At 34.4% G+C, this 64327-nt stretch overlaps 5 protein-coding genes and 1 long non-coding RNA gene across 24 annotated transcripts; 2 read left to right on the top strand and 4 right to left on the bottom strand.

Moving 5' to 3' along the window:
- Window positions 1-3942: 3942 nt before the first annotated feature.
- LOC132031410 (calcineurin B-like protein 3) lies at window positions 3943-15388 on the bottom strand. Of its 15 annotated transcripts, none has more exons than XM_059421358.1 (12): window positions 15240-15384; window positions 14130-14207; window positions 13094-13241; window positions 12427-12480; window positions 12175-12302; window positions 11728-11810; window positions 11502-11561; window positions 11088-11196; window positions 10961-11013; window positions 10666-10746; window positions 4351-4463; window positions 3943-4230 (listed from the first exon to the last, which is right to left on the bottom strand). In XM_059421358.1, exons 4-12 carry the CDS (start codon window positions 12435-12437, stop codon window positions 4173-4175), a joined length of 696 nt encoding a protein of 231 aa, XP_059277341.1. In that variant the 5' UTR covers window positions 12438-12480; window positions 13094-13241; window positions 14130-14207; window positions 15240-15384; the 3' UTR covers window positions 3943-4172. The 15 variants fall into 15 exon arrangements, 13 of the variants coding, with proteins under 13 accessions (XP_059277341.1, XP_059277350.1, XP_059277343.1 ...); XM_059421367.1 differs by having other exon boundaries at window positions 12175-12323; window positions 15240-15383; XM_059421360.1 differs by having other exon boundaries at window positions 14130-14198; window positions 15240-15379.
- Window positions 7631-7838, top strand: LOC132031411 (uncharacterized). Its single transcript, XR_009408264.1, has 2 exons — window positions 7631-7745; window positions 7780-7838. It is a non-coding gene; the product is annotated as an uncharacterized LOC132031411 (long non-coding RNA).
- Window positions 15389-21755: 6367 nt separating the features above from the next.
- Window positions 21756-26179, bottom strand: LOC132031409 (farnesyl pyrophosphate synthase). Its single transcript, XM_059421355.1, has 12 exons — window positions 25937-26179; window positions 24566-24590; window positions 24344-24459; window positions 24143-24229; window positions 23917-24033; window positions 23730-23818; window positions 23588-23639; window positions 23079-23174; window positions 22636-22680; window positions 22439-22528; window positions 22280-22351; window positions 21756-22094 (listed from the first exon to the last, which is right to left on the bottom strand). The coding sequence occupies exons 1-12, from the start codon at window positions 26045-26047 to the stop codon at window positions 21966-21968; spliced, it is 1029 nt and encodes a 342-aa protein (XP_059277338.1). The 5' UTR covers window positions 26048-26179; the 3' UTR covers window positions 21756-21965.
- Window positions 26180-42131: 15952 nt separating this feature from the next.
- Window positions 42132-46396, bottom strand: LOC132031408 (E3 ubiquitin-protein ligase At4g11680-like). Of its 4 annotated transcripts, none has more exons than XM_059421353.1 (4): window positions 46327-46396; window positions 45119-45659; window positions 43415-43781; window positions 42132-42481 (listed from the first exon to the last, which is right to left on the bottom strand). In XM_059421353.1, exons 2-4 carry the CDS (start codon window positions 45643-45645, stop codon window positions 42335-42337), a joined length of 1041 nt encoding a protein of 346 aa, XP_059277336.1. In that variant the 5' UTR covers window positions 45646-45659; window positions 46327-46396; the 3' UTR covers window positions 42132-42334. The 4 variants fall into 4 exon arrangements, with proteins under 4 accessions (XP_059277336.1, XP_059277337.1, XP_059277333.1 ...); XM_059421354.1 differs by lacking the exon at window positions 46327-46396 and adding an exon at window positions 46021-46283 and having other exon boundaries at window positions 43415-43556; XM_059421350.1 differs by lacking the exon at window positions 46327-46396 and adding an exon at window positions 46021-46276.
- Window positions 46397-49133: 2737 nt separating this feature from the next.
- On the bottom strand, window positions 49134-53986 carry LOC132031407 (uncharacterized). The gene is made up of 3 exons (XM_059421349.1): window positions 53507-53986; window positions 51682-53316; window positions 49134-49989 (listed from the first exon to the last, which is right to left on the bottom strand). Exons 1-3 carry the CDS (start codon window positions 53615-53617, stop codon window positions 49900-49902), a joined length of 1836 nt encoding a protein of 611 aa, XP_059277332.1. The 5' UTR covers window positions 53618-53986; the 3' UTR covers window positions 49134-49899.
- A 6091-nt stretch (window positions 53987-60077) lies between these two features.
- LOC132031405 (nucleotide-sugar uncharacterized transporter 2) lies at window positions 60078-63747 on the top strand. Of its 2 annotated transcripts, XM_059421347.1 has the most exons (7): window positions 60078-60640; window positions 61601-61752; window positions 62002-62210; window positions 62292-62385; window positions 62464-62630; window positions 62723-62893; window positions 63286-63747. In XM_059421347.1, the coding sequence occupies exons 1-7, from the start codon at window positions 60562-60564 to the stop codon at window positions 63572-63574; spliced, it is 1161 nt and encodes a 386-aa protein (XP_059277330.1). In that variant the 5' UTR covers window positions 60078-60561; the 3' UTR covers window positions 63575-63747. The 2 variants fall into 2 exon arrangements, with proteins under 2 accessions (XP_059277330.1, XP_059277331.1); XM_059421348.1 differs by lacking the exon at window positions 60078-60640 and having other exon boundaries at window positions 61725-61865.
- The last annotated feature ends 580 nt before the right edge of the window (window positions 63748-64327 follow it).

Raw genomic sequence — 64327 nt, 5'->3', positions numbered from 1 at the left:
AAATGAAACTTGGATCACACTTATTAAATAACTCAAATCGTCCCGGACTAACTTTAGGCGGACAACATACTCGTCCGTATAATTTCTCTTGGCATCAAGTATGCGGCGTAGATTTGGTCCGAGAGGGTGTCATTGGGCTGATTATACGGCTGAACATACGGTCCGTATGTTTTATACAACCGATATGTTTGGTCGTATAATGCCCAGTCATTCCGAACTTGTTCTCGTCGACTCGTTTGATCTCCAATCCTTACGGAACCATCTTGACACTTGTTTATCACCTCATTAAAAATCTAAGGGACGTTATAACTCTTCTCCCAAGCATCATTAAATCATTATTAACTTGTTACTCGTAAATCTCTTCCGATACTTATCGTATGCCTTGCCTTCTCTTGGCAACTTTCTCGTCTAACATCGAATGTCTTTGTAATCTTACTTAGGGTCATCAAATGTCATTCCTCACTTATTTCAACACCGTATACTTCGTGTCCTTCGTTAGTCTATTCACTGTACATCAACAGGGAATGTTCTGAGGTGTAACACTTTAACATACTTGGAATTTAACGATTAGACTCGATCCAACACCCAACCCACAAGGGGCACCAGACTCAACACTTATCAAGTATTAATAAGAACAAGTAAGAAATGAAATCAATGATAGCGACTCAACATACTCCCAAACTCTTAGACACGCTAATGGGGTCAACCCAACCCACCTTCTTTTATTTATCAACGGATTATGAAGTTACTTGTAAACGTCTCATCTCCACTATCATGCGAAAATCAATTGTACTTACCAGGATAAACCATGGCTATATGCCGCACAATCCAAACTCAGCTCTGCCGCCATTACAATTATGAACACACAAGTATAATGCAATCAATGTTAGTATCGTATTCGTACACACATGCTAAATGGTAATGTTTTCCCAATTAGCCATGACCTGTAGGGGACCTATGGTGTCCATGTACCACTCGCTCCGGAACTGACCTCGGATCACGAGCCCATAATTAGGCCACATCCTCACCCCCTGTCAAATGTGTCTTCTCATATTTATATTATCTTTCTCATCACAGTGTATTTCCGTTCTACAATTAAATCCCGAAATAAGTCTTTAAACGCGGGTTCTGGTCTGTGCATACTGCTGCAGCAGACTGATCATCCGCTACAGCGGGCTCACTATGGCGGTCATTCACCCGCTGCAGCGAGAACATACTCCCTGAGCCCACAACCCTTTAACTCCTATCTAATTTCAACTATGAGTAAATATTACACTTAAAACTCCCCCGTGGACCAATCTTATGATGATACACTGGGTTTTCGTACACGGGCTGCATAAGGTCAAATAACGACCTGGCGGGTCGTTACACATCTCATTTGCTTTTTATTTTGCTATTTTGTTGTCATATTATTCTTGACACCATGCTTCACATCCTTGTTTTTTCTTTCGAGCGAGAGTCTATAGGAAACAACCTCTCTACCCCATAAAGGTAAGGACAAGGTCTGCGTACATCCTATCCTCCCCAAACCCCACTTATGGGACTACACTGGTATGTTATTGTTGTTGTAACTAGTCACAATTTTGAATAAACAAGCTCAGATTCTTTATCTGGAAGCTCAATAGATTTGTATGATGATTTTGGACTTGTGTGTATGTTCGGATTGGCGCGAATGCCCGAGTGCGATTTGACACTATTACATAAAAATTTGGAGTTTAAGTTTATAAGTTCGACTTGATGATTGACTTTGTGTTGTAGAATTTCTCTTTGTGATTTGAGCCTTTAGACTTGTCAGGATGATTTGGAGGGGATCCGAGGGGCTCGGGTGAGTTTCGGCATGTTTGGGGCAAGTTTTGAAAAATTCGAAGTTCTGAAATGTGGTTTATACGCTTCAGAAGAGATCTTCTCTCAATCTATAAAGAATTTAGTGAAGATATCTTGATTAGAGTTGTATCTTTAAATCTAGTTTCCAGAAATTCAAATCGTTCATCATTCTAACATCTATACAAAAAGATATAAAATTATCTTAGTGAAGGTGGAAATGATGTCATTTCTTAGAATCTACACTAAAAGTTTCTGTAATTGTGTATATAACGTCATTTCGTACTAGTACTTCATTTTATCATTTTGGGAGCTAGGAAGCTTGGATTAAGGTGATTTTTAGAGCATTTTCATCTATGAAAGATAAGTAACTCTAACTTGGGACTTATGATTATTCCATGAATTTATATGATTATTCCATGAATCTATGTTACATTTTGCCTTGAATGAAGGATTCAGAAGAGAAAAAAGGGATTTTCACTTGAATGAAAAGAAAATAATTCTTTATGATTTGAATATCAATTTGGACTCGAGTTGAGAATCTAACTACATATTTGAACTCAAGGGGCTATGAGTCACCATGATTTGACTCTCGTTTTGTATTTGATCATGTGGCCGGGTTGACTTTTGAGATTTTGATAAAGATTGGAACCTTTTCTTATGGGATTGATTCCTATAGCTTTATTTGACCTTGCTAAGTATTTTTGGCTAGATTATGGAGATCCTGATATTTTAACTCCATAAGCATAACGTGCAAACTGAAAAGTTGATTATGCCAAGATTAATCTTATTTTTTGTGTACTCATAGGTATATCAGTTTCACTACAATTCATAATCCAACTAATCCATCAAAGTAATGAACGCTCTAAGAAACGCGTAATAGCATGAACAAAAAGGATGTCAACGAAGTTGCTAATTCACATTATATAAATTGGGTAATGATCTAGTAATAATTAAATGATTACTTAGCATACTTACTAATAAGTGAGTACCTAAATGCTAGTTAGGTGATTACTTATTTCCTTTGCACGAATTAAATACCTGCACGACCCTAGGCTTGTCTAGATAGTTGTTACATACAACAACAACAACCCAGTGAAATCCTCTTGGGAGGTTAGAGTGTACACAAACTTTACAAACCTTACTCCTACCAAGGTAGGACGGCTGTTTCCGAAAGACTCTCGGCTCAATAGAAAAGCATAAAAGAGGTCGGATAAGGCCAAAAAAAAAAAGCGATATGGAAATAATGAAAACAACGAAAGCGACTAAACAATACGAAGAAGATGTTAAATGAGTTAGCATTTATCAAGGTATAAAATAAGATAATCAAAGTAACGAAAACCTAATAGTAGCAGAAATCAAAGCACAAGAACTTATATCGCAATAATGCGACTACTAATATGAAAGGATAAACGATATTATCTACTAGCCTTCTACCTTAATCCGAGTCTTCTATACCCTCCTATCTAAGGTCATGTCCTCGGTGAGCTATAATTGTGCCATGTCTTGTCTAATCACCTCTCCCCAATACCTCTTCGGCCTACCCCTACCTTTTCTGAAACCATCCACGCCAACCCTCTCACACCTCCGCACCTGTGGGGCATCTCGTTCTCTACCTTCTTACATGTCCAAACCATCTCAGTCTGTTACAAATCATTTCATAATGTATCGCATTATGTTGTAGTGTATTACGCTGATAAACATTCTGTATTACGTTGATGAATGTTTGTATCATTTTCCGTTGTTATATAATATCACACATCAACAATTTGAAAGGATAAACCTACAAGACACAAGTAGGGTCCAAGGTCCATTGCAAAAAGGTAAGGTAAAGACTAATATAAGATTATTAGATAATAAGCAAAGACAAAATGAGAGAAAAAAAATAAGGTAACAACTCGATTACACCAAATCGGCAATTATATAAAATGGAACTTTACGTCGTTACATAACAATAGATTTAACGATGCGATACAATAAAATTTAAATAACCATCAAAACAAACATTATATTTAGACCAACAATACAGTACGATAAGTAACAACCATCCAAACAATTAGTAAAGGCCGAATTACCAAGCTGACGTGCACTGTGAACCAATTACAAGCATGTACAACATAATTGAATGGGAAACCAGACATTTATTACCAGGCAACAAAATGCAGAACCATTACATTCAAAATGAATAACAAATCAAGAGAATATTGAAATTTAAGATGGGGCCAAAAAAAAAAAAAAGAAGAGCAAGGAACAGTATTCAGACATCCATAAACTGGCTAATTGCCCTAAACAAAACAGGAAAAAAGATAGTAAAAATAGTTCTCTAAACAACTCAGCCTGTATAACTCCAATCAGGTATCCTCAACTCTGGAATGGAAGACAAAGCTCGGGAATGTAGTCGTAATGTCCCTGTTTTAAATGAGCAAGATTTTTGAGCCAATCAATGCCATGAACATAGTATGGACAAATATCACACTTCGTAAACATGATAATATATGGAGTAATGTCAAGATTCAATGTGCCACTCACTTAAGATATTGGAGGGTCATGTTCTTCAAAAGTGAAGGATGTTGCCCGACCAAACTTCCCCATTCCTCCTTGTCAATCTTTCCATCATGTTTGGTATCAGCTTCTTCGAAAGTCTGAAAAAGAAGAGATATCAATTAAACAACAAAGCTCATGAGAAACCTCTGCTACCGGAATAAAAATTTGGGGGCAGAGGATGAACTAAAAGAAAATACGATAACATCCAGGTACATTTGCAAATATATAATTCAGATTGACCAAAACACAAGTCAATAAATGAGCAAATCCCAAACAAATAGCAGATGGTTCAATTCCTCCTCCTTTTTTTGCGTTATAAGTAATTTTTTCATAGATATGCACCAAGAAGGTGTTAATATATATAGGAAAAAGGGACCTTGATTCACCTAGATTTAAAGGAACTCAAAAAGTGCACAAAAATATTCACATCATGTTCGTATTTCAATTGCAACATGTGTAAAATTAGGTGTCGATTGGTTACAGAATAGGAAGAAATAATCCCCACATCGAATCTAGCAGTGTTAATAAAATGTTTGGTTCATGCTTTTCTTTCTGCAACAACTAATATGTGGGAATCTATGTATAGTTTATGAAGATAGCATGTGGAATAAGAAGAGTATGAGTAACAAATCGATTAAAATTACGAAAATAACAAAAATAACCTTCATAAGCAGACAATATTTATTTTGTTAAAAAATAAATAAATATTTCAAATTGTACACTATATATTAGTTTTTTCTACAACAAATCAAATGACTAGTAATAAATAACCCCTACATTACAGTCCCAGCATTAGAATCCCAGCTTTATTAATCGCTCTATTACAATCCCTACACAACTTGCTCCAAAACCAAACAACCACTAAATTTATATAAGCAAAAGACAATGCTGTATTTATGCCTCTCCATAAAGACAAAGGACAGCTTACTATACTCTCTTTCTATGCCTGCAAAGGACAGCTTACTACACTCTCTTTCTATGCCTGAACTCTTCATAGTATTCTTTACAGATAAGGGTGTCACACGGTGCACCCAAAATGCATTCAGGAAGATAAACCATGCTTCCCAGGCTTATTTGCAGAGCAGAATAGGTATCAGATGGATTTGTGCTTCACATAAGTAGCCCCTGAGCAGATATTGAACCTCTCCTTTGCAAGATTCGACATTCACCGTGCATATTTATTCACCTTCCATGGCCAGCTATCTTTTTCATTTCATGATCTGCTTAATATAGTAATATTCTTGGCCTTAATTGAGAATTTATCATTCTTACCACCATTCCAGATTAAGCATATCATGTTTAAGTCGGGTACTTTGCTCCATCAGTTTTCCTCAGAGATTGTGCTATTCTTTCAATCTACCGTTCAAAGAATTTCTCCTAAAGTTTAGCTTCCACTCATTCATTTGTCTCCAGCCAGCAATTAATGCCTTCCGATTAAATACAGTACTGTGCGAATCAGGAAAGGTTGGCTTCAGAAAATCTGATCTATTCATGGGTCTGTCCACAGTTTTCTTTCCATCCTAACAATCATTTATACTGTTTTAAAGAATTTTTTTTTTTTTTAATGACTGAGAAATCCGTTTGGGCTCAACCCTGAGGACCGACCGATACCTTCAAAATTGCATGCCCTTCTACTCTTCTCCACTTAAATACCAGGCTTAATCCGCATGACGCGTGCCTCGAACTGTGACGTAGGTCCCAAGTCTCTTAACCTTTACCACTTGAACTAAACCCTTGGGGATTTAAAGAACTCTTAATAACTGCTTATCCATCTCCAAATAGACATTCCATGTGATCTTGCTATTTGCTTGGTGCCAGTGTCTACCTATTCCAAACTGTTATGGTTACTCCTCCATTGAACTTTTTCACTGCTAAATCTACATACCCAGTTTAGAAGAAGGCTTTATATTACGCAGTTTCAAATTTTAATCTCCCAAATCGCCCCATATTTTAGACATCATTATTGTGGTCCATTTTACCAGGTACAATTTGTGCCTTTCCATAGAAAATCCTTCTTAATTTGTCTAGTACCTTCACCGCTTTTGCAGGGATTGGGTGTAAAAAAAGATAATATGGCAGGATCTGATCAAGCACACTATCAATATGTGCTAGTCTACTACCCGTCGGAAAGTATAACTTATCATTAGTGACCAACCTCCTACCCCACTAAAGCTTTCATTTGTCCATAAGAAAGCGTACATGATGTCTCAAACGGCTATGGGCACCTGTTCCGCATGTCCTCGATCTCCAAAGTTGCCTTCTCATGTGAATGGTTCCTCCACAACACTTTAACCTAAGGAAACTCTTTCGACCTCAATTTGCAAACCTTCCTGTCCACAATGGCTATCAAAGTCTCCTCATAAGACAGATTCTTATCCAACTGAACTGTAATAACTGATATGATGTGGCTATCGTCCCGAGCGTACCTCCTAAACGTGGACACATGGAAAAGCAGATGCACCGCTATGCCGGAAGGCAAAGCAAGCCTATAAGCGACTGAGTCAGTCTGCTTTAGGATCTAATAAGGTCTGATATACCTCAAGCTCAACTTTCCTGTCTTCCTGAACCTCGTCACACATCTCATAGGTGATACCTTGAGCAATACATGCTCTCCCTCAATTAATTCAAGATCGCGTGTCCATACATAAGATTTTTGCCCACTGTGCTGTCTGAAGCCGGTCCCAAATAATCCAAGCCTTGTCTAAGGTCTGATGTACCAACTCTGGGCCTAATAACTTCACCTCGCCCGTTTGAACCAACCAACTGAAGAACGATACCGACGACCATATAATGCCTCAAATGATGCAATCTAGATACTGGACTGGTAGTTAATACTGTAAGCAATCAACTAATTTCCTGCTCATCCCAATGACTTCCAAAGTCAATAGCACATGCTTGAAGCATATCCCAAAAATAGCACATGCTCAAAGCATATCCTCAAGACTGATGCTCACATTTCACCTTCTGTTCAAGCAACGAGATACACGCCCAACTGAGTTTTGGCTTCACACGGTATCATTTTTGTGCTATGTGGTGACTAGAGATAGGATTCGAGTGGATCCGAGAAGATAGAGACAGTTCATGATTGGCCTACACCTAGTACGCCTATGGAGATCCGCAGTTTCCTAGGCCAAGCGAGCTACTACAAGCAGTTAGTAGAGGGACTTTTAGCCCTTGAAGCCCCGTTGACTAGATTGGCACAGAAGGGGGTTCAATTTCAATGGACGGATAAGTCAGTGTTATCAAAAGCGAAAAGCAAAAAAAAAGCTCTAAGGTCAGTTGGGGCTTTAAGCGAAAGTGTAAATAAAGAACGGGCTTTAATGAAAAAAGGCGCAATGGTGCAAATATATGTGTGTATATATATATGTGTGTGTATATGTGTGTGTGTGTGCGTGTGTGTGTGTGTGTGTTTAGTCCAAGACTTATAACAATAAGCATGAATAAGAAATATATGGACAAAGAAATTGTAAAAACATTACGATAAAGTGAAATATCAATTATCTAGTGTCACCTCGTCAAGAGAGGCTCATTGGGAAAGAAAAGTATGTCTTAGAGACTTGATGATGACACTGAAGCGCACATAAAGCGAGGCGAAGCGCTCAACATGTTTTGCGCCCCATTTCAACGCTTAAGCGCGACTTTGACAACACTGGGATGAGTGTGAAGATAGTTTTCAAAAGCTCAAGTTTGTTTTGACTACCGCTCTAGTCTCGATACTTCCTACCTGTACTAGTGGGTATGTGGTGTATTGTGAATCTGTGATGCTTCACGTGTAGGTCTTGGATGCGTTCTGATGCAAAATGGCAAAGTGATAGCCCATCCTTCTAGGCAACTGAAGAATAATAAGAAGAATTATCCCACCCATGATTAGGAGCAGGCAGCAGTGGTGTTTGCCTTGGAGATTTGACTTCATTATCTGTATGGTGAGCCATGTGATGTCTACACCAACTACAAGAGTTCACAATACATCTTCAACCAGAGGGACTTAAATTTGAGGCATCAAAGATGGCTCGAGCTGCTAAAAGACTATGACATCATCATTTTGTGTCATCTCAGTAAGACAAACGTGGTGGCCGATGCCTTGTGTTGGAAGTCAATGGGTAGTTTGGCTAGTTTGGTTGTGTAGAGAAGGCCTATAGCTATTGAGGTTCAGACTTTGACTAATCAGAGGGTTAGGATTGATCACACTGTTTCGGGCCGGTTGCTAGCTGGTGTGGCACGATCTTCATTAGCTACACGGATTCGGGAGAGTCAGCACGAGATCCCTACTTGGTTGAGCTTAGAAAGAAGGTTCTTGTTGAGAAAGAGCCTCGTTTGTGATTGTTCGTGACAGTGCACTTCACTACGGTGATTGGTGTGTGTGCCAAATGTGGATGAGTTGAGGCATTTGTCACTTGAAAAGGCACACAATTCAAGGTAATCTTTTCATTTAGGCACTACAAAGATGTATTAGGTCCTTTGGCAACTGTATTGGTGGAAAGGAATGAAAAAATGATTTTGCTGGACTTTATGCTCACCGTTGTTTCTGTTTGTACAGATCCTAGCTCTAGTGCCACAACGGGTCCTCCGAGGCAATTCTTGTGTTCAGTTGAGGTTAGAACACATTCTGATCGTGGTGGCACCTTTACTCTATCCATCTTCTTTCTTTTTGTTATTACTGGGCTGTGTCGCTAAACTCTTGTATTCAAATTTATAGTAGATGCTAGTCTGTGGGAGGTGGATTTCAATACTTGGATGTTTTTGGGCTTCGAGTCATTATCTTGTTATTGTTGATGATTGTAGATATTTTTTATTGGTTGTTTGGTTGACTGCATCAATTATTGGGATGCTGTGTTTTAAGGGAAATTTAGTTGGAACTTTTATTGACATGTGGTACTTGACTAAGATATGTACTGGTTCACTTGGCATGGGTAGTTGCTTGCTAAGTGCCAATGATACTTAATTATTGGCTACACTTTCTTTTATTTAATCATATCTTCAACATGCTCCTCACGTGCAGGTCTAATTCTTTTACATGGGCCAAGAACGTGGAAATTCTTTTTTATAATGTAGGCAGTGAGACTTGAACCTACCACCTCTACCTACTCTGATAACATGTTGAAGTATGTAGCCATCTCATCTCATCTAAAAGCTTATGCTACTAGAGATAGAGAGGACACACTTTTATTACTTAGTTATATCTTCAACAATTTCCTATAAAGTAGGTCTACCATCATAATTTTTATAAAATCAGAGTCTACCTCAGACAACTTTAGGCTAAGATATTTTTGTTCTTTCTAGAGTAAACCTAGTGAAAGTGAATCCCCATCTATTACCCAAGGCCATTTGCCGAGCACTTTAACTTCCGCCAATTCAAACCTCAAATCCTGCCTTTCACTTCTTTCTTATGGTCCATAAATACGGACAACACCAAACGATCTTTCTCTGGCAAGGAATAAAGTTTTCCTCTCCCCTGTTACAAATGCAAATGATAGAGTTCAATTTACATCAATATGTAGTCCAATATATTATTTGCATTCGAGCTATTGTGTGAAGTTGTCTCCAAGAGAGTCAAAGAAATGTATCAAAATCTACTGTAGCTTACGGATTTTTAGAGAGAAGGTAGACTTCCTCTCTCTAGTATCACACATCGGATTGCAGAGATATTCCATCATTCAATTACTGCAGATATCCAAAATTAAAAATCACTAATAATGTTTACCTGTGAGAGAAACAAGCTTCAGGCAACACCACCTGACCTCTTATATTAGTTGCCGACCAACTAATTACCATACCATACCATAAAAAGAAGGGAAAAGGTGAAATATACCCCTCGACTTTGCAATTTAGAGCAGATATACCTTCGTTAGAAAAGTGGTACATATATACCCCTGCCGTTCCACAAATGATGCAAATATACCTTTTTTGTTAATAAATTTAAAAATAAAAAAAATAAAAAATCATTTAGCTTATTTTTTAATTTTAAAAATGTCACGTGGCTTAAAAAATATAAGTCCTGTATGTTAGGCACTAGGAATTAAGGGTACTTTGTTTCCTTTAGGTCCAATATCGAGAAATCATCCTTGAAGAAACTACAGGGGATTGGTGGTGCTTCTTTTCCCTGTAGGTCCAAGTCACCGAAATCATATTTGAAAATGACAAACTCCAATAGAACTAAACTATAACAACATAGATAGCAAAGGAGACAACCAAGAAGCAAAAATACTACTGCATCAGTGTACATGTAACCAGGAAGCCACTCCTTCAATTCAAATGAGAGAGATACTAACAGAGGTATCTAAATTTAGGTTGATGAAGCACCTTATCGATTATGCTCTCTATAACATCATCTGATAGGTTCATACCAGACTCAGCAAGGGTAGCAACAACCATTTGCTTCACCTGCATAGTAACCAAACTTTTCTTATGTCGAGCATTCCAGGTAAATGCATCAAAGGTGGAATAAAGTTTCCAAGACACATTGTGTTAACCCTAACTAAAGCAACTGAAAACAGGGATTTAAAAAGTAGAAAAACTTAGTAACGATCAAAATATTACAACAGATTTGCATTCATAGGTGAAAGTAACTAAATCACCTTATGAAAGATAGACGTACCTCTTGCCTCTCAATGAAGCCCTGTTGCTTGAGATCGTATAGCTGAAAAGAAACTACAATAGCAATACCATTAGAAGCAGGATTACATGAATTGAAACTATTGACAATAGTTAAGCAACTCGCATACACTCAATCTTATCATCAATAGGAGCATTTGGATGGAAAACAGAGAGGGCACGCGCAAACTCCTCAAAACCCAAGATTCCATTGTGCTTTGTGTCAAATAAGTCAAACACCTGTAATTAAATAAGTCAAAGTAGGACGAAATAAAAGGATAAGCTGATTATCATTCAACCTCCGAAACTAAAATAACGTATTATACATAATGATTGAACAAGTAAACTTGATACTCAATATATCTGAATCCTTATAAAAAGACAACCCGTATTACTGCAGCTTCACTGTTCAGGAAAGAGTGATTGTGTTAATAATGATATTACCAGTTGATCCAATATGCAGGAAGCAACATTCTTCACTCTACCAAAATTTGTAATAACGAAGCACAATGAAAAGATTAATGTGGCTAGCAAGGAGAACGCACCCTATCAGCAAACAAGCTTTCCTTTTTGTTCGTCTTGAATAGTGCCAATTGAAACTCTTCCTGCAGTTTAATCGTAACATCAAAATTCAAAGCCCTTGGACTCAAAGACTGATTAAGAATTCATGCAAGAAACCCAAAGAAGAGTTATACTGCAAGAATACCTATATGTCAAACACAATGGTGCTAGTTCCAAAGTTGTAGACTTAACAAAGGATGAAACACAAACCTTGTTGATCAGCCCATCATCAACCACTGCACTGCTAATCTTCTTAAAGAGCTCATAAAGAGCTTCAATCTCACTGACGCTAACTGCAACAAGAATGAGATTATATAGGTTTATAACAATATATATCCTAGTAGAAAAGTCAATACGTCCAACAATATAGATTAGTACACTCGTATCTCAAATCTGTACGCCAAATCCTTGTCCCAATACCTTTATGAATTGACAAAGTATGACATCGGAAACAAAACAAAGAATTATGAAAAAAGCAAGTTTGTACTTTTTTAAAAAAAAAGAACATAATCTTCAAAATGCAAATACAGATTTCCAGATGACGCCATCATAAAAGGATAAACTTGTAACCAGACAAACATTGCTTTTGGTTCATCTCTCTTTCTATGTTTCCAATAGCAGAAATTAAATGTTAACAGATGTGTTCCAATAGCATACAAACTGTCTCTCTTGCTAGGATCTCTGGATCTTCAAAGGGTGTTGTTTGCCTGTCCAGATCACAGCATTTCGACAGAGAAGCACCTAAATGCTTGACTCCCTCTAGGCACTGCAACATGGTATTATTCCTGCTTCAAAACACTCCATATCTGGTCAACCGAAAAAATCAGAGTTGAGGAGGGGTGGGGAGGCCATTTTGATTGGTCATTTGTGCCTCGAGAAAAATAAAATGAACAAACAAATTGAACTAACCTTTTGACCATTCTCTATTATCGTCCTATGTGAATGCAAAAATGCTGAAAGATTCTGAAGATGATCAATTTAGAGCAGTGTTATCAAAAGCAAAAAGCGCAAAAAAGCTCTAAGTTCAGCTAGAGCTTTAAGCGCAAATAAAGCGTGCGCTTTAATGAAAAAAGGCGCAATGGTGCAAAAATACAAATATATATCTTTAGTCCAAGACTAATAATAATAAGCATGAATAACAAATATTTGGACAAGGGAAATATCAATTATCTAGTGTCACCTCTTCAAGAGAGGCTCATTGGCAAAGGGATAGTATGTCTTAGAGCCTTCCTTAACAAACAAAAAAAGTATGTCTTAGAGCCTTCATGATGACACTGAAGTCATAAAGCGAGGCGAAGCGCTCAACATGTTTTGAGCCTCGCTTTAGGGCTTAAGCGCGCCTTTGATAACACTGATTTAGAGCTGTATGTCTGACAAGAAACCCATGTCAATATACACTTAGGTCTATCAATAACCCCTCAAAATAAACAAATAAACAAATAAACAAACAAACAAAATCCCTCTAAATCGATCCTCTTGACATGCAAGTAATATTTCTACAAATATCATCATAAAATAAAGGTTTGAGCCTGCTGATTCGGAAAAAAAAAAAAAAGAACAGAAGTTTGAGCCTAACTTGAATTAAGCTTAAGCTTCTTCGCTCCTCTAGCCATTGTCGTAATAAATAGGGGTAGAATGATATCTCCAGATGAGAGTAAGAGCAGAAAGCACTTTCTTCAAGTTCGTCACAACACTTCTTGTTATGTAATCATATACTCCAAGTCCTAATAAGCATATTATCACAAGAATATAACTTTCAGATTATTACACATGACCAGTAGATTTCAGATTAAAACATCCTGGTGCTTTACTAGGTACCGACGCTGCAATGTAGGGGTAGACCCCATGATTTTTTATCAAATTCAATATATTTGCATTACTGATAAAGAATAAAGCTACATAAAAATAGAGCCAGCACCCCAAGTTGTGCGAAACGAATGGGCTCGCTGGTCAAGTATGCGGGTGCTGGGCTGCCAAATGCATGTGGTGCGAGATCAAAAACGATGCAGACAATTTTCTTTTTAAGCTGATGCATTTCCTTAGTAATAACCTATCAATACCCAAGAGCCAGTGATGCGAGGTTGGGAACTCGGTGGTTAATGGGAGCCCTCTACCCTTCTCCACTTAAATAAGTTAATGCCTATTTTTTCCTTTCATGTTCTTTATTTTCATTCTTCTTTGCTTTTTCATTTCCTTCTTTACTTTCTTTCCCATTTTCCCCAACTCTTGTTCCCAAAAGAGAACTCCTTTTTTTCTTTTTTCCTTTTTAACTTTCTTTTCCACACTTAATCTCATCTTCCTCAAAAACAGATGAAACTTTAGTCTAATCTGGCAACACAACTAAACTCATTCTTTTCCTCCTCCTCTTAGGGAGCTCCTCCCAGTGAACACCCGTGACTTTAAAATCCTGGTTGCGCCACTGCTTCAACGGAGAAAATTAACAATGATACCGTGCCCAAAGAAACTCGACAACACCACGTCTTATACCAATTTGTCAACAATCTTTCCTTAAGGTAATACAGTAACTGTGGGGATTAATTAGCACATGGCAGCTTGCAATTCTTAAATTTGCACAAATTAAGAGGATGAGGGCTAAGTGACGCAGTTCTTACCTTATCACAATTCCTTAAACTTCACTATGCATTCACTTCCCAATGCTGCAACAGATTACAAGCAGTATTCTGAAATAACTGTTGGACAAATTCATCAGAGTGTAAGAGCAAAATTATTACTCCCTCCATCCCAATTTATGTGACATTCTTTCCTTTTTAGTTAGTCCCAAAAAGAATGACACCTTTTTATATTTAGTAGCACTTTGGCTTTAAACTTCACATTTTACCCTTAATGAAATACTCCCTCCGTCTCAAATTATATGTCGTGGTTACTAAAAACAGTTGTCTCGAATTATTTCTCATTTTAGAAGTTCAACCACAACTAATTATTTTTTTCCCCATTTTACCCTTAGTAGAATCTTGTCATCATGGAGATAGACACATAAATAGAGTAAATATTTAATGCAGAGATTATAACTTAGATATAAATAAGGTTAAAGTATTCAAATACCCCTCCTAATTAATACTCCCTCCGTCTCAAATTATTTATCATTTTTTTATTTTACACGCCCCTTAAGAAATATTAATTAGAAGGGAGATTTGACTAACTTTACCCTTATTTATGTCTAAATAATAATCTCTCCCTTATTCTATCTAGACAAAATTCTACTAAGGTAAAATGGAGAAAAAATAGTTAATCGTCTCTTGAACTCCTAAAAGATAAATAACTTGAGACAACTATTTTTTGTAACCACGATGAATAATTTGAGACTGAGGGAGTACTATTTCTTTAAGGGGTGCGTAAAACAAAAAAAGCGCCAAATAATTTGACACGGAGGTAGTAATTTAGTGCCACACGTATATTTACAACTTATTTTGGACCACAAGTTTCAAAAGTATTCTGTTCATTCTTAAAACTCCGTGAGCAGTCGTTACAAAATCTGTTGGACAACTTAGCCAAACAATTAACTAATAAAATCACCACATGGTAAAAGATTATTAGATAGTATGTATAAAACCCAGAATTCAAGAAATAATCAATCAAACCATAGACTCGATAAGGGTGACAAATAGCAAACAGATCTAATAATTGAAGAGAATTAATACATCGGAATTTGAATTCTGTATGACTAATAAAATCGAGATTTATAAAGAGAAAAATGATTTTACCTTGAGAAATTTAGAGAGAAGAGAATGAGATGAATAATAAGAGAAGAAACAAGGAGAAGGGACTAAATAATGATGAAGATGGGCCACTTCTCTTTCCCCGTTGTCAATTTATTTCCTCACACCGTTTCTGTTTTTCCCTGTTGTTTTTTTTTTTTTTTTTTTGGTCCCTGTCTTCGGACATTTGTTTATGCCTACGTAATAATAAACATAAATTACAGCTTAGTACTATAATCTTTGTCTACTCATGAGATTATGAACATGAATTACGAAGGAACCCTCTCCTGCGAAACAGGCTCATGTTTGCCTTTAAATTATACGAAATTGAATAAAATATCTATTACTTAATGGGGTCAAAAATGTCTTTTGCGTCAAAAATACCCTAAAAGAACCATTTTTTAACCTTCGTTACGTTTTGGTAGCAAGTTTACCCTTGCCGTCTAATTTTTAGGACCACATATAACCTTAGAGAAAAGGCCATAAATAGTCTCTTATCTATGGTAGTAGGTCTAAAATGATCCCTTAACTATATACTTACCGATTTTAGTCCTTTAACTATTCAAAAACTTATCAAATTTAATCTCCGTCTATTTTTTATACAAACAGCGTACAAACCCATAAACCTCCGTGAGATTAATGTTAAACCATTCCTCAAACCTGTCTCTCTCTCTCTGTCTCTCTCCCCGCTTCTTTTCCCTCAAGTTCATTCTTTAACCTCAACTTTTTTCCTCAAGTTCTCTCTTGCTTTTCGTAATCGACGGAGTCCATCGGTTTTGTAAAAATTAAAAAAATTAAAAAATCGACGGACTCCCGTCGGTTTTTAAAATTAAAGAATGAAATGTAGGAACTTGGAATAGAACCCGAGTTTGTTCCTTGGCATTAAAGGGCTTTACCACTAGACCACTGATATTCTTTGTTCATATACTTACATTGATTTAATTTATACTGTGTTTTCGCTCTAAAAATCGACGGAGCCGGTCGGTTTTTTTATAAAAAAGATTTAAAAAAAAAAAACCAACGGACTCCATTGATTTATTTTAGAAAATAAGATAAAAAATAATTATATTTTTTTGAGCATTTTTAACCGACGCAGTCGGTCGGTTTTTGCCAGTTTTTTAGTTGTGTTTGAGAAGAATGGTTACAGAAATTGTGTGCCTGAGTTTGTCTTTTCTAATTTCAGAGACTCGAGAGCGACAGGTTTTAACGCTTTTTTTTTTTTTTTTTAACAAGAGAGGAACTCGAGGAAAAAGAAGCGAGGAGAGAGAGAGAGACAGGTTTGAAGAATGGCTTAACATTAATCTGACGGAGGTTTATGGGTTTGTACACTGTTTGCATAAAAAATAAACGGAGACCACATTTGATAAGTTTTTGAATAGTTAAAGGACTAAAACCGGTAAGTGTATAGTTAAGGGACCATTTTAGATCTACTCCCATAGATAAGGGACTATTTATGGCCTTTTCTCTATAACCTTACTACTAGCCGTCCTCCACACAAGCTGCCAACGTGGACAAAAAAATGACATGGCTGCCCACCTGGAAAAAAAACATAGAACCCAGCAAATTGTGTTAAAATTGTATATCTTCTCTTAAGTGAGCAATCAAATGAAATGATTTTACAGCCATGAGCAACCTGAACTGAAGCAAGTTGAGTTGTGGATATAGCAATCCGTGCCACTCAAAGGCAAAATCACAGACTAAAAGGCTCAAATTGAGATTGGAAATTCAACAAAAGGTGCACTATACCATAGAACTGGAATTCAAAAGTCAATCTTGGAAATCAATGCTTCTGGCTTTTGAGCGGAGATTTCCAATTCTTAAAGGGAAAGCAAGATTCTGGGTCTCTATCAATGAAAGGAGTAGCACCATCAAAATTTGATATTTGAGAATTTATCCATTTTGAGTCTGATTGCTTTAAGGTCTGTTTGGTGGTTTAAAACGCTGCCCACCCACATCAATGGTGACAATATTTTAACCTGAATCAATGGAGTTTCTTGAAAAATCATAGGAAAGAGGATTAGATCCAGCAAAAGGTGGATCCTTTTTGTGAATTCAGAAAGATAATAACCAAACAAGATCTTCTAATCAAAATTGATAATCTATATCTACATATAATCTACAGCTACGCAAAAGAAGCGTCATGTGGAACCTTTCATAGGCCACTATTGCTATTTATTTATTTTGTCAATTTTTTTGACTTTTTTGTTTATATTTTCCTCAAAATAAAATGTTGAAAAGTAAAATCACTCTATTAATAATTCTATAATTATCCTTATTCATTGCTCAATTAGAAAGTGAAGGCATTTAAGAATATTAACTCACTCAGTTACTTTCCCATATTATATTATCTATCTTATTAAAGGCTTATTACAGTAGTTCTTTTACAGAAAAACTGAAACAATGCGTCGCTTTTTTTTCCCTTTTGCATTTTTTTCCTTTCATTCAACCTTTGTTAGTAAGCTAGCCCAAGGGCTGTGTTAAAGAGAAAACGATTGCCAAGACTCTATTACCAATTAATGCGGTGCATAATGCGGAAATAAATTAATGGTGCAGTAATGTTCGTAATAGACGTATATATGTTCTTGAAGAGGTTTGCCAGGACTGCCATAGAAATGTTAAATAGGATCATTTTGGAAGGAGGAGATATGGAATATCAACCAACAACAAACTGAACTAGGTAAGTATCCAAACACTTTCATTTTTAAAGATGCCATACGTATTCAAACATTTTTATGTGCAGGTGAGAAGTTTTTTTTTTTTTTTTAAATTCCCGGGAACCCCCGGCCACTATTATTTCGGGTGTGCACTGGATAACCTGTTTATTGTGCAATAGCTTGCAAAACACACAGGAGATGTAAATCGCATTAGGCAAGCCTAGTACGATGAGCTCTAACTAAGAAAGCGACTGATGAGGAAAATCAATCTCATGTCTTCCATGTGGGAAACCACTCAGCCAACCCTTACAGCTTATTTTAGTTGTTTATAAAAGTATTAAAAAAAAATCACAATTTAGAGACGTACCGAATTGATCAATCTTTTCATTTCTACAACTTATTACAACCAACAAAATTATTTTGCATACTGTTTTGATCACAATAATTTTTATGTTTGATTCAAAAGATGATCTACTTGTCATAGTTGGGAAATCGTACATTCGAATTGCCTAGATGTAGCAAACAGTTGGACCATTGTCATGCGACTTCAAGCAAAATCAGAAACCGTTTTCTGCTATAAATATTGGATAAATCCCACACCTCTTACCGTCTTATTTTCTTTAAAATTTCTGTGGATCTTCCGATTTCTTACCAAGATTTGAATTTAGTTATAGAAATACAAGAATATTTTATTTCATGTGGCATGTTTGATATTTTAATTGTTGTGCTCTTCAAATAGGACCAAAATACAGTAATTGTACATATTAAACAAACAAATTGTTTCCCGAAACAAATGGTTTATTTTCGGGATTTAGTTACCTTTTCTCGAGCATTATCGTCAGACAATTTGTCTTTCCTTTTTCCTCTCCCATCTATATCAAGGGAAAATTTCATAAATATAAAATTGAGTCACTTACATTGCAAAAAAATAGCCCAAAACTTACATTACAAAGCTCTAACCCAAAACTCCCCTCTTCTCCCCTCTCTCTCCAGTGCCTCTTCTTTTTCTTTTTTTCTTTTTTAATTTTTTTAAATTTTTTTTGTTGGAGTTCGCCACTGCCTCCTTTTTCATTTATTTTTTATTTATTTTTTTAAATTTATTCTTTTTTTTTTTTTAATAGAGTATTATAATTCATATACCCATATACACTCATATACAATATTATAATCCATACACTCATATACAATATTATGCACTCATATACAATATTATACAAAAATTATAATCCATATACACCTATATACAAATATTATACACTCATATACAATATTATAACCCTTATATCCATATACATCCATATACATTCATATACAATATTATACACCCATATACAATATTATACAATATTATAACTCATATATCCATATACATCCATATACGCTCATATACAATATTATACACCCATATACAATATTATACAATATTATAACCCATATATCCATATACACCCATATACAATATTATACACCCATATACACTCATATATAGTCATCGCCAGAGTTCCGTTCTCCAGCGTATACACCCATATACACCGACATACAATATTATACACTCATATACACCCATATACAGTCATCGCCGGAGTTCCGTTCTCCGGCGAACTCCAACACTACCACCAGAACCAACTGTTCAAACATCAAATATTCGGCGTGACAGGGGGAGAGGGGAAATAAAAAAAAATTAAAGATCCGGCGTGACAGAGGGAGATGGGAAATTAAAAAAAAAAAAAAAAGAAAAGGAGGCAGTGGCGAACTCCAAAAAAAAAATTAAAAAAAAAAAAGTAAAATTAAAATTTAAAAAAAGGAGGCAGTGGCGAACTCCAAAAAAAAAAAAAATTAAAAAAAAAAAAAAACGAAAAAGAAGGAGGCAGTGGAGAGAGAGGGGGAGGAAGAGCGGAATGAGTAATTTTTTGAAAAGTAGTTTTTGTTTAAACTAAAGATAGGCTACTGTGGACAAGAAACTCAAATTTGGGCTAAATTTGGTAGCATTGGTAGCCCAATTGATACTGAGTGTAATTATCCCCTATATCAAAGAGATAATTTATTTTTAAAAATATTTAGAAATAGATTTAGTAGCAAAAAAAAAAAAATTTAGACAATTTTTGTATAAAATAACTAATAATCATATGAAAGTTGCATTTTATATTTTTTTTTCTGCAGAATTCTGTAATAGTTTTAAAAGTTATAACCCCATAAAAGGACACAACAATTTTTTTAGAATATATTACTGACACCCAATTGTGATCGAGAAATTAAATGCGAGATCATCAATTTTGAACTAAATCTTCATAAAACTGTCTTCTAACTAAAATAAATGCAAACATGCAAGTGCTTTGATGAAATCAAAGGTAGAATACCTATTCTGAAATTTAGGTAATATGTTTTATAAAATGTTTGTTTTGGTTCCTATCGTTGTGTGAAATTTAGGTAGGAGAAAATCTTTATATTTTTCACTTAATCAATTTATAAATTACCTCTTCATATGTATATAAAAAATATTATTTAATATTAACTAAATTTGTAGAAAGATTAATTAAAAGATTCACTGAATTCTTTATAACCGCGCGAAGCGCGGACAATACCACTAGTCCAAAAATATTGTTCAATCTTTGGGGAATTCTTGGAATTCAATATAAAGACTCAAAATTTTCTGGTAACTGTCTTGGTTTGGGTAATTCAAGAATGGTATTCAATTTTGGGGAAATCAAGTTCATAAAAAAATGTGAATTTACTAAAAGAGGATTTTTTTTCCCACGTGGGCAGCCATGTCATTCTTTTCTCCACGTTGACAGCTTGTGTGGGGGGCCGTTAGCGGTAAGTGGTCGTTTGGTGCATGGCCAAAATTATCCCGATATTATAATCTCGGGGTGACTAATTTATCCGTATTTTTGGACTATTTTATACCATCTGGAGATGGTATAAAATATTCGAAATAAGTGGTATAAGAAGGTATATCCCGGCTTATACCATAAGATGTATTTTATACTTTGTTTGGTACAAGCGTATAAATTTATCCGTGATAAATTAATTTATACCTTCTACCAAACATGGATAAAAAATTAGTATTGGATATTACGAACTATACATGCACCAAACGAACCCTAAGGGTATATGTGGTCCCAAAATTAAGCAGCATGGGTAAAATTGCCACCAGAACTTAACGAAGGATAAAGGTGGTCTCTTTTCGATAGTTTAAGGGTATTTTTGACTCATTTCCGTTTTCCTAATAAGTACATTGTTTCTTTTCTTTTTAAATGCATTCTATTCCTAATAAAAATATATTTTTAAGTAAGTGGGAAGTAACTTTTTCCTTCTTAATCTCGTTTTATCAGTTAAAATAGAAAAACCGCTATGTATTTGTTAAACTGGTTATATAGGTCAGACATATAAGTTCATAGCAACTCCATCATTAATTTTCATTTAGATAATGATCAAAAAAAAAATCTTAATAAAATAGGAATATTTAAAAAAAAAATTAGTGAATTGAAGAAGGATAGCACTTGCTAATACAATGTTTGGTGTCAATCACATCTCATCCCAGTTTAAGGGTGTGACATTATGTACTTCAATAATACTATTTGATTCTAACGTGCATGAGAGATTGGTTTAATATTTTTCCCATAAGGACATTTTAATATATCATATGTTCACCAATTCATTGGATTCTTACTAAATATAAATTGATTTATCAAAATATCATCCATAACTGCAGTATTTATATGACAAGAAAAAATGAAAAAACTGACAAAACCGCAAAAAACAAACCGATTTAGTTAGCTTGATTACCAAAACCAACATCCCTAGGTTCCAGTACTTCTAAGCAATGATGTTAAAAGCAATCAAACAACAATGACAAAGCAGATTACTGTTTCTTAAAAGTGAAAAAGGATAAGAGTTTCCATTCCTTGAAAAATAACAATCCATCATCAATACATCAAATTAAAGAAGTGGAAGACCAAGAAAGCCATACAAGAAAGCAGAAAAAAGCATGAAATACAGACATCTCATTCCCAATGGGAGAATCAATGCAAATACATCTAAACAATAGATTCTTGAAATTCACTAATTAGTTTATTTCCTACTTCTGCCTCTGATATATCTTTCCCAAGAATGAGTGTAGCACTGCTTGCACTGCTTTGCTTGGATGAGCTGCAATAGAGCTGGTCAGCTTTTCGTAGGATTTCTTCTCGTATTCCAGAAATACTTCCTACAAATTTCAGAAGAAGATAATTAAAAGCTGAAGAACTATGTTTCAACTCTTGGGCGTCAAGTGAGATAGACCACTTGCTAAGAGAAGAACACAATGAATGCATAAAACTTTTGTTTTATCTCAGGAAGTAAGAGCAGAGACAAACCAAAACTATGATGGCTAGGGGGGAAAAAGTGGAATACCTCAAGTTTGAGATCATTATAGAGTGTCTTTGTATTAGCAATACAAGCAGGGTCATCTTTTCCATAGTTCTCCTACAAAACAAGCTCTTCTTAATTAGCATATTCAAATAGAACAAATTTGTGATAAATGAACCAAGGGATAACATGTTTCGAGCTTACATATAATAACTTCTTTTGCTCCTCGTTGCAGAGTTCTAGAGCTTTCACTACCAACCAAGAACACTTGAAATCCTGAATGTCAGTGCCAATCTGATAGCAAAAGAGGTCGCCATAAGATTTCTATTCTTTTTCAAGTTACAATAGCTCTCTGCTTACTTTAAAGGAGCTTTGTACTATCAGCTTCCTTTACAACATACCTTACCCAGCACCTCTGGGTCAGCAAAACAGTCCAGATAATCATCCTACAAAGTCAAGAAAGCTACTAGTCAGAATCTGTAGCATGAAAGCACAAGCGTTGTGAAACTGAGTTTTATCGATGGGTCTTAGGTATATTGGAAACTAAATTAGATGGAGATTTCAAAAGGCCACTGTATCCAAGACCATATTCATTACTCTGTTGGCAATGTACAAATTCTTTTCACGTTTGACCACATGACGCAAGTGCCCTTTTGTCTCTGCAATGTTTCTCAAACTTCTTAAAAAATACTACTTATGATTTGAAAATAGGCCAAATTAAATAGTTTCCATTTTGTTCCATGGTGAATGTTCATTTTTTCCTCATCAAAGGTCAATTTCCAATTGATATAAATATAGAACTTTATGCACAATGGAAGTATTAGGGAGTGGTTTCAATTCTCACCTGAACTTGAAAATAGATTCCCATATCAATAAGTATGTTCTTGACATCAACATGTTTGTCAAGATTCTCCCCTGCCATAAGAAGTGCACATGCAACCTGGAGATCTTAACGGTGAGTACTCCGGATGTGTCTTATATACAAATTAAACTTCGAGGCACATTCTATGATTTTTAACAGATAACTTTTGCAAAAAGGACCAGCATAGTTAAACACAAAACTAGCCGCATATGATTTTCAAAAACTGAAAGGTATTTCTTAAGTTAACTCAGATAGACATCAAAATAAGAGGCTCTGCTATGCCTTTCCGGTAGTTGCATATAGTTAAATATAATTTGAAGAAGATCAGAACTTTGAAATGTTTTAAGAGAACATTAATCTCAAATCAACAAGGATACCATTTAAAAAAATAAAAATAGGAAGCAAGTGTTTAGAAACATAATAGACATGTAATCATTGTCAAAATAGCACGATAAGCTGTGAACCCAATTGAAAGGAAGATTTGTACTCACTGGGAGGTAAAATGAATAATAAGCAGTTTTATACTGGACAATCCGGCGATGACTGCACGTAAATCACATCATTATCAAGTTAAATCATGCAAGAAATAATGAAAGCAGAAGAATTGCACGAGTATTGAAAAAGTCCCCTTACATAGGCAATGAATACTTTGATAAATCTTTCTCTCCTACAAGTGTTGTGATCAAATCTATCATTTGTCCAGAGGCAGTCTGGAACTCTACCTGTCAGAATATGTCCACAAAGCAAAAGAGAAAAAACAAAAAGTTCAGCGTTATATGAGGTCTAATTCAAAGGCCTTTTTGTGTGAAAAGAATCCTACCTCATTAAATAAATCTAGAAGATCAACATAATAAGGCTTTGGTCTGAAGTGATTCTTCAGAATTCTCGTGATGTGGTTGCGAAGAAGTATGCCATCATTAACAGCAATCATGCCAACCTATAAGAAACATTGAAACATAAACGACTGGTGAAAAAGAATGATGAGTCGGTATTGCACATAAAGCACAAGGAGGAACAAACAGTAATTTCTTTGTGTAGGCCCGCACCTTTGGCAATTTGTACCAGCATGGCTGACCTCGACGTGTATGAGAGCCATCCATTATATCATCAAGAACAAGGAAGTATGCTTGAAGCTGCAACATACATTGCACTAATCACACACTTGAAAAGAAGAAAGACGGTAATAAAACTAAATTTATTGGGGTCACCAAAGAATTCAGCCTAAGCAACAGATTTGTTTTGCATACCCATTCAATGCACCAGCCAAGGGCAGATGCTTGAAATATTTCCTCACTGGTTAGTTCTCTCCCATCATTCAACAAACTGTAGCTGTCAATAACAGATAGCCCCCGATTAAGCTTCCCTGCACAGAGAATATACCATCATTAAGCTGCTGGAAGATACTGTCGGGCTATCAAAGATTGTAAAATAAGTACACAAATAGTTAAGAAGTAGAAACTCAGTCCTACCTCCAGGTACATTGTAGTCCAACATCTGAAGCAAATCATAAGAAGGTATCAGTTACATATAGACCGTTCAAAAATTTTAATAACTCCAAAAGAATAAAAGTGAAAAGAAGCGGAGAGTCAGGGTATCCGCAAATTGAAGGACTATGATGAAGATACAAAATTACCACATCAACAGTACTGAACTGACAATTACTTATAAACACGAGAAAAACCAACTAGTTTACGCCGAGAGGTGCATCAGAAGATAATCCATGTTGAATTAATACCAAAGGTGGTTATAGAGACCCGCCTTTCCCAACTCACAAAGGTAAACCTCTCTCCTTCCTCCCCTTCTTTGTTTCATAGACAACGACAACCAGAACCCAACAAGCATACTCCACTCCCACAGGCAAGCAAAAGCGCATAGATTCAAGAGTAAAGATTTATTGGATTCATATGTTCAAGAACATTATAGTTTCTGCTCTCAAGCATGTTTTTAGTGGATGTTTGGACTAAATTTAAGCTTGCGGAACGTTAGCACCAGTCTCCATTTTAGATACATTCTAGTATCGATCCTATGTTAACTGCCTTTTCATTTTCAATGGTGAGTAAAATTTCTTTTTGAAGCATAGACATGTCTTTATGTGTTCATTCTATCACACACACAAAAAAAAGTTCGTTTTAGACCTGAATTCCAGCATAAGCTTTCAAATTCCATTTGATGGAAGAGTTGAAAGAAAGCTCTAAACTTTTCAACAATTTTAATCTAGTCCATGTCAGGAATAAAAGTCAGATGTTCTTTTTTGTCAATGGTGGATTTAAACTTGAGACCTCATGGTTCTCAACCCACTTCGTTGACCACTAAGTCACACCCTTGGATGCGAAGTGTTGAACTATGCATCAAGTTGTTTTCTTTTAGTTTCCACAAACCAATATTCAGATTACTCTTTAACTACTCCCTTCCCCCAATTTAAGTGTCTTAATTTGACTAGGCATGGAGTTTAATGAATAAATAAAGACTTTTGAATCTCGTGGTCTTAAATTAAAGATGTGTAAAATTTACTGAAATGTTCTTGGTTATAAACTTGCCAAGTAACATGTTTCAATTGTCAACTTACAAAATATAAATAGAGACACTTTTTTGGGACAGACAAAAAGAAAAGCAAGACGATTAAATGGGGACGGATGGAGTAATATACTCTGAAAACTAAAGAATGAGACAAAAGATGAGAAAGATATATAAAAGGATAACAACTAAGAAAGCCAATCACAGAGACACTTGTAAAAATACCCAAAGTAAATCAAGATTCATCAACAGAAACTTAACACATGTAATGCACCAAATGGATCTACATTCACATACAGAAAAAATAAGAAAAAAAGAAGAAATACCCTGTCAACCCATTGACGAGCATCATCAGTAAATTCAAAATCAGGGTCATTAAGCAACTCAGATTTGAGAACAGAGTAAACTTCCAAAAACTTGGCCTTGAGATCACTCATTGTTACACAGACGGAGAAAGAGATAGTGTTTGTGTGTGTGTGTTGGTTAAGTTGCAAGGAATAAGGAGATCTGAGGGTCGTTAAACACTAGGAAGTCATCTGTGTATATTTATATATGAGATACAAGCGCAGTATTTTGCTGAATTATAATTGGAGTCATACAAGTACAATATTGGCAGGCAGCCAGCCACCACTCACATGTTTTTTTGTTTGTTTTTAGGGGTCGTTTGGTGTGATGAATAAGCAAAAATAGCCTTGGGATAAAAATTTAATACTATTTTATCTCATGCTTGGTTGAAATAAAATTACGGGATAATCCGGAATTAGTTATTCCGTTATTAGAGTGTTATTTTATCCCACATAAAGGGTGGAATAACAATCCCGGGATTAGTGATCCCGGGATAACTTGTTCCCCAACCAAACGAGCCCTTAGATTATATTATATACTCTCTCTGGTTTGTGTGCATTTAGCTTTTTATTTTTATTCAAAATTAAGTGTCCGCTTACAAAATTAAGAAAGATTTAGTTTTATTTTTTCAAATTTGCTCTTATTTATTCAAGGCAATAAATAAGTCATAATCTTATTAATTAAGCACAACAACAACAAAAATTAGGAGTTAGCGTTTTTTAAGAGGTGTGAAAAAAATTAAGTAGATACTTATTTTGAACAGGATGGAGAACTTATCTTTTTTTCAAAACAATCTTTTTCCTTTTTGTTATTTTGGTGAGTCAAGCACAAAAAAGGAAAGAAAAAAAAATTGGTTTCTCACCCGTACCCGTATTGGAGCCCGATCATATCCACATTGAAGATGAGATTTTTTTTGGACATGTAATTTAAATTTTAGAAATTAAATGTTTATTCTCATAAATGAAACCTATAACTTATGAAAACCATCAAAACTTCCCCAAATATGAGTTGAACATATGTGGCCGTTTGGAGAAAGAGTTTGTTTTTGGGTTTGGAGAAGGAAGCAGTGGTTTGACAGAAAAATTACATTTTTTTTTTATATATAAATATGTGTCAGTCAAATAGGGAGTAAAGTAAGTTTGGGTAATTACTTTTGCAATATGATTTGTAATTTAAAATTATTGGCCATGTTGTAAATTTTAAAAAAATTGGAATCACAAATCTTGAAGTTGAAATTCTAGCTTTAAGGTAACTGTGAAATTTAAAATCAGAATTTATAGTTGAAATTGAAGTTTTATTCAAAATAGGATACACAAACACAGTAAATCCTATAGAGATTTGGACATGCAATTTAGACTTTTAATTTAGTCTAATTTGGAGACTCGAAAAAGAAAAGATTTAAAGACAACTGATATGGTATTTGGTGGTAGATAAGGCACTGCCGGCGTTCCTATTATTTTACTTCGAATTCGATACATATTATGCATAAATATTTTAAAGTATGTACACTTTCATATCCGACAATTACTTCCTCCTTTTATTTTATGTTGCGGGGTTTGCGTATGAGGATCAAATTATTTAATTTGGACATAAATTCTTCATATTTTTTAAATAAAATTATATATTTGAAAGCTACATATATAGTATAGTACTAGAAATTACAATATCTAATACTTCAAAATATTTTTAAAAGGGATAATAGAACTTTTGGTCCCTAAAATATTGGTAAATTTTGATTTTGTTCCTTGTAATATATAATTCAACATATTTAATTTTTAATTTAATTGGATGTGTATTTTTGATTCCTATATGCAGGAAATATATCATACTTGGACTATTTTTAGAACTATATTACCGTCAAGTATGAAGTAACACATTAATTGTACAAGCTAAACGTAACACACAGGTAACTACGTGATGGAATAGCTAATAAATATGATAAATCTCTAAATATTCACAAGCAAAAGGGTCAAATGTGCAAATTTTAATGAATTGAACAATTAAATATATTTAATCAAACATCACAAAAATTCAAATCAAAATTTATCAATAATTGAGGAATCCAAACGTTATTAACTCTCTAAAAGTATTTAAGAATTTATTGTAGAAAATAATTCCCTTTAACTCTTTAAATAATAATAATACCACATTAAATCGAATTTGGAATATTGGAAGTATCTGGGAGGTACCAAGAGTTTAGGGAGTTGAACAATGCTCCATAATTAGTACTCCCTCCGTCTCATTATAAATCTCATCTTAGCCAAAAAAATTATCCCATAATAAGTGTCATCTTAGGAAACCAAGATATAAATTGACTAGTTTTTTTCAACTCTACCCTTAGGCAAAAAGTGACTAGTTAAAGTAACATCTAAATGATGATTAAAAAAGTCACATAGTAACTTGATATTATTGAATTCTCAATGTCAAAGGGATTACTACTCATGCATGTTCTAATCAAAAGGAAAAAGTAATTTATTTTTATTATATAAGGATAATTTAGTAAACTTCACATTGCATTAGTAATTTCTTAATATGCCTGTTTTTAGTTAAGGTGACACTTATTATGGAACGCAGAGAGTAATTTTTTTATTTTTTTTAAGACACTATCACAGTTGTCAAAGTAGAATATATGAAAGTTGGAGCCATCAATTTCGACCTGATTTAAGAAAATATCTTTCTCTTTTTTAATAGATGGGGCCCAATATTAGTTACAGTGGTGTCACGAGTTTGGCAATCTGCATTATGCACCACCTACTCTTATTGCCACATGACAAATAGTAAGTCCCTTTTCTTTTATTAGAGCCTGTTTGGAAAGCCACATGGTAATTGGAATTGGTATAATTATTACCCTAGTAATTACACAGCCTACTAATTACACAGTATTATAATTACAATGACCTGTTTGTTTGTCATAATATAATTATAGTGTAATTACAAGCATGTTGTTTGGTTGCACAAGTGTAATTACGATTAGTTTAATTTAAAAATAACATTTGATTATAAAAAATTTAAAATTAATATTTAAAAAATATGTGCCTTTATAAATGATATTAAATTATTTATTTAAATATTAAATTATTTATTTAATAATACCTTTTTTCTTGAAAATATGTTAATTAATAAACATATATTTGTAGCTAATATTGTAAAAAATAATTGAAATATAATTTCAAATTAATAATATTTTAATTTTAATTGATTATAAAACTTAAAAGCATACCTTTTTGGTGAGAACATCATGGGATTGGATGTTTGACCAAAAAAAATACTTATAAATATAATGCCATAACATTATTCAAATGTTTGACAATAATTCTATCAAATGTAAGTGAAAAATAAACAGCATGCAATGTGAAATAACAAATCAATAGTACTAAAGTAAATGTTTTTAAAATAAAAAATATAACCCAAATTCAAAATCCAAAAGAAAAAAATTTAACATAATACTCTTATGTCAAATTCCTACGTTACATAAGTAAGTTTCAACGTAACATAAGTAAATACTCCTATAATACAAAATAAAGGGAAACTATAAGTCTATAACCTCATTCAAAACGAAATTCTACTTTAATAACGTCACTCATTATATGTCAAGTTTGTTAATGACTCATTCTTTCTAATATTAAGAGATGTAGTTTCAAAAATTAGAATATTAACACGACCGTGCTAAATGAATAAAATAAAAAAATAAAAAAATACGAGCAATTACATGGAACCACAAGAAGTAAAGGTTGGGAATGAGAAGAAAGGAAATGAAATATAAATACTATAAAAAGAAATATATTTTAAAAAATAAAAATAATTAAAAAGTAAAAATTAAAAAGACATAAAATAATAGAAATAAAATAAATTAGAAAATAAAATAAAATAAAAATAAATTAAATAATATAAATAAATAAAATTAAAAAAGAAAAGAAATTAAAATAAAATTAAAAAGAAATAAACGAAAAGATAACCCTGTAATTACAGGGTGTAATTACACCCAATTCTCAGCCCCCCCCTTGAGAATTGGAGAGTGTAATTACACCCTCTCAATTACACCAAATTTACATCTAACTGTGTAATTACCTAGTCAAACAAACAGGCCAAATTGTGTAATTACACCCAATTCCAATTACCTAGGTGGCTTTCCAAACAGGCCCTTAGTGTATCACTCTCCGGTGACCTTTCAGATTTTCGCCTTTAGTTTTTTTATTACTCCCTCCGTTTCTATTTATGCGAAGGTGTCTGACCGAACGCATAAGTTAAAAAAAAAAAAAAATTGAAAGTTATAGTCTAAAATAAGTTATAGAAAATTTTTGTGGCTATAAATTATTTTTTAAAGATAAAATAAGAAGTTTGAAGTTAAATTATTATTTAAATATAAAACAATATTGTTTTTTTTTTTTCAAATTGAATAAATAGGAAAGAGGATAGTATTTTATTAATTATTGATTAAACTAGTCAAATAATATAAGTGGCAGTCCAACTCGTCTTGCTTGACCTTGTGGGAGGTGGGCACAACCTTATTTGGAAGTTGGTCGCCTTCAGTTAGGCTTGCACTCGTTGTTGGAATATTAATTTTTTAAATTTAAACTTAAGATAGATATCAATGACTCTTTCGAAATAGATCAAATCAATGGAAATCGAATATTTTGATTGATTATTAGGATTTTAGTTAAATTATAGGTTTCAATATAACTTATAATTGTACCAAAGGATTAGGGTAAGTTTTTAATTTTATTAAAAAAATCAAAAATATATCTTCAAACAAATTTATATTTTTTATATTAAATTTTAAAAAGGAAAAGGTACAAATATACCCTTCAACTTTGCGATTTAGAGCATATATATTCCTTGTTAAAAAAATAGTGCATATATACCCTACCGCTTGTTAAAAAAAATAGGGCATATATACCCTACCGTTACACAAATGACACAAATATACTCTTTTCGTTAAAGGGTTTTTTTTAAAGAAATCATTTAGTTTGTTTATGAAGTAAAAAAAGTCCAGTAACCTTTAAAAAATAAGTCTGTCCATCTTTTTAAAAAATATTTGTGGATCACTTTGAGTAATATAACAACTCAATTTTAAGATGAATTAAAATAAATGAATTGGACCAATCATATTTTTGTGGGCTAATTTTAGCACCACGAGTAATGAACTCAATCCTGATTGCGGTTACTTGTTGGAGTTGTGTCTTTAAAAAGTTTCAAAATGGAAGAAATTCCTTGGCTGACAAATTTGAGTGGACTGCAGACCCCCTTTTTTTTTTTTTTCTTCTGCTCAGTTATGTTGCTGGGGAAATGTTAGGGTGTTGGATTTTCAATTATATGGGTCGAGTTTTAAGCATGGATATATTATTTGGGACAGGTCTTTTATTTTAAAATAATATCTTTTAATAAAATGATTGTAATTTTTTGGTGAAATTGGCCAAATAATTGCAAAAATATATTATATGAAGCACAGTAAAAAGTTGAGTAATTTTATTGTTAAAAAAATAAGTTTGATAATTTACGGAAAATATTATCGAAAATAACTTTGTGTAATGTAAAGAATAAATAAATTATCCCCTCTCATCTTCAATTCTCATTTAAAGGCTGATTTATTGTTGATTTGAATAGTCATGTTAGTGACTAATTAAGTTCCTTTTAATGGTTGAGTTAATGACTCTTTAATCCTCTTTGACCCCTTCATATTTACCGCCTATATTACTCAACCTTCTTAGTGAATTACAATATTGAAAAAACTTCTCCTTCTCTTTTTCTTCTTCTTCTTCTTCTTCTTCTTTAGAGTTCTTCTTTTCCTTCTGTTTTCTGGGCAATTCAGTTTGTGCAAACTCCAAACTTCTAACCACTATTGCAAGTGTTTGGGAGTGCTGGGAAACCTTGGGGAGCGACCGGATTAAACAATTTGCACTGGAGTCGGTCCGAAATCGCTTTTAAGGAAGTAGCTTGCCACGACGCAGCGCTGATCCAATAAGTTGATTTCATCCTTTTGTTTGTTTTACTGATTAATATTGTAATATTTCCAACAAATATATTACAAGTTTTGAGTGATACTTTGTGAAACTAATCCCTTTATAATTTAGATGGTTAGTAAAAGAAAAGAAAAAAAAAAGTCAAATAATTTGAACGACTTCAGGTGAACAGGGAGAATGGTCGACCAACAAAAATACTGCACAACTGAAATCTATATATAATATAAAGCTAGGCATAGCCAATCCTATGTAGCATCCCTCTAAAGCCTCCAAATGCATTTATCTTTTATCTCCTTTTTTGACATTTTCCCATTATTTTTATCATTAAGTATATTTAAAACCTCATATAATAAAGACAATAAAGAATAAGAATTGTAGTAAATAAATGAAAAAATGAAGAGGCATAGTAAGGCACGAAACATATCTAGTAAATGATAATTAATGGTGAATTCATTTAATTTTATTCCATAATCCCCTCTTTCCTTCTATTCTGCCGTTTTCTTCCATGTATATTATAAAGTTGGTCATCCATAATCTATTTGTTAAATAAATAAAGGTTTAAATGGTCATGTTTGTCCTAATTAAGTCAATTACAGCCTTTTGCTTTCCCTAATAATGCCTAAATAACCGTTTCACTTTCTTTAATTAATACTAAAGAAGAAGAATTCATATTATGTTATATAAGTCGGAGAAATGAAATCTGCAACCAATCATCCACTTTCAATTTCTTCATCCAATTCATTTTTGTATATTATAAGAGCAGTGATAATTTCTTTTGTTCTTCCAGCAATTTGATGAGTGATATTATTTATTTTCTGTTGGGATTGTTCGACTTTCCTACTTTATTTTTTATTTATAACATTAGTTTGATTTATTTCATTATTAGTTGTTCTGGTCACTTTTGTCCCTATTGCAAGTTTTAGATTGTAGGTTCTTTGGTTCTTCGCTGCTCTGGCAAAAATTTAGGACCTGAAAAGATTTGATGGTTTTGAGATGATGATTAAAAATATTGAGAATTATGTTCAATTAAATATGCTTCGATCTTCTATCTATTATGGAAATAAATTGTGTCCCAACTCTTTTTTCTTCGTTTTGTCCGTCTTTTAGCGGCTGTTACGATATTGATATACTTGAATTTTCAGGGTTATAACTTGAGGATTTTGTATTATATGTGCAGTTTGTTCTTTTGAGGTATTGAAAAATTATAAGCTACCAATAATCTATTTCTTCTTTGTTCATCTTTACTTCAGGTTTTGATACGCCATGAATCCAAGCATGAGAATTCCACTAAAACGTTTTTTCTTCCTTTTTCTTCTTCTACCTTCTCATTTGTCGTAGCACAATATTTGTTTCGATAGTGTGATTTTTGTTGAGAGAAAAGAGTTAAAAAGAAATATTATAATTACGGGAAAGTTGCTCTGAAAAAACGATTTAAAAAAATGAAGAAAAGAAAAAATAAATGAGGAGAAGGAGAATGAGAAAAATAGGAACTTGATTTCTAACATACAAAATTGGTGAACGAAATGTATACATGCTTTTCTTTTGGTGTTAATTCCATTTGAATTTTCTTCTTCTTTATGTAGAACAAAGAGGGGAAGCAGAAAAATTAAATAAGGAAAAAAGTGAGAAAATAGCAATTTTATTTCAACATGAAAAATTAGTGTCCATTTGCTTTCCATGTTAAGAAAATCAAAGAAATTATAAAAAAAATGTAGTTTTAAAAGTTAATAGAAAATTTTAATTAAGTTTAAAATTTCTAAATGAGGAAAAACAAAAAGAAGACATACGGAAGTTTTAGAATGGTCTTCATATCCTCAATTATATATAAAGCACGTCACTATTGTAATTCAGTAACATAAAAAAAAAAATCACTGAGACATTCACATGATTGAAAAGATGAGTAAGATTTCCTCTCTTTCTCCATTTAATATTGGAGATGTGAAAAAGAAATTTTTGTAGTAAGAAAATATATTTTTTTAATTAAAATTATTGATGGTGATTGACAGAAGGTGAACATAAATTTATATGTGTATATATGAAAAATTTATATCTTTTATCTTGATTACATTTATAAAAATATTTTTTAAATTCACTAACTAATTCTCATAACCGTGCAAAGCGCCCTAGTAATAATAAATAAATAAAATCAAGGTCATAAACGACTGCTGTAATTTGAGAGGAAATAAATATCTCGTCCTTCTTGCCTTAGCCACCAGGTGGAATTCTTGAAGTTTTATGAAAGAGTGGACAGAGGTCAAATTTTATTTAGCGATAAAATATGAATATTTGCATACAATCAATTACTTAAGAATTAATTACAAGTGTCTTGATAAACCAAAAATAATATCCTCTTCGTCCCAATTTAAGTGTCTTTTTTTTTTTTGATCTGCCCAAAAGAAATTCCCTCTTTCTAAATTTAGTATGTTAATAATTCAAACGTTCTATATAACAAGTTTCAAACCACAAAATTCAAAGAATAGTTTAGTACATTACACGCATCTTTAATATAGAACCATAAGATTTAAAAATCTCTTTTTATTACTTAAACTTTATGGTAGATTAAATTAAGACACTTAAATTGAGACAACAGGAGTAGTAGTAACAACTGAGTTTTAAGCAACCTGTTAGACTTATTAAAAAACATGTAAAACATCACTGAATCAATAGATAAATTAGAATTCTTTCGAAATTGGACCCAAGTTCATTGAGTTCCTGTTGAAAATTTTATTTGCACTCAGGGTTTGCATCAATAAAAATACAATTTACATAGTAACAACTATCTTTTGCATACTATTTGATCACTTAATCATAACTGATTAATAAGCAAGCTAATGCTCTCCTTAAAAAGTATATTTAATTGTTTCAAAATATTCAATTAAACAACTGTATAGTGCCATTGCTATGCTAAGCAAAAAGACACGAAAGTAACGGTAAAGCGTTAGAAATGACGAAGGAAAAAACAATTTACCTGCATTGATGTACAGAACAACTTTATTTCAATAGTATTAAGGAAATATAAAAGTACTTTTTTATAATTGTATTTATCGATACTAAGTAGGCGTTTGGACATGCGATTTCATCTCATGAAATCAGCGTTTATTCATGCGATTTCATGTCTGATTTCATCTTATGAGATGAAATCCCAAATCATCCAAAAAGGCATGATTTGGGATTTGAAATCATGATTTCAAAAATATAAATGTAAAATTTGACCAATATGTTTATATTTTGTAAAAAAAAAAACATAAGTTAGTAGATATATTTACCAATCATGTTTACCAACCATTTGTATTAAATATTAATCTGCAAGTTGGTAAAATATATTTACCAATCATGTTTACCACGTGGGAGGATCATATTAAAGAGTAGTTACATTACTATTCATGTTAAATTTTCCTTTTTATTGAACTAAAGTTTGATCAATTGATGTTGTATTTTTAGAAAGGCCTTCTAGTAACGTATTAATTTTATTATAAATTATGATTTACTCGTTTGGTAAGATTGTATAAGAATTGGGAAAATTTTGATGGTTTTCACAACTGGTGGGGTTATTACGTCTATAAAAAACCTACAACTTAAGAAATCCAAATTGCATGTCTAAACATGATTTCATCTCATAATTTCATCTCATGAGATGAAATCATGTCCAAACGGCTCCTAAAAAGTGTGTAAGAGGTTGGGGTAGGTAAAGTAGACTAGTGAATATTACTAAGAAAGATCGCTGATCTTGTTTAAGTTATGATGTAAAATTCTACGAGAAAAGGACGTAAATGGTCCCTTAACTATGGGGGTAGGTTCAAAATTATTATATCCCATATTTCGTACGTCGGGATAATTCGAATCAACCACGATAAGTTAAGGACAAGACCATTCCGAGATATGAAGTGGAGACTTTTGTTTGCTTTAAAGGTTTAAGTTGGGTATGATTTTATTGGCATGGAAATATTAAAGAAACATTTGGGGTCAAATTCCATTTTTGGAAAGTGTTCTATTTTTGAAAAGTTGAAAATTCAACCAAAAAAAAAAAAGAGAGAAAAGAAAAAAAAAGAAAAAAGAAAGGCCATGTGGCCGGCCACCTCATGTGGTCCATGGCCACATGGTTGGCTAATAGTTGCAATTAAAAGATGACCAAATAATTCATTTTCATCACTTCAACCCATAGAATTTTCAAGAAACTTGGAGAGCACCAACACCAAGGGCCATTCGGCCATGACCATGGAGAAGTGAAGTTCAAGAATTGATTCCAAAAAAATAATTTCTTCAAGCAAACTTGCTAATTCAAGGGTGCTCGTTAACGTGGAGTTGTTGTTTCAAGCGTTAGATTGCTCGTTTTCTCTATCTCTCACTTTAGGCAAGTTGAGAAGTTGAAGAAGAAAGGTGAGTTCTAATCTTGTTTTATGTGTTATGAATGGTTTATATGTGTTGTTGTATGCTAAAATGGAAGAAATTCATGATAGAAATCAAGTTGAAGTTGAGTTATGAATGTTGAGGTTTGGCCGTGTGTAGTGTGGAATGTGTAGGAATAATGAATTAAGTGTATTTAGTATGTTTATGTGTTGTTGTAATGTGTAGAAATGGATGGAAATCATGGAAGTGGTGTATTGATGTAGTAGCCGAAAATGGGTGTCTTGTATGCCAAGAATGAATTAATTCTATGTAGTGTTTTGGTTGTTCTTTGTATGTGGATTCTATGTTGATAATGAAAGTTTAATGAATCAATTTGAAGTTGTGATGGTTGTGGGCTGATTTGGAAGGCAATGTAACCCTTATGTAATTTTTGTATTTATGGCAATGACATTGTTAACACATAGGTTGTTGATGTAGTTTATGAGTTTTGGAGAAGGGAAGTATGTTTGGTGTTGTTCTTGGGCTTGAAGACAATTTCGGGTGAGTTAGGACATGGTTCGGGTTGGTTGGAAAATTGTGTGAATTGTTTAAAGCATTCTTGAATATTGATTGAATGCTTTTGGATTAGTAATCGAAGGTATAAATGTCGATATTGGTTCGAATGTAAGTAGTTGAGGTGAGTTATTGGAATATTATGAATGTTGTTGAATTATGTAGAAAAAGAGCTATTAATGTTAGAATATATTTTGAGTTGATTGTTGAGGTTGTAGCTTGGTTGTTGGTTTGATTGTTGTTGAATTTGGCCGAGTTGAATTCTCGGGGTGTTGCATTTATAGGGGAAATGCTGCCGAAATTTCGGTAGACTTTAATGTTCGTTTGGAATTAAATGCCTAAATGCTTATGGCTAATGTTTGGTATATTGGCGTTATGTAGATCTTGGAGCATCCGAGAGTTGAGACTTGACTTAGCTTGCGAGCGGACGAGGTATGTAAGGCGTAACATTTCTTTTCTTTGGCATGTCTTAGTGCTAATTAGGCTATGACCCGAGCCTCGGGGTAATTCCACTCTTAGGATCCGAGCTTGGATATGTATCTTATTCATTCTTAAAAACTTACTCTCTTATGTAACCAAACTAAGGTTCTTATGTTCTCAAAAGATTAAATTTCAAAAGTCTTATAAAGAATTTTGTTACTAAAAGGTTCCGAACTTCAAACGCTCGTAACTCTTGTATATAAGCTCGGATCGCCCCGAAACATAATAGGTAGCTTCATAAGACATAACATTCCCCTAACTCTTGTAGTCGGGCTCGGATGGGGTCGGCACCCGTCCGTCGGGCCCGCGGCTTTTCTATGATTATCCTTAATGACCTTTAAGAAAGATTTAGTACTATTTTCACCTTGATCTCCGAGTATGGATTCTCTACTTATTTGGTAAGTTTAGAATTATGATTTGTATGCATTTAAAATGAGGATTGTTACTCATATGACTTCGATATGTAATTATGATTTCTAAGTCCGGTCTGACATGTTCCGAGTAATGTCCGAAAGGTACTTGATGTAACTATTGTTCCGATTCCTAAATGATTGTTCGCTTAATCTATTTTATTCTATCGAGTCTTGAAGTGATTTGTGTGCATATGGTTCCTCACTACTCTGCTCGTGCATATGGTTATTACCTTTTTCACCGAGTCCCGGGCCGGGTACGTATTCGTGCACAGTCTCATTGCATTGTTCACCGAGTCCCTCACTAGAGGGCCGGGTACGCTATACATATATATGATGTTATGATGATGTGATGACAGGGGGATGGCGGCCAGGATGGCATTCGATGATCCTATTCACCGAGTCCCTCACTAGAGGGCCGGGTACGGCATATGCATATGATTACATGATTACTATACATGACGTTTACATGATTTTATTTACCGAGTCCCTCTCTGGAGGGCGGGTATGCTATATGTACATAATGATTTGATGATATGACACGGATATGCATGATATATGATTCACAGGCAAGTTTTTGATTTCCTGTTTACTATGTTTATTTCGATAACTTCCGGTTCGGTTATGGTTCTATTTATTGTCTTCCGTACTTTACATGCTCAGTACATATTTCGACCGACCCCCGCTTTCTTCGGGGGTGCGTTTCATGCCGCGCGGTACGGACACTCGTTCGGGTGAGCCGCCGGCTTAGGATCCTACTCGGCTATTTTGGAGAGCTCCCTTGTAGAGCCCGGTATTTTGGTACGACTCTTTGATATGTTTGTGTATATTTGTTCGGGTACGGCGGGGCCCCCGTCCCGTCATATGATTCGTTATTCTTGTTAGAGGCACGTAGGACATAAACGTGGGTTGTGGGTATGTTGTTCGGTTGCAATTGTGTTCGTATATCTCCGGGTTGTGTATGTGATATATATATATATATGTATGTGCGCGCGGTGTCGTGCCTTTCGGTACGTATAAGTTTTCATTATATTTACTATGATCTGATTATAATTGATAGGTGGGTACGGGTGCCCAGTTCGGGCACTAGTCACGGCCTACGGGGCTGGGTCGTGACAAAAATAGTCCCTTAACTATGCACTTAACAGTTTTGGTCCTCTAAGTTTGCCACAAGTTAACAAAAATGGTCTTTTAACTATGAGGGTTGGTTAAAAATAGTCCCTTAAGTATGCACTTAATAGTTTTGATCCTTTAAGTTCGCCAAAAGTTAACACTCTTAGTCCCCGACAAAATATTCATCGAATTCTGCTTATTAGATTTGACGAGAACTATGAAAAAAGAAGAACATAATTAGCTATAACTCACATTTAGAGGTACACATTACTAAATAAAAGACCAAATACCTCGGGACAAAACCGACGGACGTTAGTCCGTTACAGGGAAAACCAAGGAAAAAACCAACATACTTGATAATGTCAGAAAATAGTGTCTCGGAATACAAAGACCGACGGACTCTGTAGATTAAAACCGAGGGAGTCCATCCACAGACTTTAGAAATAAATTAGAAATAGCAGAAACTACATAAGTTGTCACTACAAAAAACAAGCGAAAAAACGATGGATATAATCAAGGGACACTGTTTTTTATTGTTTTTTACGAAAACCAACGGCCGTCCGTCGGTTATTTTCAAGGAAAAATGCGTGAAAGCTATTTTTTTTTTAAAGAATCACTGCAATGAAAATATTTATTTTATACCGGGTTCTCAGTAAAAACGAATCTAGTGTATTTTTTTTTTAGCCGATGAACTCCCTCGGTTTTAATCAACAGAGTCTGTCGGTCTTTGTGTTCTGAGATACTATTTTCTGACGACATTATCAAGTATGTTGGTTTTTTTCCTTATAACGGACTAATGTCTGTCGGTTTTGTCCCGAGGTATTTGGTCTTTTCTTTAGTAATGTGTACCTCTAAATGTGAGTCTCGCTAATTTTTTTTTCTTTCTAATAGTTCTCGTCAAATCTAGCAAACAGAGTTCGATGAATATTTTGTCGGAGATTAAAAGTGTTAACTTTTGGCGAACTTAAAGGACCAAAACTGTTAAGTGCATACTTAAGGGACTATTTTTAATCAACCCTCATAGTTAAGAGACCATTTTTGTTAATTTGTGACAAACTTAAAGGACCAAAACCGTTAAGTGTATAGTGAAGGGACTATTTTGAACCTACTCTCATAGTTAAGGGATCATTTATGTACTTTTCTCAAAATTCTACTATGGTACTTTCTCTCTCAATAATTTTTTTTTTTCCTGACAAATAGAAAATATTAAATCCAATACAGTAGGTTAAAGTAGAGAGAATGTCACGTCCCAAAATTTAAGGATTGCGCGACCGGTATCCAAAATTTAATTGATTAATTTATATTTCGACTCCCCTTAGCGAAAATTTTAATTCTGTCATTGCACCATCCCCGACCCGCACCGAGTCCGCATTTAGTCGTACGTATTAACGGGCATCTAATTCACCCTCTAATTATGACCCTCTCATAGCGTATGAACATAATCAAACTCAAGAATAAACATAAATATGCAAAAGTAGGTTTGATTTATAGATTTACATTAAATGTATTTACTTGGACCCATCGACGCATATGCATAATTTCCTGATATTCGCCACAATACGCATTTTTTATGCTAATTGCCTCATATTTTATTGTGTTTCTAATGAGAATAGCGTGCATTGAGGCGTTTTGAGCTTGATATGTTTATTTTGCTGTGTAGGACATGATTTGGAGCGAAAGGAATGGTTTGTAGCTAAAACTAAGATTTGGGGTTGATCTTCTTTGAAGCCATTTAAATGTTCTTGAATTTTAAAGATCGAAAAGTTAAGATGAGAGGTAGAGATTGTCCCATCGGGCGTGTCAAAATTTGTAGACAATAAAATTGAGAAAATAATAATTAAGACTAGAAAATATCACAACAATCGTAGTATTTTATTTCAATTTAATGAGTGTTACAATCTCTATGAATCCTTTGATTAAGCTTGATCTTGAATCTTGATGAATTTTAATCCAAGGGCTTGAAGCTTGTATTATGGTCTTGATCTTCAGATGTTTAGAGCACTTGAATACTTGCGGCTTGCTATAGAGAAAATTGTAGTCTTTGTGCTTCTTGTTATGAATTTTGGTCTCATTTTTGAATTATGAGGACCCACATTTATAGTTGTACGTAGGATGACACAGTTGTGATGAGGACAAACTCTTTTCGACCAATCAAATTGAAATTGACATGGTGATATTTGATTGATTGGAATATGTCACTTGTAAACGTAATACATTTTCATTGGCCTTTGATTTGACTAGACATGTTATGTCATCTTGACACGTGTCATCCTATTGGCTCTTTTACTTGACTTGGCATGTCACATCACTTAACACGTGACTCCAAACTAGTTCTCTAGGATAAGATTTCTTGAGCTTAGTAAAGTGGGCTCGTTATTTATAGCCCAATTAAGTGGACTAGCCCAATACATTTAGATTTTTTAAATTAAATAAATTCATATTTATTAAACTCACTACAAGAAAGTATAGAAATCGCAATTTTTTTTTTATATTTGGCAACAACTTAGTTTTATTGTTGGCAAATGATTTTTTTATTGCCAAAGAATTTAATTTTGTTGCCATAGTATTGATTATTGTTGCAAAAAGTACTTTTGGCAACAAAAAAGAAGAAGAAGTTATTGCACGTTGTTGCAATAACAGCCGTTGGGAAAAGTTCATGCAACAAATTTTTTTTTTTTTGTTGCCAAAACTACTTTTTGCAACAATAATCAATCTATGGCAACAAAAAAAAATTTGTTGCGTATATATTTTTTCTTGTAGTGACTTGAATAATTAACTCAATTATATAAGTCAATACTATATATTTGGATTAAATATATCGTGAATTCACTTTCAGTTAGCCATAGTAATAAAATTGATCTGCAATTAAAACTTCCACAGATCAAGCATATTGCGCAGTATATAGCTCCTACTTGTATGTACAGTGCGCACTGCGCATAATACGTCTCATGTCTGCTTAATTAACATAGTGCGCGAAACATATTGGAAATGTATCACTCACCCTTTTTTCCCCCCCAATTCTTTGGTATATAGATCTTAGGACTTTTTTCATTTTTGGCCCATCGGTCGGATTTAATTACGGATGCTAGTCAAAATATAGAAAATATATACACTGAGTACGTATACTTACATATACAATATCTATAAATATTATATGTATATTTATATATATATATATATATATAAAAGATATACATTTGCTGGTTATTATTTTGTAGGGCAGCCCCCAAAGATAATTATCCCTATAAACTTACTCAGTGAAGTATTTAAGAGCATGGCCTTCAGATAACATGTGTACACTAGGAAGCCTCTAATTTTAGCTTGTTGTATTCTGTTAGCATTATGGGGAATTGGGGATAGATAAATAACAAGTTTCCGTACAATTTATATCGACTCTCTGTGTTTCAAATTGTACTACAGAGAGCAAAATTAAAGGGGAAAAGAGAAAAGGAAAGGCCGGTAAAAATGTGCAGAAAAAACATGAATTATCGAACCTCAGGATAACTTTCTTGCATCTTTACCTCTCTAATTCTTGTTTACAGAGAGGACAGCAAGATATAATTCTGAGCCATTGATCCACACACTTAAGATGAAATATATGAGAACAAGGCAATTGTCTGATCTCTTCCTTATCTCCATATTTGGCTAAACAAATACAACATTCCTGTTATGACACAGAAGCTTATTAGATTTTGACTTTTACAATAACATATTGATAGCGTAAAAATAATAATATAAAATCGGTCACCTAAAAATATTAAAATAAGATAGATTATCTGCTAAGGTAGTTTAAAATATAATGATAGCATAAAGTTTTATTTGCATTGTTGATATATATAAATTAAATTCTTAGACTTAGAATTTAACTTTTATATGTTGGGGGAATTAATCTTAGTAATTGACTAACTAAACTGTCACACCTTGTCGGTGAGGGTTCAGTTCCTCACCTTGTAATTCCCTTCACATTTTCCCTTCCCCTAATTTGTTTTTTTTTTTTTTTAAAAAACTTTTATACATCTCGAGTGTAAAAGAAATTTACACAATTAGGTAACTTAAAAGATAACTATAGGTAACCGTCCATAAAAATGTGATAAGCAAAAAGAAAAATAGGCCTACGACAAATTAAAATACAACAATAGTGTAAAAATTATTCTTTACAATATCATTGTATATAAATTAAATCTTTAAACTTGATTCGAGTTTAAGTACTTTTGTACAGTAATGGTGTAAAAGAAATCTTACGCGTTCTGCTCGTGTAAAAAAGTGGGATTAGTTATTCAAATAAGTAAGACAGATTGTTTGCTAAGATATATTAAAATACAGAATGATAGTATAAATATCTTTTAATATATTAATATAAATCTTTAGATTTTGAAAAGGGAAAACCAATATGTACAGTTCGGTCAAACTTATTTACCAATATGGCCGAAATATACAAAATTATACAATGATTATGTATATTCTATGTATAGTAAATGTATATTATATGTATATTATACGCATAAATATACAAAACCTATACATTTGGTCATGTATTTTGTAATTAGATTACCCAAGGCATTGGGTTGTAATAAGATTGGTAATTTAGAGCACTTACCGTATTTTCATTTTCCACACCCGAATTTCGGAGCTCTTCCTTCTTTCCAGTTTCCTTGTACTTCCAGCTTGGAAGACTGGAGAGTTGTTCATCAGATGCTCCTCTATCTACAGATCCCATGTTCATATTGTAGCCTAGAAAGCTGCTCAACATTGGGACACAACAGCATAGCAATAGAAACAATATGAAGGGGAAAGAGTATGTGACTGCATTCCATGCAAGGAGAGAGATGCATAGCAGATGAAGTTTAGGAGCACGATGGTATGATAAAAAGCGCGATTCGAACACCCAAACGTTCCCCATCACGAACCATATCGCAAAGAATAGCTCGAGAGAAGTTTTGATTTTCTCCATTACGTGTAATGCCCTATCATGATTTTCAAAACACGTGTTAGATGTATGTTATTGATGTGTGTGATCATCTCATCTAAAAAGTTAAGCGGTTGGAGAGCATACCTTTATTATATTTGTAACATATGCTAGCAATACATTATACTTGATGAAAAATCTCAGTTAGTGTGGGCCCAAGTGTGGGTTGTGATTATTTTTGTTTAGATTCTAATATATGCATGTGAAAAATAGATCGATTAAAGCTTCATAGGTGATTGGAGTATGATATGAAGTATGAACTACTACTGAGATATTCCAGACTTTTGACACTATCACAAATCAAGTTCATTCTCTTTTGCCTCGTGGGCCCAATCCGGTGCAGTTTTTCCTATCCAAATTAAGGATTTGGTGCTTCTTATTCCTAACATTACTTAACTAATAAATTCATTTTGATCTACATATGTAAACGAATAGAATGGCTACATATGTATGCGAATAGAATGCCCCCCCCCCCCCCCCCCCCCCCCGAAAAAAACCAAACACACGTGTATATATATATATATAAAGTTAGGGATAATTACTTTTTTAGACCACCCTAAATTCATTTTGAATTACATATGTATATGAATAAAATGGCGTGAGCGCACATATATATGTATAATAATACACAATCGGTGTATATGTTTTGTATATATGCGTTAGCTAGCGCACGTAATTAATTTGGATCGATGGACCAAAAATGAAAATAATTCCTATATTATCTATTTATTTCTCCTTGAAAATGAACTATTCATCTCAGCCTGTCCCGCCGCCTCCTAATATTTTTCTGGTAGTTTCGTGATCTCCTTTTTGACTTAACATTGCACTCCTCTTTCTGTCTTATTCTTTTGCTTACTCAAAATCTAATTCAAATCCTCACTCGAATAACTCACAATCCTACCAACTTAATCAACTATTATTTTCTAATTTATACCCAGCCCGACATTATCACGAGTAAGCCACTTTTTTATTGATTGTTTAACTCACTTAACATGCATAACTTCACCTGGGAGAGAGGGGGATTTGCACTAGAAATCTGCGGATTATCTATGAAAATCATTGGAAACAGTTTTCGACGAGCATACCTCTGATGGAATTTGTTACAAATTCTATGGAAAATACGTGTGTTTCTAGTAGGGTTATATATTATGCATCCTTAGACAAAAAGAGTATTAAAAACCTCAAGAGTCCAGATATATAGCTATAAAGGGACAAACAAATTCAGAGAGTGTGTGATTAGAATATAATCAAGTAAATAAAAAAGTGTTCTCTTTAACATGCTTAAGCTTTTAGATGAGATGATACACACTTCAACAACGTGTATTAATTAATCACCTGGATTCGTCATGGCTTCTTTGCTGCTCCATGTCAGAATGATCATCTCTTTGCGTCCTCACATAGAATGCCAGATAACGCCAGTAAAGCACCACGACACTAACAATACATGCAAAGACATATCCCAGCACCCATATCCGCATCGGCCAAACTGGCTTCTCCTTTTTTGAAACAGCCAGTGTATATACACTCATAATTATTTGAACACTTAATGCTATACACTCCATCATCATCCAAGTCATTGAATTGAAAGGATTCGACCCGAGATCAGATCTTGACCCGCCATTCTGGTAATGGAAAACTCTTCTTAGGAAACTGAACCACCTTGCTCTTGATATTCTCATTGCCATTCTTATCAAGAATGAATTAGAATGAGGTATACGCGACGACCTGTTTCTATTATTTCCGCCTGTGCTAGCCATTCTTTCATCTCCTAGTACTGTTGCTGGTGAAATTGGTGGGAAAGATACGACGATGCTCGAATGGCAAAGAGATACTGGTGTAAGAAAGTAGCGGCGGGTATTCATTTATCCAGTTGAACCTATAAGAGTAACAAGTAACTGTTTATAACAAACATGATTCAAGAACCCGGAAAAGAAAGTATGGGATAATATGCTACAAGAGGTAAAAAAAAAAAAAAAAAAAAAAAAAAAAAAAAGCCCGGTCAGGTGCACAGAGCATCCCGTGTTAGTAGAGTTCCGGAAAGGAGGGTGTGATGTAGATAGCCTATCCTAATACAATCCTTAGTGGTTGCTTCCACAGCTCGAACCCATGACCTATAGGTCACACGTAAAACAACTTTATCGTTGCTCGAAGGCTCCCCTTCAATATGCTATAAGAGGTAACATTGTAAAAAATAAAATAAGTGATCGATGTATATAACTTAAACGGGCGTTAATTACCGAATTGTCAACGAGGAGAAATTTCCAAGAACTTTCAATTTCTGCGCATGCAAGTTATGTTTCATCAAAGAAGTTTGAGCACATAATTGCCATGCTTGCATGCACAAGATGAGCTAAAATAACACCAGCTAATTTAACCTATTATAGAGTGTGTATATATATGGCCCAATTCCGATCTGTTACTCCAATTTATATGCTGACAACAATTCTTGAAAAACCTGCATTAATAATGCCACTAAAAATGAAGTGGATGTACTACAAAAATATGGTAAAGGTGAAGAAATTAAAATAAAAGGAAATACATACTATAAGAAGCTATAGAGAGAGAGAGAGGTGATGAATGGGGTTGAACTAACATGACAGGGGAAGTTGAAGTATGGGTTTGATCAGATGGTGACCAAGAATTTGATCGAACAGCTATTCCTTTGCTTTGATTCCAAGTGAACTTTTTAGGAGGTTGAGAAATATAACCATTCGCCTAACTTCGTCTGCCGTTTATTTCTTCTTTTTTGTTTATTTTGGACCGAAGCAAACCTTAAAGCTTTATTTGTGGTTCTTCGAATGGACATCACTCTCTATCTGAATTGAACAACATTAGCAAATATTGATTAATCTATTTTCCTGACGTTAACGTTGCATTTGATTTTAAGGAAATGTTGGGTGATAAAAAATAGTACTCCCTCTGTGGCAATACTCGATTGCAATTTATGTGATACTCTTTGGTTTTTACTCAATCCAAAAAAGAATGACCCTTTATGTTATTTAGTACTTTCTCTGTCTCAATTTATGTGGTTTCGAGAGTCAAACTTTTTTGTTTTGACTGTGAATTCGGACAATCTTTAAGTTTTTTGAATAAATTAATTCACACATGTAGAAACTACATAAAAAGTGGAGTATAAGTCACAATAAATAACAATTTAAAATATTTAAAAAGCATACAAATAAATCGCAGTAGAAGATTTTTTTTAGATTCTCGAAATCCGAATTGTATTACATAAATTGGGACAGAAGAAGTAACAATTTAACTTTAAACTACCCATGTTACCTTTAATGAAATAATTCACAGGAAATTTTTATGGCCTATATTAAATCATAAACTTAAAAAATGTTCTTTTTTTCTTAAATTTCGTATTCAGTCAAATACCTTGACATAAATTAAAATGGGGAGCATATATTTTGGAAATTCTGGCATGTACAGTAGTTAATAGATTGAAGGTCATTGAGGATAGCAGTTGGCCACCTAATCCAACTAGCAGCGAAAGTGACTTTGTCACTGTGTCATTTTTTTTTTTCGCTTAAGACACTGTGTCATGTTGAGGCAACAGCAAGTGCTTTAGGATCTGTGGCACCTACTGTCCGAGCTACTACTACTTCGATACGTGCAAACAATTAATTTCTGTTTTAATGTAGTAAATGAAACTATTTTATTTTAATCTATTTAAAAAGGAATGAGCTTTTCTAAAATTTTCCCTTCTCCTACCCCCTATTTAATAATAAAAAAAAAATTTAAAAAAAGCATTTCTAAATTTAAAAATAGCTTAATTTAAGTTTATCATATTATCCTTAATGAGAAATTTTTACTGCTAGGCTCGTGAAAAATAAAGGTTAAAAAGAAGAAAAACAATGTTTTGTTGCTTTTGGGCATGAGCAACTGCAACACCATGAAAGAACAATTTGCTTCTACTCGAAAATTATACTAATGCTTTGGTCTAAAGTTTTCATAGTTTTGCCCAAAAAAGCTATAGTTGGATCAAGTACGGTTGGTAGATAGAAGTGTCAAATTTAAAAAATTGCACTAATTTGATATCTAAATTATGTGTCGGCCTAAAAGGAAAGTTTTTGTGTGAGTTTAGCATCAATAGGATGGATCGTCAGCCTCAGTACTAATTGTTACGTTACATGGCTTCTCCAAATTAATAGCGATTGAGAACTAAGATCTAATTACAGCCCCTTTTTGTTTTTATTTAATGGGAGGGATTTGAATTAAGTAGGGGTACCTTTTTTTCTTTTGCAACAGTTTATTTTGTTCTAGATGAGTCTGGTTAATTTACCGCTTGTATAGAGTTTTGCAATTATTAGGACACTACAGTTAAATTTATGAGTTGTGAATGTGTACTTTTAATTATTTCTCTTCCCAATTTATGTGATGCTTAATTTGTTCCATAAAGAATGATATTATTTTATATTTGAAAAAAATTAATTTCAAACTTCCTATTTTATTATTAATGAGATTATTTATAGCTACATAAATATACATGATTTATTTTAGAACACAAATTTAAAAAGTCTTTCTCATTTTCTTAAATTTCTTGCTCAATCAAAGTGCATGACATAAATTGAGGTTGCAAGTATTATTTTGTCTACTCTTACCGGTCAACCACCACTATTGGTCTTTTATCGCTCAATTACGATCACCGGCCCGCATTATCAATAGTTTTTCTCTGATTAATGTGGCTCACACTTATGAATCAAAGCCACTTGATTACATCCTTGTTCAATCTTATCCGGTTTGGGAGCAAGGGCCTTAGGGTGAGAGAAGAAGCAAGGAGGGAAAAGAAAGAGGGAAATGAGGAATTTTGAAAAATTACCATTAGGAATTTCAAGAATTACTATAGCGTTTGTTGGCGTTTAACTTGTTTGGTACTAAAGTAGGAAAGCATGTTATTGTCAATTATGACAACATAGCAAGGTAGAAAATAATTGGATGGTATCTGAATTATGGCACTTTGCCCAAGTCCGCACACTTGCAATTCACAATGAGCCTCTCTTTTCTTTTTGGAAGAAAACAAATTAGATTTATTTTTGCTTTTTTCCTCTCTTTTGATGATTTAAAACATTAGGAAAAATAAAAGAAGTGCACTAGCTAGCAAGCTGCTTTGAGATGGTTGATTTGAGGGAGCGTTTCTCCCTTAAGTAGGCCTTAATCTTTAAGCAATGCGAATCTGCATTAGTGGGGGCTCCTATGTGGGTATGGGGCACCAGGTGGGAAACAAAAAAATCCTTTTTTTTTTTTTTTTCATTCTGGCCCGTCAGCGTGCTATCCGAAATAATATACACTTGTTATGTATATTATATGTGTATACATTATGTATATACGATATGTATATTTTTACTTAAATATACAAAACTATTTTGTAAATTTAATTAGCATTGGACTGTAATTATCTCATAAACAAACTTGGACATAGGTGTTGTCTAGAATCCACAAGTGCCATTACTTTTTTCTGCAGATTCCAGCTTACTAATTTTTAGCATTGAGTTGGACCAGTGGTTACTCGTAAAGGCTAAACCATAGTCCCGTTTGTATTTTTACTAACGCGTTCTTCTTTGTTGAATCCCATAATAACAGAGAATGTTCGTGACGCTAACCACTTGTAACCATTTGATGGAAAATAGCTGAATATGCCTCAATGCCAATTGGTAGGCAATTTTCCAGCAAGAAGTTGAGCAGATGCATGCCATATGTAACAAGACTTGACAAATGTACGAGTAAAGGGTGATGTTTACACCAGTTATACAGGCATCAGAAACGTTGAAGATCGTTAAATGAACCCTCTTCTCATGAAATCAATCTAATGTTTAGTAAAAAATAACACACAAGTGTATAACCTACTTTACTAACTACCCAATAGCTACGGAACTAGCAATTTGTGTACACAAATTAACAGATTTTTGGAGAAAGAATTAAACCTCGAGCCAATTTGGGAAAAACATTGATATGATGAAAGTCTTATCACATGCAGGATACATAACAAAACTTCAAACGAGAAGACGTTCAGTGCACACACCGCTTCACCTATCAAATGAAGTTGCAGCACTTCTCCTTATGGCTTCTGAGGATTTCACCGGGCATTAGAAAGAAACAAAGATTTACTATACTTATTGCTCTTGTCCTTCCAAAACAAACTCCACATACAAATCTTTAATTGCAATCAGAACCGTAGTTATTAGTGGCCCCATTATCGCTCCCTGAATAACATACCTATCAAGAGTTAATATCAAGCATAACACTACACTTTTAAAAGCAAAAACATAAACTCTAACTTCTGAAAGATTGTGCTACAGCAAAGACAACTGCTATTCAAGGTGTTTTCTAAATTAATGCACTTTCTAGTGTTACTTGGAAACTCGGATCCTTGAGGTTTCAACTTATCCTTTCTGGCTCGGTAAAACAGCAGAAACCACACATATCAACAACAACAACAACAACAAGCCCAGTATAATCCCATCATGTGGGGTCTGGGAGGGTAGAAACAGCAGAGACCTAACCCCCACCTTGAAAGGTAGGGCGGCTGTTTCCGAAAGACCCTCGGCTCAAGAGAGGAAAAGAGAGGAGAACAAGAGGAAAACAAGACAAAAGGTCAGATAGGGCCAAGCATATCGAAAACAATATGATAACAACGAATACCAAAAGCGAGAAAATCATAGTAGAACAGTCCGGAGAGAAAGGAGCATTAACTACCATAAATAAATAAGATAATCAAAGTACAACGGCCCAACAAATATAAGCAGCAATCAAATGCATAGACCAAATGGCAATAAACAAATGAGCAAAACTGCAACTACTATGATGAAAGGGTAAGCCACCTAGCCTTCTATCCTAATCTGAGTCCTCCACAACCTCCTATCTAAGGTCATGTCCTCGGTGAGCTGAAACTGTGTCATATCTTGTCTAATCACCTCTTGCCAATACTTCTTCGGCCTCCCTTTACCTCTCCTAAAACCATCCATAGCCAACCTCTCACACCTCCGCACTGGAGCATCTGTGTCTCTCCTCTTCACATGTCCAAACCATCTCAGCCTCGCTTCCCGCATCTTGTCCTCCACCGATGCCACTCCCACCTTGTCTCGGATATCTTCATTCCTAATTCTATCCCTCCTAGTGTGCCCACACATCCACCGCAGCATTCGCATTTCCGCGACTTTCATCTTCTGAACGTGACATTTCTTGACTGGCCAACACTCCGCTCCGTACAATAAAGTCGGTCTAACCACCACTTTGTAGAACTTGCCTTTAAGTTTTGGTGGCACTTTCTTATCACACGTACTCCGGAGGCGAGTCTCCATTTCATCCCCCGCACCAATACGATGTGAAACATCGTCATCGATATCCCCATCTCCCTGTATAATAGACCCAAGATACTTGAAACTTCCTTTCTTTTGAATGGCCTGGGTACCAAGTGCGAAAAATAAGACTACATGCTCAATGCAATTAATTTCTTTTTCTTTGTATTTATAGTCCTCTTCAGAGGCTATAAATTTTGTATATGTTTTATCAAACAGTTCCAATCTCAAAAGCTAAGACTAACTTGTTGGGTAATATAAGTCGATACTGGCTGCAGGTCATCATGAGTTTTTACCATAATAATAGGCATAGTTTGCCCAAAGTTTAACATGAACAATTATGTCTGTTTCATGTTTGAAATAACTGTTGGAAGATAAAATATAATTTTTATCTTCCTTTCTATAGATGATCTAGAGCAATTCCAGGCCAATCTACTTTTACATCCCGCGCTAACATTATAGCCTCTTCCTTTCTTTTCCTTCTCGTTTTCAACGACAGATCAGGACATGATAAAACATTTTGAACCTATGGTAACAAAAGAGATTATGCCATGACATTTCTGATGAGATTTCGACAGAAAGATGTTTGTTAATTACCTCAACTGCTGAAGGAAACAATGTCATTCCACCAATAATGCTGAGACCGGTGAGATATGCACTATAGCCAGGGAAATCCTCTACGATTTCAGATGTACCAAAATCCATAAGCACAAGATGAATAATGGATAAGCTAATGGCCAACATATATCGACCTTCAAGAACCAACTGTAAAGCTGCTGGGATAGTTGAAACTAATGAGGGGAAAATAGGAAACAAAGGACTAACAAACGCAAGGACAGTTGACATGTACAAAAAATGTATCGAAGATAATCTGAACAAGAGCCAAGTCAGACATCCTTGAAAAAACGCAATCTCAGCAGTTGCTAAAAGAACCCCAGAAATAGCTTTATCAAGAACCTCAATAAAACGAGTCCTTGCAGAATGCGAAATGGGAAGCATACATATCACCTGTTCTGTTACTCCACCAGATTCCGTGGTGATAAGATAATAGAGTACCCAAAAGAATAAAATTAACTGAGATACAAAATTGAAAAGCCCTGCAGCTCCTGAAACGATGGAATGCCCAATCAAGAACAGGACCTTCACACTGCCACCTAAAACGGATTTGCTGCTAACAAGTACACGTTGAGCAAATCCTTTTGCCTTCTCAACCAAGTCCACTCTGGTAACCAGCAATTCCCTAAAAATTGCCTCCACTTCCGTGTATATTTGTCCCCATTCAAGATCCTTAATCCTCCTTTTTAGGCTCAACATCTTTTTAGTATATGGGGAGCGGGAGGCCAAAGCTGTGGACCGCTCAGAAGAGTTATTCGCCGGGGTTATTACAAATTGTTTGATACCGGAAACAAACTCAGTCATATTATATTGCATAGCATAACTATCTATCTGGTCAAATACAGTCTGACACAACTGAGTACTGTACTTATCCACCATCTCTGGGACATCGTGTTCATCCATCCATTTCCTGATCCCTATTTTCTCTGCATAATTACTCTCCTCTACATGGGATTTCAACGCAAAAACTGCATCTTTCCCCTCCACTCCAATTTTATAAGAGAAGAAAATCATACCTGCCAAGGATCCTAGAATCAATCCGACAATCAATCCAATAGCCACAATGGTCTTCAATCTTTTTAGTATCCCTCTTGTAAAGAAAGCAGTGATAGGGAGACTTCGAAAACTCTGACTCCTAAGAGATGTCACTGCATTGATAGTAGAGTCCACACTGTTAGCTGTGAGCATAAATCCCAACGCGAGAAGCGCTACTGATCCAACACCACCAATTTGCTCATACGTTATCACAAACACCCAAAACGACACGAGCCACCTCAACAATATAAAAAAACCGCTTCTATGACGCCTTAAAGCGTTGTGTTTCTGCCTCCTATGAACAACCCTGAGTGTCATATCCTTAATTTCAACAAGGGTTCCAATGGAAACTCGGAATACAGCCACGGGGACGGCTAATATGGTCTCGGTGAGGCCTAGTTTTAGAGGTTCGGACCAGAATGTAACGAGTGCTTGCTGAATTCCTCTCAAAGGTATTGAACAAAGGACAGCCCATAAAAGAGGCCTCAAATAATCTTGAAGCAATTTACCAACAGCATAAAGAATGAAAATTGTGAGAGCAATGCTAGCATGTGCCATGGCTATGTAGAGGGCCTGGCGTACCTGCAATGACAGAGCCAGGAATTTTACTAAGGGAGTCAAAATATAAAAAAGTAGACACATGTAAAAAAAGAAGAAGAGGAGAATCAACATATAGGATTTATATACAAACTAAAATCTCGGCCTAGCTAAACAGTGTAATTTTCAGGCAAATTGAGTCCCCTTAGCGTAAGGTGGCTGTGCCACTGCGTACCTGGGGATCAGCTGACATGGTATTGTGATCTGTGTGGTGTTGCATGGCGCGGTTTCTTGCAGGAGGTTGTAGGGGTTGTTGGTGATCAGGTTGTGGCTTTGGCTTCCTCATTGAAGCTAATACAGAAGCCGAAGAAAATGATTGAGATGCACACAACCTAACTCAGAACAAGGATGAGAAAAGAAGTTGGAGAAGCAAAAGACTCTTCTTTTCCACTCTCAAAAAGCCTCTCTCCTTATTGTTTCAAAGAAAAATCAAGATTCAAACCAAGGTCAGTCCATCTAGGTGGTAAAATCCTCAAGAAGTTGAAGAGAATTTGGCAGGATTTGAGCTTCCTCGAATCTTGGAACTAACATCCTTGACTGACCATAAATGATGTCCATGGTATCTACAAACTTCCATTTAATTTGAAAGCTGCTGGTTTCAATACCTCTTTTAGTCCTGATTTCTGAGTACATGATGATACATTGAAGTTTTTGGTGAAATGACTAGTTTACTTTTTTTTTTTTCCCGTCCAAACTAGTTTGCTGTTGGATCTCCTTGTTTGATGCCTAATTCTTTGATTGACCAGAATTTTGAAAAGAAAAGGCATCATAGCGTTATATATTTTTCATAAAATAAAGCTACAACTATAAAACTATACAAGTCTATATCTAGGAACACTATTTTTAGGATGCAAAGTCTACGACAAAGTTATTAAGAATTCAGTAGATTATACAATAGCAATAGGTACATGTATAAACAAAAGGTCATAGAAATAGGTTACACGAACATCTACAGTATAATGGATTTACTACACTCCCCCTTGGCCCCTTAGATGTTTATTGCACGAAATGTACGCCTTGATAAAATTAAGACGAAAAAAATCCTATTGAAAAAAGAGAGTGCATAATTTCTTGGAGAATATACATATATTATTGCCTCAAAACCTTTCCAGGAAAAATCCAATAAACAAATAAAACCTTATTAAGGGTCTGTTTGGAAAGCCACCTAGTAATTGGAATTGGTGTAATTACTAGGGTAGTAATTACACAGCATAGTAATTACACAATATTGTAATTATATCGATCTGTTTGTTTGTCATCACATAATTACAAGCGTACTGTTTGGTTGATCAAATGTAATTACACATTAGTTTAAATAAATAAAATTAATTATCAAAAATTAAAAACTAATACTTGAAAAATATTTGCCTTTATAAATGATATTAAATAATTTATTTAACAACACATCGTTTCTTGAAAATATATTAATTAATAATCATATATTTTTAACTAATATTGTAAAAAATAATTGGTTTATATTTTTCAAATTAATAATATTTTAATTTAAATTAATTGCAAAATTTAAAAGCAGACTATTTTATGAGAACTTCATGGATTGGATGTTTGACAGAAAAATTAATATTTATAAATATAATTCCATAACATTATTCAAATGTTTGACAAAAAAATAAATCTATCAACTCTAAGTGAAAATAAACAACATGCAATGTGAATTAACAAGTCAATAGTACTAAAGCAAATAAATTAAAATCGAAAATATAACCTAAATTGAAACTCCCCCCAAAAAAAGTTTAACATAATGACCTTATGTCAAATTCCAACATTACATAAGTAAGTTCCAACGTAATTTAAGTAAATCTAATTTAAAAGAAAGAGAAAATATAAGTCTATAATCATTCGCAACGAAATTCTACTTTAATAACATCACGCATTATATGACAAGTTTGTAAAGGACTCATTCTTTCTAATACCAATAGGTGTGGTTTCAAAAATTAGAATAATAACACAGTTATGCTAAATGAATAAAATTAAAAAATTAAAAAAAATACGAGCAATTACGTGGAATCACAAGAAGTACAGGTTGGGTATCAGAAAAAAGGAAATGAAAGATAAATAATATAAAAGAAAAATATATTTTAAAAATAAAAAAATTTAAAAAATAAAAAAGAAGTTAAAATAATAGAAATAAAAATAATTTAAAAAAAATAAATTAAAAAGTAACCCTGTAATTACAAGGTGTAATTACACCCAATTCTCAACCTTCACTTGAGAATTGGAGAGTGTAATTACACCCTCTCAATTACACCCAATTCCCACCCAATCAGGTAATTATTTGGTCAAACAAACATATCAAACCGTGTAATTACACTCAATTCCAATAACTGGGTGGCTTTCCAAACAGGCCGTAAAGGAAAAACCTCATGGAAGCATCAATACATATATCTAAGTAGGCATGTTTTTCTTTTCTAATTTTTCACTTTTTTTTTTTAAAAAAAAATATGGACATTAGTTTTGTGATTGTTAAAAAAAAAAAACAGTATTTGAAGTTAAGTTAAAAAAAAATAAATTGTGAAATCGAAATTGTGTTTGAACATGCATTTCACTTGAAAAAAAAATAAATTAAATTTGTATTTTTTCCCCCTTGAAAAAGTGGTTAAATATTGTTTTTCAAACTTGAACTTCAAGTTGAGATCAAAATTGACTACAATTAGGGAAATTAACCCTTGAAATTATGACTCACCCAACCATTTAAGTATGGGTGGGTCAATGACCCGCTTATTTTTTAACCTAGCCAATTTTGACCTGACCAATTTTGAATTCAGTCCATCTAAAATTTGAGCTAGAGGGAGGGATAATACAGGGCAAAATAAACATGTGAGACTTTGTAACGATCCGTTTGGTTGTTTTGAGATTTTTTATCTTGTTTCCCCAAAATATCTTTCCCGTAGCTTCTTATTGGTATTTATGAATGTGGGAATGGGTGGCGCGGCTCCCGAGGCAATCGGGCGGGTTTTGGATTGAATTTAGTAAAATTGGAAGATTCTAATTTTACGAAATGAAGATGTTTGACCAAACTCAACATCGGGGGTAAATGAATCTTTTTTGAATTTTCATTGATTCCATTAGGTCTGGAACGTGATTTATGAATTAGTCGGATTGTTGGTTTGGGTCCCGAGGTGTTGGGGTGTGATTTGGGTCGTTAGTTGAGAAACTCACTAATTTGAGGATTTTAAGTTGACCTTGGTCAACATCATGTCAAGACGACCTCTTTTGGAAATTCCAAGTGTGCGAGTAGGTTCGTAGCATGTTTTATGACTGAAATACACATTTGATTTTTGTACAGGGGTTCTAGATGAGTTTTGGGTGTTGGATAAGAAATTGGAAAAAAACTAGAAAATTTTAATTCAATTGTTCTGGTTTCCTTCATCGCGATCATGATGAAGGGCTCGCGATCACGATGAAGGAAGCGGGGGTAGGTTGCGATCACAGGGAGTGAGGTCACGATCGCGCAGGAGGAAATTTGGTCCGGGTTCGGGTTATGCTTCGCGATCGCGAAGGCTTATTTTTACCTGGATAGAACTTAAATTCCAACTTCTAACTTCATTCTTTCTAAATCAATTTTGGGAGCTGGAGAGCTCGGATTTGGGTGATTTCAAGGACATTCTTCAAGATTTGACTTGGGGGAAAGATCTTAACCTTAATCTAAGTATTTCCCCATGTTTCCATCCATTAATTAGTGATTTCTTCCATGCCTTGAATATAGAAATTAGGGGTTTTCCATGGAAATGGATTTAATGTAAATGATCAAATTGGAGGTCCATTATGATTAGATTTCAATGATTTTCGAGATTCTTACTATTTAGACTATGAGTAAGATGTATGTATGTCGAAATTACTGTTTTGACCTTTGAGGCTTGGGACCGGATTTTGGGTTGAATTTTTGGATCCGGAACATTAATATACCAGTATGGGTGTCTACGGATTCATATTCTTACGGAGATACCAAATTTGAACAGATTGGGCTCGTTCGGAAGCTCAAAAGAAGGGTAAGGCCATGGATTGATTCTTTAAACTTCGAATTTAAGGCAAGTTGGGACTTACTAGACTCTTTATGAAGTGTTTTTGTTGGCTAATGTAATTAAGGGGCGAAATAAGAAATTAGGAGTCCCTTACTCATGAGCTGACGAGCCCTTATGCGGGTACCGGGGTCCCTTACTCATGAGGTGACGAGCTCTTGTGCGGGTACCCGTGTCATGTTATGGGTAATTAATGAAAGATGGAATAACCTTGTAAAGTAAAGAACGTCAAGGTTATGGACATTGGTTGGTACTGTTAAATCTACTTGTGGTATGGTTGTTGATGATATGGGCTTATGATAGCCATTCTTGTTAATACTTGTGATATTGATTCATTGTGCATTCATCACTCCATATATCTTCTAAAACATGAAAAAGGAATTACATTTGGCATTGATCTGAAATGGGAAATTAGGGGTCTCGTACTCAGGGTGTACGCATATTCATTTCATATATTCATGATATTATTGACATATTATTGATGAGTCACAATGAAGCGTCCGTAGAGGACTAATTTGATATGGTACATGATTGGAGTGATGACGACATGATAGCATGTCGTCTTGTACCCGATATGATCGGGAGGATCTGGCATTCCGAATGATTATATTGACCTCATAAGTACCCATGGGTCACATGAAACCTACCGCAGGCCCGCGTGTATACTGATGCCTATTGGCCATTACATTGCATCTCATTTGCATTTTCATACCATACGTACTTGATCGCATTGTATTTGTGTGACTCTTAATGAATAATTGTAAAAGACTAAGCTTTATATGACCTAATTGAAATGTAGGCTTTCTCATCTTAATTGCCTAAGGGTTTTTTAAACTGTACAAACTTGTTACTAACGAAGTAGAAGGTGAGTATCGGAAGGACCAACCCTCGTCATCGCGTCAGTTTAGGGTCGGTCGACGATTCTACTGAGTACACGTGTTTCCCCGTATTCACTCTACACTTGTTACACCTTTTTGTGTGCAGGTTTTGATCCGCGTTCGAGTAAAGAACGAGAGACCCCGCTGATCGTTGAGGCATTTCTTGGTGTGTAGGATGAGCTGCTGACTGTTGCACAACACTAGACTCCATTTCTATCTTAGTATTGTGTTTTTATCTTTTGGACAACATTTATAGTATTTCAGAGTTGTATTCCACATTTAGTAGCTCTTGTACTTATGACTTTCAGGTTTTAGGGAGGTGTATGATTTAGACTTACTTATGTTACAAGTTACGAGACTTATTATGAACTTATGGGTTGTTTCCTTTAAAATTCCGCTTTTGACTTATATTGTAAGACTTAGTTTTCATTTGGATTCGCCTACGAATTTGGGTAGGTGTCCTCATGGTACATTAGGATTTTGAGTCGTGACAGACTTTCATGGATCGTAAGGTAAACGGGGGACAAATATAAAGCAAATTGAATACTTTAGGATAAATTTGAACATTTTTCCTATTTTTATTTCTTTGGAATATGTTAAGCAACCCAAGATTTTTTTTCCAACTTTTTTTAAACAACCGTTTGGTTATGCAGTATGGTTTATTTTTCATTCCAACTTGATTCAAGATTGAAAAGCTGATTTCTATCCACTTTCTCAAGCAAAACAAAAGACTTTCTCACAAAAACTTCAATATTTAAAAAAATGATATTTGCATTCAAATACAACTTAAATTTCTAAATACTCTTTTTAATTTAATATCAAATATACTTCTTTCAAATAATCACATTCTTGTCCATGGGCCTACTAAATAAAAACCGGGAAAATGAAGCAAGTAGCCATCCGGCCTAAATTATTGACAACCGGATGATCTAAGAAGCTTAAAAGATATTATTTAGTCTTTTTAAAATAATTCCATTTCGTAGCCTTTTTTCAACTAATTTCAGCATATGTATAAAAACTGTATCATTGTTGTATATAAAATATATCATACATATAGAAACTGTATCATTGTTGTAAAGAATATATATCCGTACATTATGTGTTTAGAGAATGTATTACTGTTGTATAATTTTTGCTTAGTAAATGTATAATCAACATATACTTACTAATTATACACATATTATATAATTATTATACACATATTATACATGTTTTGAGATATTTCTTGAAGGCTCAATCAACGTAAACTTACTAATTATGGACATATTATTTATGTTTTGGGATACATTTTTGAAGGCTCAATTTGTTTTTTTTTTTAATCGCATATTTGTTTCGCTTTGGTGGCAAGCTTAGCCACCACAAAATGCGTACTTCTTGTAGACCCCCTGGAGTCGTCACAAAAAAAAAACTTTTAGCAACAGTAGTACATGTAGCGACCTTTAGTGGTGTAGCAACTTTAGTCGCCAAAAAAAATTCTAATCTCTTGTAGTGATTGAGCTGCTGGGCTAGCGCTTGTCAATAATTTGGGCCAAAAGGACAATTCGCGGCATTAAGCCCAAACATGAGCCATTAAAATTTCCGATGGCCAGATAGCGTTCTTTTCCCTAAAAAAATAGATATGGGGATCTTAGTAGCTCAGTTACCTAATGGACTCAATTCTCTACCGTATAATCTCCTTAATCATTTCCCCTTCCCCTACTGGCTACCCCTATGTAATAAAGAAAAGATTTAAGAAAATAATAAAAAATTGTAAAAAATAGATGTGTACGAGGTTGCATTATAGTTTTTGAGGGACATAATATAAAAAGCCAATAAAAAGGAAGTTTCTGCATATCAAATCTTACCTCATAGGAGGAGATTTGAGATCCGTCATCCTCTCATTGCTTTGCTCACTTCTTGTTACACTGCCCCCTCCGCCTCTCAAACATTCATTTCTTTATATCCCTCTCTTCATCATATCATTCAATGCAACAACTTCTTCTTACTCTTATTATTATTCCATTAAAATATAAACAAATGTTTAGTACAACTTTTGTTTCTCACGCAATTGCTTGCATGGCTTTAATGTTACTCAATATGTTACCTTAAAAGCATCCCACTACGTGTCTGGTTCTTTTGTGACACAGTGTTTGCTTTTTCTTCACTCTTTACATTCTTTTTGCTCCTAAATGTCCATTCATGAGATCTTTCATATTTTAGAATCCTTTTCATTCTAAGTGGTTTTTTTTTTTTTTCACAATTTTTTTTATCATACGGGTATTTTGCACTAATATTTTTTTTTCCTTTGGTAATTTTTTTTTTCTGTGGGGAGGGTTATGGGAATTCTTGATTCTTTATTTGGAAATGGGGGTAGAAGGTTTATCAAGAGAAAAGATAGTGATGCAGGTGAAGCAGGTTTGTTTTATTTGCCCTTTTCTTAATTGAATTTGAGAATATTAATGTATTTTTTCTGTTTGCTTTAATTGGTTAGTCTTGCGGTTTACAGGGGTCAAGAGGGTTTTAGGTTTTCAAAAATTTGGTTTTTATTTTGCGAACATTGTTTGGGGGGTTAGTAATGGAAACTGGGATTTTGACAATCTGTTTTGTTATTTTATTTGTAGAAAATTGGAGTGTGAGTTTAGGCTTTTAGTAATGCAATCTAATTCTAATTTGCTAAAGAATTTAGTGTATATTATTGACTTAATCAGGAGTATCTAAATTTATCTGAACATTTAGTTAAGAATCAATTACTCCTTCCGTCCCAATTTATGTGAAGGTATTTGACTGACACGGAGTTTAATAATGAAAAGAATACTTTTGAAATTTATGATCTAAAATAAACGATAGATATTTGTGTGCCTACAAATATCTCATTAAGGATTAAGGGTAAAATGTGAAGCTTATAGTCAAATTGTTACTAAATAAATATACTATTTCTTTTTTGGACTGACTAAAAAAGAAAGAATGTCGCATAAATTGGAACAAAGAGAATATTAAATGTATATGCCTTCCTGTCCAGAGGCAGAGAGTATTAACCTTCAGCTAATTAAACTTGATAGGTTCAATCCTTAAGGTTCTTAGTACATAACTCATGGTACTTTTGAAATTATGTTTTTTCCGAATGTGTATGTATATTCAGTTGAACCCGTAGTTTATAAGCTGCATCCTTCTCTGTTCCTCTACATTCACAGATATCTTGTGGGATTTCTGCTTTTTGACTGCTCTGCATCATAAACATTACCTGGAACACTAATTTCTCTCCACTTAGTAGTACTTATACATAAATTTGACTGTTACTTAGAACAACTTGTGCTTTTGCCTTGATTAAAAGCTATATTCTTAGGATTTTGATGGTATGGCCCTATTATAAACCAGGTCGGGCACTGGAAGAACTCAGAGGTTCCCTCTACAATGAGCTTCGAACATCAGAAGGAGCCAAGCGTCAACAACAACGATTCTGTGGTCCTGTTATGGCAATGACCTTCAATTTCATGGTTGCTGTTGGAATTATATTGGGAAACAAACTTGTATGGCTTTCCTTCCTACATTTTCCAACTCTTGATGGTTGCAATATAGTTAGTGCTTGTAGTTGAATCAAGAATGTGTGCTTTTTCCGAGTTTTTGGTTTTCCCAGTAGTAGGTATATTAATACTGATTGCATGAGTATCATAATATATGAGTATATTCTCCATTCCGCTTTGTGTTTCAAAGACACGATAAGATTTTTTATCTGTGAAATTTTTGTTGGCTTCTAAACTTGGTAATGTGGTTTGCAGGTTATGGGAAGAGTTGGATTCAATTTTCCGATTTTCCTAACTTTCATCCATTACTGTTGTGCTTGGATTCTACTTGCCATCTTCAAGGCTTTTTCATTGCTTCCAGCTGCTCCTCCTGCTAAATCAACACCATTTTCTTCAATCTTTTCTTTGGGTGTTGTAATGGCTTTTGCCTCTGGCCTTGCCAATGCTAGTCTCAAGCATAACAGGTTCCCTATTGTAAACCTTTTCTCCAACTCCCAAACGTTGTGGCAACTAATTTCTTTTTCCTAACTAGCCGACTCGTGCAGTGTGGGTTTCTATCAGATGGCTAAAATTGCTGTTACTCCAACCATTGTCATTGCAGAGTTCTTTCTTTTCAAGAAAACCGTATCCTTTCACAAAGTTAGTCACATAAAACTTGCCCTTTATGATTACATCATTCTCGAGAATTTGCTTATTTAAGTTCAAACAATGTTGCAGGTTGTGGCTTTGGCAGTCGTGTCAGTAGGCGTTGCAGTGGCAACCGTCACAGACTTGGAATTTAATCTCTTTGGGGCTTGTATTGCACTAGCATGGATAGTTCCAAGCGGTGTAAACAAAATTCTTTGGTCAACTCTCCAACAACAAACTAATTGGACTGCTCTTGCGTAGGAAGTGCTTTTCTTTTTTCTTTTACTTCTCATATGACAGCAAGTGACTGTGTGCTTGAATATGAATGAAGAGCGAAATTTTAATGCAGGTTGATGTGGAGGACAACACCAGTGACAATTTTCTTCTTGGTAGCACTGATGCCTTGGTTAGACCCTCCAGGAGTGCTATCCTTCAAGTGGGACGTCCACAATTCGAGTGCTATTCTCATCTCAGCTTTACTTGGTTTTCTCTTGCAATGGTCAGGTGCTTTAGCACTTGGGTAAGAGACACTATTTTCCTATTACTGCTCAAAGCCGCTACTTTTTCATCATAGCTTTTTACTCTTGTATTTTTCCAACTTGTTTTGAAAATGCTTTTCTTGAGCTGAGGGATCTTATCAGAAACAGCCTCTCTACCTCACCCAAGGTAGGGGTAAGGTCTGTGTACACTGCACCATTCGCAGACCCCACTTATGAGATCACGCTGGATATGTTGTTGCTCAGAGCCGATACTTTTTTTCTTCTAGTACATAGATCCAAGCTAGAGAGTCTCCCAATATGAGCTCCATAGTTATCTGTTGTCTGGTTTTACTGAAAATTTTGAAGATTTCCTTATTTTGTCATGTACAATTTGCTACATTTCGTAAAGAGAAACTGTAATTTGTCCATGCAGAGCTACATCAGCGACTTCACATGTTGTTTTAGGACAATTCAAGACTTGTGTGATCCTACTAGGAGGATATTTCCTGTTTGGTTCAGATCCGGGATGGACAAGTATATGCGGTGCCGTTACAGCTCTTGGTGGAATGACAGTGTACACATCCCTCAGCATAAAGGAATCAAAAGAAAAGGCAAGTGACCAACTCCCAAAGCACAGTGTACCTCCTCAAAAACTCAAGAGTACTGAAGATGATGACAACTCCAGATACTCACCTCCAGACAACACGCCTGTTGTCGTCTAAGCTGCATTTTTTCCTTCTTTTTGTTGGTACATAAGTTAGATCTAATTTTTGACCCACTTTAATCTACGATCATCATAATGTGTAAATTTCTGCACTGCAAAACATTGCAACACACCAGCATTATGTCTATTGAAAAAAAATGCTTCAGGATTTAGTCCAAGATAAATTAGACAGTTTGAAAGTCTGGTTGTTTAGCACAAGGAGAATTGCAAAGACTTACTCCACTTAAATTAAAATATCCAAAGAAAAAAAAATGTATGATAGAGCCCTGTGGCTGCAGTTTCCTATCCCTTCCTTCAGCCAGAAATTGGATCAGTGGCCTTCTAGTAAACATGGTGAGTACTTTTCCTTCCTTTATGTTGTGAATCTTTCTGCAAAATGAAGAGAACCACCCTGGGCATCACTAGCCATTCAGAAATAGCTTACAAATTACATTACACAAAACAAGATATTTTAGTGCAATTACTATTGTGCATTAAGGCGCAAGGGAAAAACTAAACCCTTCATATGGCATTGTGCAGTGGTGCCTTCAACTTCTCAGCTGCTTTCCGTCCTTTGATCGTATCTTTGAGGTCGCAGAATGATTGTTTATGGATGGTTTCCAGTTGATTCTGTCGAACTTAGAAATTGGTCATGTCTACTGCCATGCAATCCAATCGAATTACCACTTACTTAATTTCAGAAGCCATTACTTCACCCACAAAGAAAGAAAAGAGCTCTGATTCCACTGATGCACAATTACAAGGAGTCGAT

This window comes from Lycium ferocissimum, chromosome 9 (assembly GCF_029784015.1).
Source record: "Lycium ferocissimum isolate CSIRO_LF1 chromosome 9, AGI_CSIRO_Lferr_CH_V1, whole genome shotgun sequence".
Lineage (NCBI taxonomy): Eukaryota > Viridiplantae > Streptophyta > Magnoliopsida > Solanales > Solanaceae > Lycium > Lycium ferocissimum.
Note: the sequence above shows the minus strand (reverse complement) of the source record. Positions and strands in the feature narration are given on the sequence as shown.

Excerpts from the sequence above, each read along its gene's own strand:
- LOC132031410 (XM_059421358.1), bottom strand. Across the intron at positions 11,562-11,727 it reads ATGATGGGCTGATCAACAAG|GAAGAGTTTCAATTGGCACT; the intron begins GTTTGTGTTTCA and ends ATTAAACTGCAG. Across the intron at positions 4,231-4,350 it reads ATGACCCTCCAATATCTTAA|GGACATTACGACTACATTCC; the intron begins GTGAGTGGCACA and ends CATTTAAAACAG.
- LOC132031409 (XM_059421355.1), bottom strand. The coding sequence starts at position 26,047 with ATGAGTGATCTCAAGGCCAAGTTTTTGGAAGTTTACTCTGTTCTCAAA. Across the intron at positions 22,681-23,078 it reads GAATCTATTTTCAAGTTCAG|GATGATTATCTGGACTGTTT; the intron begins GTGAGAATTGAA and ends TTGACTTTGTAG. Across the intron at positions 22,352-22,438 it reads AGCAAAAGAAGTTATTATAT|GAGAACTATGGAAAAGATGA; the intron begins GTAAGCTCGAAA and ends CTTGTTTTGTAG.
- LOC132031408 (XM_059421353.1), bottom strand. The coding sequence starts at position 45,645 with ATGAATACCCGCCGCTACTTTCTTACACCAGTATCTCTTTGCCATTCG. Across the intron at positions 43,782-45,118 it reads AGAAGCCATGACGAATCCAG|GGCATTACACGTAATGGAGA; the intron begins GTGATTAATTAA and ends AAATCATGATAG. Across the intron at positions 42,482-43,414 it reads GTGTGGAAAATGAAAATACG|GAATGTTGTATTTGTTTAGC; the intron begins GTAAGTGCTCTA and ends GTGTCATAACAG.
- LOC132031407 (XM_059421349.1), bottom strand. The coding sequence starts at position 53,617 with ATGAGGAAGCCAAAGCCACAACCTGATCACCAACAACCCCTACAACCT. Across the intron at positions 53,317-53,506 it reads CCATGTCAGCTGATCCCCAG|GTACGCCAGGCCCTCTACAT; the intron begins GTACGCAGTGGC and ends CTGTCATTGCAG. Across the intron at positions 49,990-51,681 it reads TGTTTCCTTCAGCAGTTGAG|GGAGCGATAATGGGGCCACT; the intron begins GTAATTAACAAA and ends TATGTTATTCAG.
- LOC132031405 (XM_059421347.1), top strand. The coding sequence starts at position 60,562 with ATGGGAATTCTTGATTCTTTATTTGGAAATGGGGGTAGAAGGTTTATC. Across the intron at positions 62,386-62,463 it reads AAACCGTATCCTTTCACAAA|GTTGTGGCTTTGGCAGTCGT; the intron begins GTTAGTCACATA and ends ACAATGTTGCAG. Across the intron at positions 62,894-63,285 it reads TCAGGTGCTTTAGCACTTGG|AGCTACATCAGCGACTTCAC; the intron begins GTAAGAGACACT and ends TTGTCCATGCAG.